The sequence below is a fragment of the Dermacentor andersoni genome, chromosome 1 (genome assembly GCF_023375885.2).
Source record: "Dermacentor andersoni chromosome 1, qqDerAnde1_hic_scaffold, whole genome shotgun sequence".
Lineage (NCBI taxonomy): Eukaryota > Metazoa > Arthropoda > Arachnida > Ixodida > Ixodidae > Dermacentor > Dermacentor andersoni.
The window spans coordinates 197,640,051-197,712,139 of record NC_092814.1 but is presented as its reverse complement, the minus strand read 5'-3'; the positions used below and the strand labels follow the sequence as shown (position 1 = coordinate 197,712,139).

At 46.1% G+C, this 72,089-nt stretch overlaps 1 long non-coding RNA gene across 1 annotated transcript; it reads left to right on the top strand.

The window, feature by feature from the left end:
* Positions 1-35,367: 35,367 nt before the first annotated feature.
* Positions 35,368-44,060, top strand: LOC129380841 (uncharacterized). Its single transcript, XR_008609056.2, has 3 exons — positions 35,368-37,554; positions 38,691-38,827; positions 43,942-44,060. It is a non-coding gene; the product is annotated as an uncharacterized lncRNA (long non-coding RNA).
* Positions 44,061-72,089: the final 28,029 nt, after the last annotated feature.

The window sequence follows — 72,089 nt, the reverse complement described above, 5'->3', positions numbered from 1 at the left end:
ACGGCAGTCGTGAGATGTGCGGTACCGCTATGTTACTCGCAGGACGGTTGCAATCGTGATTTTCTGTTCGACGCAGCACCCTCCTTCCTGTACAAGCTATGCTGTGAGCAGTTTGGCCAAAAAGTAAATTTTTGGTCCCTCGAAAGCCACATTATTAAAGAGATGCTGAAGGGTTTCCCAGAAAAAATGAGTGAAGTGCTGTACTTAACAGTTTTCAACCCTCCGAATTCGAATATCGCATCGAAATTGAGCGAAAGAAAGCGCAAACAAACAGATTTTATTTCGACGAAAAGTGCAGCAGCAGACTCGGGGCAGCTCGCCCGCGCCGTTTGCGCCTGTGATTGGTCGGGCGCCTCGTGACGTCAACAATGGTGTTCGCAGGGACTGCATCGTCCTCCACCCCTACCTACGTGTAGGTTCAGCTCCAGCTCGGTGGAACAATAAAGTTTTCAATCAATCAATCAATCGTCCGGACCGACCGCTGCCGCTACACATGCAGCACGGTGCAAGGTGGTTTGGCGCTGTTTTGCTGAGACGGTAATGGTAAATTTCGAGAGCTTGCGTTTCTCCGAGGAGTTCGGCGTTACTCCCTACATGTACGAGCCGGCTGCGAGGAGCCGGCCTTTCGAAGAAGCAAAAGATGCCGTTAGCAAGCAGTGGTTTCGACGGGAACGAAAGCGAAGTGTTATAGCATCTCCTTGTGTTAGAAATGTTCTTTGGTGAGTATGTTTTTTGCAAAGCTGCACTCGGCGATCCAGTGAGTTCGTTTCCGGGCAAACAACTGCACTGTTATGTTCCTGCATGCCTCCTCGTAGAACGTAAGCGGGGATGCGATCGTCGGCATTCGTGCACTGCCCCAAAGCGGTCGGCAATCTACACAGACGGTTTACATGCGGGAAAAGTATTCCGGCTCTTGTAGCACCTGTAGTGACCTTCATCAGCGGGCCACCCGCACGCTACTCGTAACCGGAGCCGTTAAGGCGGCGAATTCCGTCGGCTATGTGAGACGGCCGGTTTCTCTCTGTGCGCGAGAGAAGGGGGAGCGCAGCGTCCTGGCATGCACTGGCTTTCAAACACATGCAAATTTTACACTTGCATTGGGTTATGGCAGCTGCATGTAGGCTGTTTAACAACACACGTGCGAATAGAAAATTAACGGCGGTTTGCGGCCAAACCTGTGTTCAAGGGTGGGAGATAAACATGCACCTTCCGTTCAGCATGCTAACACGAAGGAGCTAGCAGTAAATCAAAATACAGGTTTGGACGAGTTCGTGTATTCATAAGGTCTTCCAAGACCAGTTACCATCTGTCCGCCCGCACCCGTCCTGTCTTTGTGTGTTCGTTGCTTCGACCTTTTCGCGCTGCGTTCAGAAAGCCTGCTAGCAGCAAGTCGTACTCTCACTCATTAACGCATTATTGATAAACTCTGGTAGGAATCGTCGTCACGGAAGTGGTTAGAGCGCAGCACTGTTATTCTTGAGCGCTTGAAATTCTTTCGATTCACAGCAGCCTCCCACTTTGCTGAAAGCTTCTTGTCTTGCGGGAAGTAATGGAACATTGGAACATCGTCGCGGCCGCTGGTGTTCGTGCAACCGTAGGCTGCACAGAACGCCGGCATGATCGGCCCACCACTTCAATTGATGCTGCGCACGTCAACTGCCACTCTACATACATACAAACGAAGGAATGCAGGGTCGGGCGAAGCAGATTATGACGGCACGCACGCAGAAACAAGCATGCTCAGGCGCGGTCGCGGAGACTGCGAAGGAACAGAACACCAGTGCTGACGTCACTACGCCGCGGTTTCCGGTCTCCGCTCGCATCGTCAGCGTCAGCAGCAGCACGCGGCGCTCGACGGGGGGCGGAGCGACATCGCAATTTCAACCGACGATTACGTCGCTCCTAAGTGAAAAATTGCCCCCCCCCCCCACACCCAAATTTTACCTCCATGGTTTTAAGGTTCCCGCATCCGTATATGAGCATCTTATTGAATTCGACAGACTCTTCGGTTTCCCTTTAAATGGACACAAAAGCGAAACACTAAATCAGTTTAGACGGATAAAGCTTTCCTTGAAAGCCCTGGTATCGTTGATTTCGAAATTATGCATTGATTATTATGAGAGGAAATGAAGGTAAAAGTTTCAGTTTGAATTTCGCGCCGAATCTCTAACACCGGTAGGTCACTGTGGAGTCACGAATTTAAAATTATTATTATTATTATTATTATTATTATTATTATTGTATTTAGGCCGCGTTGGCACAGCGAGAATTCCCGAAAATTCAAGGTTTGGCTCCTCTATAACAGAATGTAGTCTATCTTTACCGCTAAAGAATTAACCAGGAACTAGAACACGCTGTCAAAATCCATTACGTCACAGCGAGCCGGAGGGGGAATTTCAAGCGGGACTGGAGGGGATCGAAAGGGCGAACGCCTTAGCTCGAGCGCTAATCAACCGAGCGGGGCAAAACCAATCGTCGCATCAATCCCCGTTCTATACCTTCCTGCCCCTGCCATCCAATTACTGCGACCGACTCGAGATCCAGCGACTCAACCGCAGGATTTATCCTGCCCCTCACATAAAGCTCAGCACTGAAGATGCCGTAGCTCTCCGACTTATTCAGACCAACGCATTTCCAAACCTACACAGATGCAGCAAAAGGTACCCACAAACATATCGCGGCATCTGCCCCTGGTGCGGCGAAACACGCCCTACACTCCTTCACATCTCGTGGGGGTGCGGGGTCAAACCTCAACACTTAAAGACGCCTAGCACGTCATTTGAGCGGTGGGAGGTACAGCTGACCGGCGATACCCTGGTGGGACAAGAAGCTCTCGTCCAGCAAGTACGTCGAGCAGTTATGGCCAGTGGAGTCCTGGAATGAGGACACCACCCACTCGACCTCAAGATCAACGACCTCGATGATCCAAGTAAGTGTTCTTTCTCTCTCTCTTGATTTCTCTCTCTCTCTTAAGGAGACGCCGCCACCTGTATTTTGTTGTTGTGCTTTTTCTAGCATACCAAGCGTCTCATCATGGTAACAGTTGTGTTTTTGATATTGTATAAGGCTAATTTCTTGATACAGCAGATAAATAATTTTCTATTTAGTGTCCCTTTAAATACGACTCAGGTCCCTTTGAAAGGATGTAGTAACGCACGACATTTCTTGCGTGCTTCTCTTTTTTTTTTCCTTTTATGCAGAACAAGCAAAAAATAAACCTATGCAGCACACCTCATCACCGCGATTGGCCCGTCGTGCATGGTGGATGATAACAAATGACTAAGATCGAGCGGCAGGAATCCTTACACCATGCCGGCCCTGTTGTTAACAGAATGTGATCTCCGTACCCCTGTGTTTTCGATCAGATGACGGGTGTTCGCAGGCAGCTCGTCATGCCTCAGTGGCGTCTCTGTAACACGTAAATGTGCGCCAAAAGCGTGTCACAAAGGCGTTTGAAGTCGCAAGGACAAAGTTTAGACATATCCATGCGCGATTATTCCCATGCTATCTGAACAGCCATGCTTGCAGCTCCCTTAGACGCTAGTGCCAGAGTTATTGTAGGAAATTGTATGGTTAAGGTGATTCGTATATAATGACTTGCATAGTTGAAAATTTTCTTTTTTGATTCTCTCAAATTTTTTTTTTTTTTTTTTTTTTGCTTTTTTAATGATTCCTTGCACAGCCGCTACACGAACTTTATTTTTATTTTTTTTATTATTGTTTTTAGTGTTTCTACTTTCACTGCTTATTTAGTCTGCTGCTCACCGTTTTCTGTGTCACTCGTGCATTTATTCCGTGTTTCACTGTTTAATGGCGCAACGAAAATGAACGCCAAGTAACCCTGCCAGCAGGGTTACTGGCGAGGGGTTACTGGCGCAGGCGAGGCGCTCCTGATGGCAGGTTTCGGCGATGTGCGTGACAGGCCTGATGGCTCTGGGCAGATTGCTTTTTTTTTTAATTTTTACCTCCGGTCTCTCGGTATCTCTCTTTTCCCATTTTCACAGGGCACTGTGCCGAAATCCACCTATTAAAATCGCATAAAATTACACATAAAGAAAGAAAACGTACAAGAATTTCCGCTGAATATAAACGTCGCGAAATCAGAAAGCTAAGTATACGCAGGCAACTGCGTGAATAGAAGAAAACAGTGCGGGGCATAGTGGGCGTATAAAAGCGGTTCGTGACTGCAGGACCAGCGTTCGCCACTCTGTTATTACCGCAAACATTCGGGCTTAATGGGCCGAGAAATCTCCCGCCTGGCACACTGCGTTCACTGCCATTTTTTCTCGAAAATAACCACTCACTATTATTTCTTTCTTTACCCACCATAATGATTAAAGTTCGTGTGGTTCCTTGAATTCGAAGCAAAGAAACGTTAAAAATGCAAAAATAAAGAAAGAAAAATATCAGAAACGCAAAATTGAGGTTTGGGTACGGGCTAGTTGGTATTCCATGGTATCAATCGTCACTTACAGCGCATACGTAGACGAGGGACAAAAAGCGACGACGAAGACAATGCTATCGGAGCTGTAAGTGGCGATTGAGCAAAATTAAGCACAATACAGAAATGTTATACGGAAACTTAGAATCGTAGTATCTGAAGTTAATTTAAACGTAGGAAACAAAGAGAAGAATAGAAAACATGGTCTGCTAGGTAAAAGACATCTAGCGCTCACCACTCTCCTCAGTCAGTCAGTGACTCACATTGTCACTTGACGTGAATTTCTTTGTGTAGTCGCCCTCGAGCTGCTGCTCCTTGTGCTATCGGCGTCAGGTAAGAATGTGTCCTTTGTTTCATGGAGGCTCTTCGCAGCACCTTTGAAAATGCTAACTGCGACGTTAGCTTGAACGCCGTTAGCGGAAGTGGAAGAAGAAGAAGAAGAAAAAGAAGAAAAGAAAAAATCGGAAGTCGATTACACTCACGCGGCAAATTTCTTTTGTTCGGGCTCTGCCGGCTTGATATTATATAGAAAGTGGGGAGAGTATAAGGTTTCTAGGGCACTTGTATTTTCGAAAATATGGTACACCTCCAAGGTACGATATCTGACGTTATGGGCGACTTGTTGTCGTTATAATACGTGTTCGCGTTGAAAGATGCAGCGAAAAAAAGAAACCCCCAAGAAAGTACAGAAAACAGACAAATTAGACGGCGTAAGAGGCAAGCGAACAAGCAAAGAAAGGAGACGCACACACACAAACACAAAGAAAAAGAAAAGAAAGAAAGAGTTAGTGGCAAGTGGGAGTACACTTTTCGCACCGCCTCTCGTATTCGTCTTCTTTTCTTCTTACCCCCCTTTTTTGTTTTGTCTCTCTCTCTTTCTTTCTCTGTGTCTTTTAATGTGCGATCGGAGTGTTGGTTGCTGTCCACGTCGTGTTATAGTTATCGTCATCGGCGTCTACCATAGTGAATGCTGCTGCACCGGCGTGTACCGAGTGTTTCATGTAGCTAGAAACGAGAGAGAGAGAGAGAAAGAGAGGTTAATGCTATGAACGTTCGGTACTGCCGCTTCGCGCTAGTTGACCGGGATAAAAGGATAACAGAGGGAGGCATTAGTTGCTGTGCACATGTGGAAGGGCACCCGCCTGCTAAAGGACCGCAAGGACGTGCATATTGAGCTGAGGAAAGGCAGCAATGCATTAGCTCGTTGGATGACAGCGGGTTCCAGAAAGAAAACACCCTACTAAATAACAGCACGTATACCAAAGGTGCCCCTGACAGTGCCATTTTAACGTTTCAAACAACATTCTTTTTTAAGGCACGGTGCATGGTTTTTATGTGCATATTTATGCAATTGAAACGACAGTAAACGAGGGAGATTAAGTCGCCTCACAATGGTGACCCTGCTCCTGCTGCTCGTTGCAGTATACACTGCATCACGAGAGCGTATACGAGTTCTGGTAGTCTGCACCAGAGGGAATGTGTTGCAAGAAAAAGCAAAGTATTGCTTTAGTGTAAAAGAAAGAAGTATGCAAAAAGAAATGGGTGCGGCAAAACATTCACGCACTTATAGCACGACTAGATGCATTCTCTATATGCTCGGAAACGTCACATTTTCAGTGTCAACTGAACCTTTTTGCAACCTTCTTGTGCTTTGCAGTATAGAAGAGGAAGGTGGATGCGACTTAAGGTCATTGCGCAATAATACCAACATCTGCTCCATATTTATGTAAACAAAAAGAAAAATCTATCACATGCAGGTGATCCAGAGCTCTTGACATTCCGCAGTTCAGATGCAACAATAAGAAGAACCAAGCGAGAGTTGGGCTAGTTGACATAGTCATTATAGAACAAAAACAGGCGTACGCGAAAGGAAAAAGACAGAGAAAGGACAATAGTGCTGCCTGTCTTCCTTGCCCCATTCGTACGCACTTTTTTTGTTCTTTGGAACAAATCCAAATTGCTCTTGATTATAGAGATATGGTACCGGCTGACCGCCAAGATACCGAGAAAAGGCAAAGAGCGCAATAGGGGTGCACCCCGTTCTCCGGGCGGAACAGGCAAAGCATCGAGCACAGTTAAGCGACAATGCCGTCGCTTAGGGCAAACCACGCTATATTTAGTATTCCATCTAATTACATTATTAATTAGTACTAATTAATCAACTCAATCACTATATTGAAAAAATGCCGCGCGACAATTTGAGCGGCGGTTTTTCGTGTTTCGCAGGCTTGGAAAACCTTCTATATATCACGTTTCGAGCAACGGAAAGCTGGATAGGGAATTTTCCAGAACGTCTTACAATTTTCTCCCTCACACTTTTGCTCTGAATATAATATTTGAGAAGATCATTAAATAATAATAAATAATTACTAAGCAACAGCAAGCAATTAATAAGCAACACAAGCAATAGTCTGACATGCTCCAAGCGACGGCAAACAACATTGTCTTGGTTCTGTCCAGCTATGTGGCAGTTGCATATTTTTTACATTTTGGCACAAGTTACGTGGGGCACGTGGTATAAATCGTTCAGGTGAAGCTACCGCCTGTAGATAGCCATGACAACCATAAAGAAAAAAAGAAGACGAGAAGCTTAATGAAACTTTGCTGAAGGAATCAAAATTTCATGCTTTACAAGAACGGAAAATGTTCATAGACGCGGAAAAAAGAAACGATGTCGGAAGATGTGCTCGACGGCTTTGACGTCTTCCGTGTCATGTGACTTTTTATTTACACCGCCGCTCTGAAGCCCTGTAGCACAATCCGTGAGCCTAAATGGAAATCCAATTCGTCGCACACACAAAAGAAGCTTGGTTTTCATCCGGCACTCGTTCCAGGCATTATTTCGAGAAACTGGTTCAACGTAAAAAGTTTGGCTATTTGACACTCGGAAAAGGAGTCGAAAAAAACTAAGAGGGAAAATAATGATTTCATTCGGGGGAAAGAACGTCGGAGGGCCGCATTCACGGAATGCTTAATTAAATGCCTGGCCTCCCTTAAGCGTGTATACCCCAGGAAGCGAGCTCGGCAATCGAGAACAGACGCGCTGGGCTCTCGAATAACTGTCGCGAGTCTAAATGGCCGGCGAACCAGGCGGAGGACAGCCCCGCAAAAGCAAGCAGGAATTTCTTTGCAAGCAGCTTGGCACGTTCGCCTGCAGCCACGCGCTGCAGCGCGGCCCGTGCGACCGTGCGTTGCGAGTGCGCCGCTGCGCGGAGGCCGCGTGTCGCAGCCGCCGGTCACTCACCGGGCCTTGAAGAAGCGACCAGTATCTTGAGCAGCCTGGACGGTGGCTCGGGCACGCTGGTGAGGTTGCCCTGCAGCACGGCCTGCAGGATGTGGTCCTGGTAGAGACTGGCGCCACCGCTGCACGCCATCGGGCCGCTCGCACGGGAAGCTCGCTGGCTCCGCTCACAGGCGAGCGCCCATCACACGCCCCCTGCGAAAGAAGGCGACGGGCGCATGTCCTCGCTTCATTCTTACTTCCTTGAGCACCCCTTATGTGTATGTAGGAGTTTGACATAAAGGGTGGGATTTACATACGTAGAAGGGAAATATGAAGCACGACACGGGAAAACGTGTCACCGTCATTGTCACTGTTTGCCCTCAATGACTATAGGGGGCGTTTTCAAGTGGACACACACTCCAGAGCGTGGGTATGCGTAGGAAGACTGCCTGTCAATGACAGTTTCATAACATTGTACTTACTGTCGTCACGAAGCTTGAAGGCTTGAAATGAGCTGATGTTGGCAGGTCGTGTCTTGGATGGATGTTGCCTAAGGTTATTCAAATCCACGGTTCAGCAGAGGTTTTCGTTAAAAGCGCAATGTCTCTTTCGACCTTCGGTTAAACAGGGTCGTTGCGATGATTGTTAGGCGCTTGAAATAACAGCAGCGTGTTCAAAAAGAAAACGACTCTTCGAGAACTTTCAACAAATGCGCGAGATTAGGCCCAAAGGCGCGAGTGTGGAAAAAAGGCAGCCACATGGGAAAGAAATGAATTTCAACACAGATAACTGGGCTAGTCCGTGGTTCACTACTGGCCATAGAATAGAGCGTTACGACGAGGAAATACTAAGGAAAATGGGCCGCGTCTGCGTTCGTTTACTCCCTTCTTTTTCTCCCGTAGTGAAATTACCCTGCCAGCTCCGATGTATGGTATTTTACGGTTTGTAATAAACGTTTACACGGCACCACGAAGACGAGCTGAAGGCGAGCTTAGGTTAGCTGATGTTGGAGAAGCCGTGGTTAAAAACTGTGTAGTGATTCTGACCACCTACCGAAACATCTGACACGAGAGTTTCTCAGCAATAGCTAATAATGTATGTTTCATACAGCTTTCCTGTCGTCTGTAGTACCCATCGTCATGTTTACTTGCTACAGAAAGGTCACCAAAAAAAGAAAACTTAATTTGTCGCCATCAATCATTTTATCCTACCCCTTAAGGGTGAAGGTAGCCACGGGCCAAACCAGGCAACCTTTAGACACTAATAAGGGGTTGAAATGTTCAGTGTGCATAGGAATCAATAGAGGAAAGTGAAAAAAAGTCGCAGTTTCGCCCGAAAGCCGAAGCATCGATTGCGATAGCAAATTAGCGGACAGCTACACAAAGTAAGGATAATAGTTCTATCGGCCTTAGAAACTTCTAAACAAAGGCATACTAATTAAATTAACAAGCATAGTGTCATGCACGCACAAGCAAACATGAACACTTTTCACTCGATGACCGTGGAAACTCGCTGTCAAACGCTGGAGTGAGGAAGCGCGGCAGCAGCAGCGAGCGAACCGACCTTCGTGCTGTGTCTCGCATCAACGCGAACTAAGCCACGGAAACACAGCACACGGGAGGATTCTGTCCACGTCACAAATGGCTTTCAAGACCCAGGGACCGCGGGCGGGCGGGCGCGGCCGCCCGGGCCACCCGGAGCTGAACGCCCCCCCCCCCATCCCGGCCTACCTTCCCCCGGGAGCCTCTGGTGATAAAAATTAATCCCGACAACCCACTACGGCGTGCCTGTTAATAAAATCGTGCTTTTGGCACGTAAAACCACAGAATGCAATTCAATGCAGCTTCGAGATCGATAATTTGTATTAACTTTGCCACAGCTGTCTGACGGACCTGATTTTTTTCGCCATTTATAGCGTCACAGTTTGACATGCTAGGCGAACTTTTTCCGCACGCCGATGTGGTAGGTGGTACTTATGTGTAAAATCCCTTTAACTGGAGTTAACAAAAATATGCCTTCCATTTAACTCGAAGTTTCATAGCATTGTACCAATGGGCGGCCAAGCAGATGTGGCCATCGTTCCGTTTACCTGGCATTTCCGTTTCAGTGATGGCTTCGGTTATACGGAGTCCACTGTATGTCTTACGGATACATGAGCATGCACACGTCACTTACAGCATTTGCACGTCCGGCGACACTTATTAATGAAAATGCACGCCAAACCTTTTGAACGAGTCGAGTATTTTTGTGAAATACCGCGAGACCAAATGTGCTAGTGAATGTGACAGGCAACTGTCTCGACGCAAGAACAACTATTGTTTTATTACAACTAACCTCTAATACACCTATATTTCTTCCAATGTAAAGTTGAAGTTAGCATAATAATGTTCGATTGCTCTGATTTAAATTATGACTATGCCGATTCGTACACCCTAAAAAGCTTCTCTCTCTCTCTCTTTTTATTTATTGTGCGGAGCTCGACGGGACACCTTTGCTTGTCTTGTTTTATAGTATGCCTGCGCCTCGGTCTTCAGGTTAAAAATATCACTGTTATTAAAGCTACAGCTCGCTGCAGCGAAACCGGAAGGAGGTTACATCGAGAAGCACATACACTCTAAAAACGGTTGCACTCTTTGGGGTGTATATTTGCCAGACAACCGTAATCGTGAAATGCCTTGCCCGCATTTCCTTTCTTTAACGCTGCAAGCCCGGTACTTCCAAGTCACGAACGGCATGCGCGTTATCAGCGTGACATAGCACTCCCGACAGGAAAGTAGCGACTGCTGAGTTTTCAAGAAAGGAAACGCAAGCAAGGCAGATGACGATTATCGTTGCGTGGCAAATATACCCCCCAAAGGGTGCAACTGTTTTTAAAGTGTACGCGCGTCCTTGAATGCATAAAAAAAAGAAGGGGAAAGAAAAAGGAAGCCACCAAAGATCATTTCCATTGCTCGATTCGGAGTGATTTGTTTTGTCCCCGGAGGCGGGAAGGTTGTTTCCGCTGGTCGGATTTACGTTATTTCACTGGTCGTGACGGACGAACTCGCCCGTGGCAGATTGCGCACTCTCTTGCTCCACCAGCGAGGCAACGATTCAACCGGAGGTTCTATATAGTGCGTCGCGTCACGTAGTCGGCCCCTTCAGTGGGCTGCGCATGACAACGTCCGCTGTGATCTGGCGTGCAGCCATAAGGTTTTCCTCTGAGATATTTGGACTTGCGAAATCCTAGCTTGATCCTGTCACTCGCTTGAAGATTCAGGTATACGTCCTCTAAACGACTAGTGGAGAGAGAGGCGTAATTAATACGAAGGGAGAAAGGCTGACAGAATGGCCGAAAACGACGAGGGGAATTCGCCACATAGCACTAGGAGCAGGAAATTTTGTGTCCTGAATGGGGTTTGGTGTTACATAGAGAGCTCTGGAGGTAAAGGAGAAAGCTGACCTCGTTTTTCCGGAGCTTTTGAGCAATGCTTACGCAACGGGGAAGGCTGACTAGAATTCTCGACGTCTGCTACCGCCACGCCCATAATATCATTCCATAATCATCATCATCATCATCATCATCATCATCATCATCATCACAGAGGTTGCCCATATCCGTGACCCTGTATGTAGGCAAGCGCCGAAAAAGCTCATATTGCTAGGAATTTACTAGGAAGTTTCTCACAAACCTTCGAGGAGTCGAAATTGAAAGTGAAATTTATTCTTCAAGAAAGAAATGTTGCGAGGAGGACAGGTAAAAAGCCGTAAAAACAGTTCTCATGAACTAAAATGTATGGAGCACATTAATGACTGATTATAGACAATCTATAGACCAGCAAAAACGAAATAGGCTCCTTAACGAGTTTTATCGGTGGGCAATGTTAGGCAAGGAGAAACGACCCCCGATGAAATATGCGGATACAGCATGGGAAACGTCAGTATTGTGTGGCTTCCGCAAACAACTTGGCGTTGCGGGCGAAACGCCGTGTAATTCATACCTACAAACCTGTAAACACAAATATTCGTAAAATTTCCACAGCCGCGGGGTAGGGGATTGGGGTTGGCGGCGGAGACGTTATGGGATACATGCGCAATTTATTAACGACGATTTATCTTTACACTGAAAGCGACGCATAATTTTTTAGATCATGGTGACTTTTCCGGCGACAATTTTGTGAGCGATTTCTCCTGCTTCAAGTAATTCTCTGAACAAACTTTCTCGAATCAATTACCCCTCTAGTTTATGGCAGCTAGTGCTGCCACAATAGGACGACACAGATACTATCACATTCTTTACTTCTTCCATGCATTTTTCTGTGATCTTGCGCCCCCCCCCCCCCCCCCCCCCGCTCCTTTTATTTCGGTATCTTTAAAAAGATTTCCTGAATTGCGACTATTTTTCGTAAAACTTGAGAAAACGTTCCTAAAATCGTAAAACAAGCTTAAAGTCGTACGCTTTACGATAAATTCGGGAGACTTGGCAAGTATGCATATTTGACAGGCGTCAAAGTGTGCATCGGCGGAGTGTCCCCTTACGAGTGCACCTTCGTGGGACAGTGTTAGCCGGAATAAAATGCCTCCGCCAACGCCTTGCATGCACGGGTCCGCGCGCGGCAGGCGCGAATCCGTGCGGGGGACACGGTCACCGGCGACAGCGCTTGTTTACACCATCAGCAGCGGGGGCCCCCGGTTTACGACTTAGAGTGCACACCACGCTCTACGACTCTACCGCGCCCTTAATGCATTATAATAAACAAGTTACTTGACAAATTTTCGATAATTAGTTTTCTGAAGCTCACGTTAATAGCGGCAAAATGTGTCCGCCTCGCTAGGAACTTGTCAGCAAAAACACCACGATCACTGCGCTCATTACTTTTTAAATAAAATAATCTGTATGGTCTAAAAAAAACGCCGTGTATTTTGTTGTTGTTGACGAGGGATTAAATCGGCAGAAAGGCAAATAAGTTTCTGGGAAGGAGGAGGAGACAAAGGGGAGGAAATACGGGGAGGTTAGCCAGTGTAACTACCGGCTGGCTACCCTGTGCTGGGGAAAGGGGTAAAGGGAATAAAAGGAGAAAGAAGAAGAGAAAAAAAGTGGAAACCAGAAAATTCACACAGTAACGCGAGACTACGCGCTACAACATTCAAAGGCGGTCGCACAATTCGCATGTCCTTAAAAACTTCAGCAAAGCCCTTAAGGCCTTGAGTGCTAAAGCCCGTCTGGACCAGTGTCCTAGAGCTTTTTCCTCTGTAAAGGGGCGATTGTCAAGTTTTTCAAGCGCGGTCACGAGCACGTTTCTTGGCACTTTGTAACGGGTACCGTCACAAAGGAGGTGCTGAATCGTCTCCTCGCAGCCGCAGGTGTCACAAGTAGGGCTGTCGGCCATTCCAATGCGGAATGAATAGGAGTTCGTGAATGCCACGCCGAGCCACAGGCGGCACAGAAGTGTTGCTTCAGCTCGTGGTAACCCTGATGGTAGACGGAGTTCCAGACGTGGATCCAATCTGTGGAGACGTGCGTTCGTGAATTCACTGGTGTTCCGCAGATTTTGCGTAAGCTCGCGGGCGAGGGAGCGAAGACTTGTGGCTGCATCTGTTCTTGACAGCGGTATGGGTATAATCTGGGCACCATCATGGGCCGACCGGGCAGCGTCATCCGCACTGTCATTTCCCGAAATTCCGCAGTGACCCGGTATCCATTGGTAGATGATGTTGTGTCCCTTGTTGATTGCGTGATGGTGGAGTAGTCGGATGTCTGCGACTAGTTGCACATTTGGTCCGTGGTTGAAAGGGGACATCAGAACTAGAGCTGCCTTTGAGTCACATAAAATGGACCACGAATCTGATGATTTGTGAACAATAAACTCCAGTGCAGCACGGATAGCTGCGAGTTCTGCAGCCGTCGATGATGTAATGTGAGATGTCTTGAACTTGAGGGTGACAGACTCTGCGGGAATCACCACTGCTGCAGCGGAGCTTTTAGAGGAGACAGAACCGTCCGTGTAAACGTGGATGCGTCCTCTGTGCTTGTCATGTAGCACTGAAAGCACGGTTTGTTTGAGGGCGAAAGTTGACATCTCTGTTTTCTTTTTGATACCGGGAATAACAAGAAGAGCCTGGAGTGAATGGAGGCACCACAGCGGTAGAGATGGTCGTGCTGCAGACATGAAGTTTGACGGTAAAGTTTCATGGTTGGCGGCAATAATCTTGCTAAACGCTGAACGAGGTCGAGCGGCAGGAAGGGAGGCGAGATGATGCGATGGAAGTCGGGCGAAGTGCCTGATGTGCATCCTTAAAGTGTCGACTTGAAGATACGTATTAATGGGGTGGTCATGTGCGATGGCTATTGTTGCTGCCGTAGATGCGCATCTGGGAAGACCAAGGCAAATTCGCAGCGCTTGAGCTTGTACAGACTCGAGGGCACGGAGGTTGGTCTTACCGGTCCCACCCAGTACAGGTAAGATAGCGCAGGAGACCGAGGAACAATGCGTTATAGAATTGGAGCATCGCAATTACAGACGCACTCCATGACTTTCCCGCTAGAAATCTGAGCCCGTGGGTTATCATTACTAATCTTCTTTTTAGGTAGGAGATATGAGGACTCCAGAAAAGGTCTCGATCTATTATCACTCTTAGAAAGCTGTGCGTCTTCTCGTAGGCAACTGGCTGTTCATTAATTATGATAACGTACGGTTTCATTGCTTTGCGCGTGAAAGCGACTATAGACCACTTCTCGGAGGACACCTCCAGGCCTCGCACTCGAAGATAACCTGATGTTAGTGTGGCCGCTTTTTGAAGTCTGGTGCTCACCTGGGGACGCGTCGCTCCTGATGACCAAATGCATATATCGTCTGCATAGATCGACACATGGACGGATTGCGGAAGGGTATGAACCAGGTCGATGAGCACGAGGTTAAATAGAGTCGGGCTCAAGACTCTGCCTTGTGGCACGCCACGGTAGGTGTTGTGTTGTGATGACGCACCATCCTCTGTTTGCAGAAAGAATGACCTGTCCTTCAAGAAGCTGGATATCCACCGAAAAACAAGGCCGCCTAGGCCGACATCGCCCAAGGCGTCCAGGATGGCTTGACGGGTTACGTTGTCATAAGCACCTTTAACATCCAGGAACATCGCCGCTGACAGCCTCCTGAGGCTTTTTTCGTGCTGAACAGACCAGACAAGATCTATGACGTTGTCTACAGAAGAGCGTCCGCGTCAAAAGCCTGCCATAGCGTCACGGTATAACTTGTAGTGTCCTAGATACCACTCTAGACGCGTCAGCACCATTTTCTCCATCATATTTCCTAGACAACTGGCGGGAGCAATGGGACGATAAGACGCCACGTCTAAGGGTGATTTACCTGGTTTGAGCAGAGGCACAAGGCGGCTGGACTTCTATGCAGCAGGAACTACTCCTTCACGCCATGGATTATTGTACGCGTGTAGAAGTGCATGCCGGGCTGTCTGACCGAGATTTCCAAGAGCTGCGTATGTCACCCCGTCAGGCCCAGGCGATGAGGAACGTCTGCGCGCTGCCAACGCCGCCTGCAACTCATCGATGGAAAACACATTGTCCATACGAGAATCCCGCGAGATTGGAACATCACGGGGATCACGTGTAGCGAACGATGGGGGTAGACCAGCAACCTTGGAACAGAAGTACTCCGCTACGTCGATCTCTCTGCGACCTTGGTAGAGAGCCAGGCATTTGAAGGGGTGGCATTGTTGCGGTTATGTTCGAAGACCACGCACTGTTCTCCATATATGTGACAGGGGTTTATGCGGATCAAGGGAAGCACAGAAGGTTTTCCATCTTAGAGACTGCAGGGAGTTGATCCGACGCTGGGTCTTTTTCTGTATGCGTCTCGCCTCCCTTAGGTCGTGGATGGACTTGGTGCGCCTGTACCTTCGTTCCGCGCGACGGCGGATTGCTCGAAGCCGCTCCAATTCTGCTTCGAATTCAGAAAATTTAGGAATAGGCCTAAAAGATCTTGTGGCTTCTTGAGCAGCGGCGTTAATTAGCTTCTCGATGCTTCCAGGTAGACAGCCCTGGATCTCTTGGCAATTCTTCTCCATGAGCAACGTGTATTTAAGCCAGTCGATGTGATGAAGAACTGTAGTAGAGTGTGACTTGAGTATGCTGTCGATTTTAACATATGTTGGAACGTGGTCACTACCGTGCGTTTCGTTGTCCGTGAACCATTTCACACTGGCACTGAGGCATCTTGAAACAAAAGTTAAGTCCAGGCAGCTGCTGTATGTCAAGCCCCGCAGAAAAGTAGGACTGCCATCATTTAGGCAGCAGAGCTCATGGACCGACGCGAAGGATAGTACATGTCTTCCTCGATAGTCCATCTTTAAGCGTTCCCATAGCGGATGATGCGCATTGAAGTCGCCAGTAATATCCCATGGTCCGGGCGTCGCTGTTAAATTTGCACCTAGTCTTGCGTTGTCAAATCGACTCGAAGGTGAAATGTAGGCGCCTACGAGCGTGAGTGCAACGTTCTTGCATATTATAGTCAAACATACGTAGTGATTGTCGTCATCAGGTGTCACTGGGTGTAAAACATACGTGAAATCGCATCTTATATAAACGATGACTTTGCTGCGGTCGCTACAGGTGGCACACATGAGAGCTTCATATCCTGATAGGCGGATGGCGCTCTCAACGTTTGGTTCACAAATGACGCTTATTGGAAATTTGTCCTTAAAAACAAACGGACAAAAGTTCGAAATGCGGGATTTAATGCCTTTTGACATTCCATTGGAAGATAGATGCTTCCTTGACCTCTTTAAGAACGAATGTAGAGGAGCAGCCATGGTGCTTCTCAAGACCGGACAGTACCGGATTCAGGGCATCCAGTATTTGAAGTGCGCCTCGAGCCTCCGGAGTGTGTATGGCGGTCAGTAGTACTCGAAGCGTGTTCATAAGGGCCCTTATCATGGTGACAACTTGTTTGACGTCGTCTTGGTTGCTGCCAGAAGGTGAAGCATGATTCGGCGAGCGCGCTACATCTTGTCGCTCCGCTGGTGGATCTAGCCGTGGCAATGGCGGCCACTCCTCGCATGGGGCAATGATATTGGAGACTTTCTGTTGAGGAACCTCATTGCTACTATTGCTAGTTGTATGCGGAAGTTTGTGGACTGTCAGTGGACGCGGTGCATCCTTAGCAATAGCAGTGGGTTTCCTAGATCTCCGGGGTCGTGAACGTCCACGTCGCACCTTAGCGGCAGCCTCCCTGTGCGAGGAACCATCCCTGACCATTTGCCTCAAGACCTTCGCCTCATTTTTCACATGTGGGCAATTCTTTGAAGTTGCATCGTGAGAGCCCTGACAATTGGCGCACTTTTGATTTTCTGCACGACAGGCGTCGGAGCTGTGCGACCCAGAGCACCGTGAGCACACGGCATCACTTGTAGAAACCGCACTAACGTGCCCTATCCTCTGACACTTCCTGCACTGAAGCGGCTTTGGCACAAAAGGCCGAACAATGTGTCGGAAGTGACTGACCTTGTCGTGGGACGGCAGGGTGCCTCCTTTGAAAGTTAACTTGACAAACTGCGAGTTTCCGAGGCGACGGGTTTGCAATATGGCAATTCCCTCTGTCGCCGGCTTGATGAGTATATGCAGGTCAGCATCGCTTATGGAATTATCCACGTCATACACAACGCCGGCAGTAGAGTCATGATCGTCTTGTTTATACCAGCGTACGTTAATGCTATCCAGCACCTTAACGTTGCTCAGAATGTCTAGCGCGCTGCGGTTTGTGACATCTATAGCGAGGATGTTCTTACGGGCGTTGATCCTTACAGCTTTGATCTGACCCGGAACAAGTGCCTCGAGCGACACAGATGTGGCTTGGCGGTTGATCCGGTTTAGATTGTCGCTAGCAGCCACAGGCGCAAATAAAATTGTGAGGTCTGATGGCTTTCGCGTAGGGATCACAGTTGCCTTACTTGTGGAAGCAGATGTCCTGACGAGTCTTCTCTTTGCTTTGTGTTTCCCTACGGGCACGAAGTCGCTGTCATCCGAGGTTTCATCACTGGTCCCTGAGTAGATCACAGTGGCCTCGCTGTCGGTGTCACTCGGGCGACTAGACCGCTTTCTCGGTGCGGCCGCTGTTGACGTAGAAGGACAAGGAACCCCTCCAGGTGACTCCACGTCCATCGCCGTAGTTAAGGAAGCGGCGTCTCCCACAAAGTAGTTTCAAATTCTTAGACACAAAAAGGCAGCGTTCCACACAGGACACTTCGTCGTCGTTTCTATGAAGACTACTTAAATAGTCTATATACTGTCTTAATCTATATTCATAAGGGGACGCAATCAGAGGCACCGCCCGATGACTTTAGCTGATGACTAAAGGTTTCTCATGGCAGCCTTCACAGAAGCTCTTCTTGTTTTACCGATAATCGCTGCTTTCTAACCTCTTGTAGGTTATGGCGCGAAATTACGCGGACTTTCCTTGAAAAACATATAAGAATTTAAAAATTAAATTCGGGGGTATTACGTGCCAAAAACACAATATGATTGCAAGGCGCGCCAGAGGGGGGACTCTGGCTTAATTTTGATCACCTGGGGATCTCTACCGTGCACCCAATGCACGGCGAAAATCCCCAATTTTTCCCACATCGAAATTCGACCACCGCGGCCGGGATCTCATCCCGTGACCTCATGCCTAGCAGCGCCATACCGTAGCCGCTCTAAGCCTCCACGGCGAAAAAAAAAATCGTAAACACATATAAAACTCTACGAGGATCCGCCGAATCTCAATCATTGTGACGAGACTCGTTTTCCTGTTGCGAAGGTCAGATGTGCAATGTAATGTGTGCTATATACTTGTGTTTTATTAAATTTGTTTACTTTTGCTTGCTTTGTTTCAAAGCTGAGAAAGCTTAGAAAGCTATTACACTTTATTCTGTTAACTTTTTTTCTTTCTATTGTACCTCTTTAGCTTTACCATTGTGCTTTAATTATGTATCATGGCTGTATATATCCAACTGTCTGTAATTGCTCCTTTTCCGTCGTCGTGTCAAGGGAGCATTCACCATGTCAAGCTTCTAAATGTAGTAGTGTTTCGTGTATGCTCCTTCCTTTCATGTAAAGGAAGACAAATGGGAATTGAGCTGAATGGACTTGAACCTTGCCTGTGCCCGTTTATAGGCTCATGCAGGACACGCTATAGTTAAACCTCAATTTAATGAATTCAGTAGGATACGAGAAATATTTAATCAAATCGAAAACTTCGGCATATTGATAGCGCCTAAAACACTCGAGCGAACATTATATTTGTTCAAGAAGCTCGTTTATTCAGCTCGTTGAGCATGTCTTGTGTTGTTCATGAGATCGGTAAACCTTAATTAATAGGTCAATGGCATCCGTCACCTGAACTGAAACTTCACATAAACTTGTGTGCGTCATATTCTCTCCCACAAGACATCGTTAAGACATGCCAGACGCTCAATTCACTATGTTACTTCGAGTTTTTCAATGTATTATCAATATATGGCGGGGAACGGAAGTACTTGGCGAAATAAAAAAAGAAATCGCAAAATCAGGTTTCGTGAAAGCGGGGTGTCACTGTATTCTGCAATGTTTCGCCGTTTCAAATTGATACCCTTTTTCAGACTATGCGCGTTGCTACAAGCGTAGTTTTTGCTCCTGTAACTTTAAGTGGTCGTTGGTAGCAGTAAGAAGACACACACACACACACACACACATGTGTGTGTGTGTGTGTGTGTGTGTGTGTGTGTGTGTGTTTTAATGAAGAGAAAGGGACACATGGACTCGGGCACTCATACGACGGTCGCACGTAGAGAAGTAGACAGGCGTTCTCGCGGACAGCTGATTCTCTGTTTTAAGGCGAAAGCCTGAAGTGGCTAGTTGAACGATGGCCTTCAAAAAAAAAAAAAATAATAAACGCGTCAAGTCGTGTGGTAAAAAAAAAAAAAAAAAACACGTGACCTTCTGCAAGCTAGTGGCGGGTGGACACGAGAACGAGTGGCGTGCGCAGACAAAAAAGCAGGCGTTGCGTCGCTGACACACGGCGGTGGCGGTGGTTGAGGCGACAGTCGACTCCAAAGCGAGAGAGACGCCAATGGAGGACGCTCGCCCCCCACCGGGGCTTAGCGGATTGCGCGGTATGCCTTGGAAGTACCCTACGGGCGAAGATGCTCGCCAACTGAGAAACGAGATGCGATGTGCGAAGTGTCGTGAGCAAAGTGTTCGAGCGCGAGTGCTGCTTTCTCGTGCTGAGAGGATGCAACGTAATTGTGTTCGGCTTGTTTTTACACACTTGTAACACTTACTGGCGACAAGCATGCTGCACCTTTAGGTAGTGCAGCGAGTGGTCGCACGTGTCGCTGAGGAAGTCGACCTCAAGCGCCAGACGTGTACTTCACTCTGCGGCTCGTTGTGTCTTGCAAGAAGTCTGACCCCTCCGATCGTATAACTTGATGCATTACCAAGTGTGGAGCCGGCTTTCGCCTTCACGTGTTACGGGAGTGTAACATGCTGCCGAACTTTTTCTTTATAATGGCGCTGTCTACGAAAACGCAAGCCTAATGCAGCCCAGCTTTGAGGACGGTCCTCGTGGGACCGTCCTCAAATTAAATAACGAAATACTTCTGACTCCGTCGGAGCTACACCTCCTGGTTTCACAGCACTCATTGGCCTAATGCGGAGACATTCATGTGCTGCTGATAGACTGCAAGACGCGCAAGCATCATCAACGCGCAATACGCACAGGAGACCATCTCAAAAGATGCAAGAGACTACAAGTGGCGCACAAGAGACAAGGCGCGCAATAGACAAATCGTTAGACAAATCGTGGTGGAAGAACTTCTTTTTGGATTGTCTCAAAGTGCTAGTATATTTGCGCAGGCATTTGAAGTACTTGTCCCACTTTGAACAAGATTTAGAGCGTTTCGCATCACGGAACAGACGTTTTTTCCTTCCCGACAGCCTCCGAAGTGTGTTAGAAAACCAGGGTTTTCCTAAATCACCGCGAATGCCAACGAGAGGTACATGCCTCTCAACAAGCCGCAATAATTTATTCTTAAATAACAACCAGTTTTCATCTACTGTACGAGAAGGAGCAGTCTCACGAAAAAAATTTGAAAAAGTGTTCAGTTCAGTGTTAATTTTGCTAAAATCTGCTTTGTTGTAGTCCCTAATGTATTTGGTCGAGGGCTGTCTGAAAGGAACTGGGATGCAAAGATTAAATAGCAGTAAATTGTGGTCGCTTAGACCAGCTACGGATGATAGCGATGTTATTGTTTTGGGGTTAGAAACAAGGACAAGGTCTAGAATGTTCTCCCCACGGGTTGCCACATTAACCATCTGAGTAAAGTTAAATGTAAGGATTGTGTCAAGAAAATCTTTGGATTGCCGGTTATGTGCGTCTAGATTTGCCCAGTTAATGTCCGGAAAATTAAAATCGCCACAGAGCATAAAATTCGCAGACGGGAAGCGTGAGTAAAGATTCGCTAGTACAGAATTTAGTTCATGGTTGAAAGAAACATCACAGTCAGGAGCGCGATAACAAGCAATAATCACAGTCATACTTGACCGAAGTGATATATTTACACACAATATTTCATGTTGACAGTTCAATTTGGTGACATATGAAGGAACACTTTCTTTCACAAAAATCAAAATGCCGCCTCCCCTGCGCCCCAACCTGTCAAGCCTATGAACAGCGTATGTTTGGCTATCATTTAGTAGCTCGTGGTCAGCAATATTTGGATGCAGCCAAGATTCCGTTAGTATGGCAAGGTCAGTATTGTTGTCTTTCAAGATAGATTCTAGGGCGTCTTTCTTAGGCAGGTAACTACGCATGTTTGCGAGCAAGACCGACATATTCTGATAAACGGGGACAGGAATCGAGGCGCGGCATGTCTGGGGGGGAAAAGAGGGACGCGCATGCCTGGAGAGACGCAGTGACCGCTATGCCCTCAGTTCAACTATACAATCAGATTCAGCGTTGTACGTGAATTGTTTGCCATCAAGCAGCAGCTTGTCAAAGCGAAGTTTAAATGATCTGCCGCTCTGTTGTCCATGAAGATAAAGTTTCCTTCGCGCCTGTCGAACTCTGGCTGAGTAGTCCTCGCGAATCGAAAAATTCGTGCCCTTGAGCTTAGAAGCCACTGCGAGAATTCTTGATTTTTCTTTAAATCTTGCACATCTTACAATAATAGGCCTAGTTTTGTCTTGCTGGTAACGACCAAGTCGGTGTGCACGCTCTAGGTCGTCTGTACTAACGGATAAACCGAGTTGCTCGGAGCAGAATGATACTATTTTTGTCTGAGACTCAAGCCAAGTCTCACCCTTTGCGTCTTGAATTCCACAAAAAAGTAAGTTTGAACGACGCAGGCGATTTTCTGCATCATCGCATTTTTCGGTAAGAACTTTGATGTCAGTGGAAAGTTTTGCAAGGCTACCATTCACGTCCGCCTTTAAACCTATTTCGTTTGACTGAGTAGACTGGACAATTTTCTCCAGGGCATCAACGCGAGCCGAAAGGCTGGTCACGAGGGTCTCGATGCTATTCTGTGATGCTCGGATGAGAGAAAGTTCGGACAGAACAGAGCTTTGTGATGTTTCTATGCGAGATATGGCCTTTGCAATAGTTTCAATGGACGGCGGTGAAACGTCATTTGGTCCTGGGTTTAAATCTACGTCGCCCGACAGCAACAGGAGCAGAGTAATTGTGTTAGCATTGATATATAGAGATAACATTTCACACAACAGCCCACAAAAAGTTCCAATAACACAAGGGGGGCACGACACCGCAAGAAAACAGCGATTTCCAGAGCGGACACAAGCCGCGTTCGGAAGGTAACTGACCTGCGTCAAGAAGGGGATTTTTGTGACCACTGTCGTTGCGGTGGCGTGCCCCAACTGGCCCCAGTCCGGTGGTGCAATATGTAGTCGATGCGGCTGTCCCTCGTGCATAGTTGCTCGATGTTGCCAGACGAAAAACCGGACTGTGGCAAGGAACGGCCTGCGTGAGGTGACTTGCGAAGAATCGTTCAGGGCCATGGGTTGCATCTGGGCGGGTGCGCTTCGGTGATAAGCCAGAAACGTGTTGTTGCCGTGGAAGCTCAGCCGAAGCGACAATACGAACCACAGGACGAGAACCTGCGTCAAGAAGGGGATTTTTGTGACCACTGTCGTTGCGGTGGCGTGCCCCAACTGGCCCTAGTCCGGTGGTGCAATATGTAGTCGATGCGGCTGTCCCTCGTGCATAGTTGCTCGATGTTGCCAGACGAAAAACCGGACTGTGGCAAGGAACGGCCTGTGTGAGGTGACTTGCGAAGAATCGTTCAGGGCCATGGGTTGCATCTGGGCGGGTGCGCTTCGGTGATAAGCCAGAAACGTGTTGTTGCCGTGGAAGCTCAGCCGAAGCGACAATACGAACCACAGGACGAGAACCTGCGTCAAGAAGGGGATTTTTGTGACCACTGTCGTTGCGGTGGCATCTAAACCATCGGTTTAGATGCTGACACAGCTGTCCGCTGCTTGAAGCATTGAAAACCTCGCATCACCGCCTTCCACAATGCTCATAGCAGGCCAATCATCTTCGGTCGATGGTATGATGTTCCAAGAGGACAGTTCGGCTGCACTGGACGTTTTGTCAAGACCAGCCTGTTCGAGCACCTCGGAGAGCCTTGGCCCGACAGCTGCAACACTGCGAAAGCGAAAGTCACGTCGCGCAGATGCATGGAAACTCGCCCCTTCGTTGTCCCAGACACCTGGTATACCAACTCGACGCACTACGACTGACCGCAGCCAGTGCGACCGACCCCACTTAGCGAGACAGACGGCGGTTCAGTGTCCGAGATCGCTTGCCTCGTTTTTCCAACTGGGATATATATATATATATATATATATATATATATATATATATATATATATATATATATATATATATATATATATATATATAGCAATGTATCTCATGCGGACAAAGAGGCGCATTTGGGATCGGGTGCATGGAGAGATGAGCAACTAAAGAAGGCGCTCTTAACCCAACACGAGAAGCATCTATTAAACCTCGCGCTCAGCGAACGAAACAAAATCCAAATTTATGATGTTGTTCAAGAACATAAGCCATTTGAATTTGAATTATGCAAAGTGGACGTTAGTTACCCTCCTTGGATATTAACAAGTCCTAATATAGAATTATTGGTCGACGGCATTATATCTAAGAGAGGCATGTTCATTGTAGCCAGACAGCAAGTGGAACTCTCCCAAATTTACTCATATCCCCAGTACATCCACGTATATACAGACGGTTCTTGTCGTGAAAATTCCTTGACTTCAGCGTTCGTCATTCCACATTCGGCGCTAAAGCAAACACATAAATTATCGCGAGAGACATCTTCCACCATTGCATAACTGTTTGCAATCCTGTGTGCTTTGCGTTTCATAACATCAGAAAAGAATGTGCACAAATGGGTTATATTTAGCGACTCGCGAGCCGCTTTCACATTGCTACAAAACAATAAGAAAAATTGTTTGAACATTTTGCTATTGTATGAGACGCTCAATGAACATACAAAAGCAAGCGCAATGAATCACGTAATTGCATTTCAGTGGATACCTGGGCACTGCAGTATTCCTGGTAATACTGCAGCGGACGCAGCTGCGAATCGGGCGCACAATAACGCGGAGACAGCCAATCTTCCCCTATTGCGTAGTGAAGTCACTCTGCTCCTGAGACAGATATCCTGTCGTCTCAGCAAAACTACTTAGTTTGCTCAGCAATCTAAGAACTCGAAGTTTAGTTGAAAGACTCATGTATAAACCTATCGATTCCGGAAAATTTAAGAGGACACAGCAAATTTGAAACATTGGTGCACCACCTGCGACTTGGTACTGCATTTACTTGGTACCGACTTGGTACCGCCTCCTCTCCATTACGATATATATATATACAGGATCCATTATGAAGCGCATGATTTTATCACGCGACTATCCATGGCAGCGCGGTAAAACCGATCGAGAAATGTGGGGAGGGTTCTGCCCTGCCACAGTGGATAACACGGCGCGATGGAGCATTCCCTTGAACAGCGATACGCTATCAAGTTTTGCGTGAAGCTTGGAAAGAATGCAACCAAAACATTCCAGATGCTTCAAGAGCCTTTAAGGAAGACTTCATTTGAAGGTCACTGTCCGGGAGGCGGCACAAGGCGTTCAAGGAGGGCCGGGAAGAGGTCGCCGACGAACCCCGTTCTGGACGCCCAACAACGACCAGAACCGATGAAAACGTGGATCGTGTGCGCGAAGTTTTGCGTTCCGACCGTCGATTGAACCTCCAGAAAATTGCTGACACCCTACACATCTCCACGTTTGCGGCACATGGGATAGTGACCGAGGATCTGCAAATGCGAAAGGTCTGCACGAAGCCTGTGCCAAAAGTGTTGACGAAGATCAGAAAGAACTTTGAGTTTTGCGCTGTCAAGAATTGTTGGATTTGATTCAAAATGAGCCCGACTTTCTTAACTCTGTCGCAACCGGAGACGAATCCGGGATGTTCGAGTACGACCCAGAATCGAAAAGGCAGAGCAGCGAGTGGCACGCAAAATCATCCCCCCGCCCCAAGAAAGCGCGAATGAGCAATTCAAAACGATGCTTATTTTCTTCTTTGACGCCCGAGGAATCGTCCATCTTGAGTTTGTACCGCAGGAAGAAATTGTCAACTCAGCCTTTTACCTGGAGGTGTTCAAAAAATTGAAACGCCGGATCGCGCGCGCGAGGGCTGACATCAAAGACACGCTCAAGCTCCACCATGACAATGCCCCCAGCCGCACGTCCTTCATCGATACCCACTCCCTGGCCCGGAGAAACACCCCGGTGGTCCCCCATCCCCTTTACAGTCCCGACTTGGCTCCGTGCGACTTTTTTTTTTTGTTTCCCCGACTGATGAGAGCGCTGAAAGGAAAGAATCGGGAGACCGTGGAAAACATCCAAAAGCATGTTACAGCGTTCCTGAGAGACATTCCCGCTGAGGATTTTCAGGCGTGGCAGACACGTCTCTGCAAGTATATTGATACAGGGCGAGAGTATTTTGAAGAATTTTAACGATTTGTACAGGTCCAGTCAATAAATCTATTTTTCCCAGCAAATGCGCATTACTTTCATAATGGACCCTGTATATATATATCTATATATGTATATATATTTCAAAGAGACAATGAAGGCAGAGAAAGCGTAGGGGACGGTTATTTTGATATTTAATTTAAATGTAGAAATAATAAAGATAAAGCAATAAGGTGCTTTGCCAATTTAAGCTACCGCGGTGGCAATCCTCCCGTGCACTTTCTTGGGTATAGTCATGAGTTATATTTGTCGCGAATTCATTCCGTGATCAAAGTTCGAAGAAAACTCGTGGACAGTACATCTCGTCGGATTTTACGCGAACCTGATGCGATTCGTGAAAGTGGCGAATGTTCTCTGTGCCGGCGAAAATTTTCATAATGCATAATATGAAAGTGGTACTAAAGGGCATCACTCACTCCGCTGCCAAACACATTACGATGATAGGCAGTGTGAGCTGGTAATATATATATATATATATATATATATATTGTAACGACGTGGGATCGACGAGTATGCGTAGCAGCACCGCCAAGAAACGCACTTTATCAGTCGTCCAAGGGAACAACAACGTCGTCTTCGTTTTCCCCGCTTCACCTAAAAACCCGCGCTACTTCAGCGTCGTCCCCACTGGCGCTTACCCGCTGAATTATGGTTCTGCCAAATATAGTTGTGTCATTTGCTACCCCTTTAGAAAAGATCATCGTCCCGGTGATAGAGGCTTGGAAAGCAGCGGTAAAGAACTGCGCAGTCTTGGCAGTCCTCATAGTACGGCTTCATACGCAGCACGTGAACGACCTCGGGTAAATGCCGTCGGCGCTTTGAACAGTGCGAGCTGTCTGGAATGACTTCGTAGTTGACGTCACTGATGCGTCGGAGAACTATGTAGGGCCCGAAGTATTTGCGTAGGAGCTTTTCAGAGAGCCCACGCTGTCGAATAGGTGTCCAGACCCACACTTTGTCGCCGATGTTGTATGTTACGGCTTTGTGCCCAAGATTGTAGCGTCTGGCGTCACAGTCCTGTTGTTCGTGGATTCGCAGACGCGCAAGCTGCCTAGCTGCCTCTGCTCGGTGTGTTATCTCTTCAGCACCCGTCTCGTTGTCGTCGAATTCATGAGGGAGCATTGCGTCTAATGTTGTTGTAACCTCACGGCCGTATACGAGACTGAAGGGCGCCTTGCGAGTGGTCTCTTGACGAGCCGTATCGTACGCGAAGGTGACATAAGGTAAAACCTCGTCCCAGTTCCTATGCTCTACATCTACGTACATGCTTATCATATCAGCCAATGTCCTATTGAGTCGTTCTGTCCGTCCGTTCGTTTGAGGGTAATACGCAGTTGTCTTCCGGTGGGCGGTACCACTTAGACGTAGAATGATATCTAAAAACTGGGCCATGAACGCAGTACCTCTGTCCGTGACGACTACTGCGGGAGCGCCATGCCTTAAAACGATGGATTCCAGAAAGAATCGTGCCGCTTCATCTGCTGTTGCCCGTTGCAGGGCACTTGTCTCGGCATATCTAGTGAGATAATCCGTGGCAACGATTATCCACCTATTACCAGTAGTAGACGTTGGGAAGGGGCCCAGAAAGTCCATGCCTACTTGTGCAAATGGTGTGGCCGGTACGTCAACAGGGTGCAGTAAGTCGGCTGGTTTGACGGATGGCGGTTTACGACGACGGCAATCCAGACATGTCTGAACGTAACGTTTAACGACCGCAGTAAATCTCGGCCAGTAGTAATTCTGCCGAATCCGTGCCAGTGTGCGAGTGTAGCCCAAGTGCCCAGCAGTCGGCTCGTTGTGGCAGGCGTGTAAGATTTCACGTCGAAGCGGTGATGGAACAACAAGGAAGTAGTTGCTGCCGCTAGGCGAGAAGTTCTTCTTGTAGAGGACGTTGCGACGCAAGCAGTATGATGCCACCCCTCTTGCAAAGAGCCTCGGTACGCTGTTGGTTCGTCCTTCGAGGTAATCAATAAGCGGCGGCAATTCAATGTCATCCCGTTGCTGGCGTGAAAGATCGGCAATATCCAAGAGTCCCAGAAAAAGCGTCTCGTCATCGTCTTGTGCTGCCGGCTCAACAGGAGACCGAGAAAGGCAGTCGGCGTCTGCGTGCCATTTTCCCGACTTGTATGTAACAACAAAGTCGAACTCTTGGAGTAGAAGACTCCAGCGTGCGAGCCAGCCAGGAGAATCTTTCAAATTAATGAGCCAGCAGAGGGAATGGTAATCACTAACGACGGTGAAAGACCGACCATACAAATACGGACGAAATTTCAGAACTGCCCATACCATTGCGAGGCATTCTTTTTCAGTGGTGGAGTAGTTAGCTTCGGCTCGGGATAGTGTCCTACTGGCGTAAGCAATCACTTTTTCGCTGTCGCCCTGCCATTGTACTAGCACCGCCCCTAGACCGACATTACTAGCGTCTGTATGCAATATCGTCGGGGCTTCCTCATCGAAATGTCCTAATACGGGAGGCAATTGCATGCGTTGCCGGAGCTCGTGGAATGCCCGCTGCTGGTCTTCGCCCCAAGTAAAAAAGGAAATTCGCAATAAATCGCCGGTAATATGCACAGAGTCCCAGAAAACGTCGCACGGCTTTTTTGTCTGATGGAACCGGGAAATTAGCGACGGCGGCAATTTTATCCGGATCAGGTCGGACTCCTTGGCTACTGACGACGTGACCGAGGAACTGGAGCTCATGAAAAACAAAATGGCACTTCTCAGGCTTCAAAGTGAGACCAGAGCGTATCGCTTCAAAAACAGTTTTCAGCCTTCGTAAGTGTTCGTCGAACGTTGCGGAAAAGACAATCACGTCATCCAAGCACACCAGGCATGTTTGCCATTTGAGTCCGGAGAGCACAGTGTCCATTAGACGCTGAAATGTTGCTGGCGCCGAACACAAACCGAAAGGAAGTACCTGAAATTCATAAAGTCCGTCAGGCGTCACAAAGGCTGTTTTCTCACGGTCTCTCTCATCCACTTCGATCTGCCAATAACCGCTTTTCAAGTCCATTGAGGAAAAGTAGCACGAGTTTCGCAACCTATCCAAGGAATCATCAATACGTGGCAGTGGATAAACGTCCTTCTTTGTGACCTGATTGAGCTTCCGATAGTCGACGCAGAAGCGCAGGCTACCGTCCTTCTTCTTCACTAAAACTACAGGTGATGCCCACGGACTATTAGATGGTCGAATAACGCCATCTTCCAGCATCGTCTTCACTTGTTTATGTATTGCTTCGCGTTCCTTTGGGGCCACACGATAAGGGTTTTATCGGATGGGTCTGGCGTCGACATCAGTAATGATGCGGTGTTTGGTAAGTGGCGTTTGACCAACTCTTGACGCAGAGGAGAAACAGCCCTGGTACTGATTGATGAGCTCAAGAAGACGGTTCCGCTCAACGGCCGTTAACGTCGGATTAACGTCTACAATTGGTGCAGCTGTGTGGATTGTAGAGGCCGACTCCTGCGCTAAGTGGCAGTCTTGTATTTCTGTCACTTCGCCGAAATAGGCGACAGCAGTGCCTCTAACGATGTGTCGGCGCTCCTTACTAAAATTTCTCAGCAAGAGTTCGGCGCTTCCGTCGATTACATTGATGAGTGCTCTGGCAATGGACACACCGCAATTCAGTCCTAGCGCACTGATGTGTTCAGCTACTCCAGTCCCACTTTGCAGGCTGTCACAGCGCACCTGTACGAGAGAGCAACTCCGCGGCAAAAGTATGACGTCGTCCGCGGCAATACGTAAGCGAGGTTGTTGTGGCTTCTCATGGGTGACATTATCCGAACTCGTGGCCAATGTGACGCTTCTGTCAGGGATGTTAATCACGGCGCCGTACTCCCGTAGGAAATCCATGCCCAATATAAGTTCTTTACAACACCCAGTAAGGATGACGAGGGTGACGACGAAGGTTGAACCGGCGATTAAGAGTCGGGCCGTGCATTTCCCGACAGGTGTCATCAACTGACCTCCGGCGGTTCTTATGTTGGGCCCGTGCCATGGTGTCTTCACCTTCCTCAGTTTGTCAGCGACCTGTAAGCTAAGGATTGAAAAATGGGAGCCAGTGTCAACCAGAGCGGCTATTTCGTGGCCGTCAATGCAAACGATGAGCTCGGCGCTGACGATGTCAGTTACGTCTTTCGTACTTCTATCCGTCGTATTCGTCGTTGTGCTGGGCGTCTTTTTCGTCAATGCAGTCTTCACGTCGTCGTTCGTCGATAACGGGGGATGTGGAGCAGTTAGAGTATTGGCAACCTCACCCCCGGAGGTCGCTGCGGCTAGTTTCCCCGTCGATGGCTAGGCGATCTGCCCCTAGTGACATCGGCAAAACTGCGACGAGTCGGCGAATTGTAGCGCGCCGGAGATGGAGAAGGAGAACGTGGTCGGGGCGTCGTCGTATCTTGTGACTGACTGTTCACAGGAGCGTCGTTGTAAGCGCGTCGACCGTCGTACGGAGAATAAGCATAGTTGGCAGGAAAGTTTGGGTGTTGAGCGGCGCGATAGTTGTTCCATTTGCGGCAAACTCTATAGACGTGTCCAGCTTCACCACAATGGTAGCACACTGGTCGACGGTCGACGGTGCGCCACAAATCGGTTTTCCGACGCTGATAGTTCGGCGGTAGCTCTCCATGGAGCCAAGGAGTGGCGTGCGCATGTCGAAATTACGGCGTTGTTTGTGCTGGCATGATCGGCGGGGTCGGTAGAGTCGACGAGGGTGACGATGTCGGCTCTATTTGTGGCGTAGGTGGTGTTGTAGTTATGGGTGTCAACGGCGTTGAAGTTGCGTTGAGTGGACGGCGAACAGCCTCCGCATAAGTGAGGCGCCGCGGAACGTTGCCACAGTCTGGCGCTGAAAAAGCTTGCCGTACTTCCTCCCGGACTACATCAGCAACAAAAGATAACGCTGGCGTCGGTTCAGTAGGCGCAACCACAAAGCCGAGCTGCCGAAGCTCTTCTCGCACCACTTCTCGGACAACTTCACGCAGAGACATGCCGTTACCCGCAGCCAGTACGGAAGTGTTCGCCGCCGAGTTGCTCATGTCATGCTGGCGGTATCGTTGATGCAGGGCCCGTTCAATGGCTGTAGCCTCTTTTGTGAACTGTGCCACTGTTGTCGGCGGATTTCTCACAAGGCCGGCAAACAGTTGCTCCTTCACTCCTCGCAAGAGATATCGCAGCTTTCTTTCCTCTTGGGCTAAACGAAGCTATGATGAGCCAGCCAGACGAAACTGCGTATCACTATACATGAGACGGGTAGTGGACCTCAGCGACGAAGTCACCCGCAGCTGGCGCAGGAACGCCAGCACCGACCACAGAATCTACATCTTCGGACGCCGTCACAATGCTCTCGCGCGAAAGCAGGTGCGTGTCAATGAGCTAGCTGGCGTTCATGCAGGCCAAACGCGTTCCAGCACTCAGATAACTCTCGCACGAGATCGCGTGCCAAGTTCCACCCAAGGCACAAAATTTGGCCACAAGAACAACACACCCAGAGACCCGGCGCATGCAATGTGAACACCAACTTCAATTACCGAACTGCTTCGGCTTAATCGAGATTTTTCACATACATTTGCCCAAACCACTGCTTCGCCGCGAACAGCATCAGAAGCTCCCCTTTTCCCTGAATAAACATTTTCAGCAACATCGACGGCTATAGTAAGAGCTAGAAAGGTTAACCTCTTAAAACTAAGACATGTCATGTGACCGTGGCAAGTGCGGTGTCCAGATGTCAAGAATGAGAGATAAAGAAAAGCGAAAGAGACAGACGTACGAAAAACGCGCGTCACTGTAGATAAAGTACGTTCACGCATGAACTTCAGGCACTGCAATCTGCGGAAAGGTCAAAAATGCGTGTGTAACACACGACGCAGATCGAGGCGTCGATCATCCACGGTTGAAGATAAACGTGTTATCTTACCATATTCCCTTCATTTCTTATGACTTAGCGAACGCGCTATCACATCCTGAGGACGCCCTCATCATTGCGCACACACACACACACGCACACACACACGCACACACACACACACACACGCACGCACGCACGCACACGCACGCACGCACGCACGCACGCACGCACACACACACACACACACACACACACACACACACACACACACACACACACACACACACACTCTGAGCGATATATATCAAAAAAGAAGACGCATGTATTGCAATTCAATAACGCGTATTGAGGACACCAGTTGATCAGTTCGTTACACAAAATGCGGACAATACACAGGCATAAGAAACTCAATCTCCCTGAAGAGATTCTCTCCTTTTGACCTGAAAGGACAGATCGTAACCTTTACCGCTCCTTTCCAGCGCGGAAGCGGTAGCACAACCGTATGCGGATATTTTTCAGCCTCGTGCCCCGTCGATACGCCACGCACTTGCACCGCGCCGGCGCGCAGGCGCCGGCTAGAGCAAACACAACGCAGACACATCTGGCAAGAAGCCAGCCAGGAAATAAAAATTCGAGTTTCCGTTCGGTGTTGTTCTTTTGTTCCGGGCGTAACGACATCAATCGCGGTCCCTGCTGTCATACGAAGCGACCCCGCGCACAAAGTCGCCGATGCGCGACCGTGGCGTCCAATTGAGGTTGACGTTGATGCTCGGCTTTTGTCGTGCCGGCCCAAGACGGTTTCTAAACCCGGCGAAAAAACAAAGAGGGCCTGCTATTGCTTATTTGGTGCGACAGCGCTGGGGGGATTTGCTATCGAAATGGCACAGCCCGCTGCTAGCGCCAGCTGAGAAACAAAAGGCTTAGCACGCAAGTAACGGAAGACAAGGGACGACAGCCTCGACGTGCACAAGACCAGCAGACAAAGGAGGTGTTTGAAGGAAAGCGGAGCCACGGCCAGGAGCATCGACAATGACCAGATAGCCTCTCTTTTTTTTTTACTTCCGGGCGCTTCGCTGTGCTTATAACTTCCCAATATTAATTTTAATGGCGGCTTTCTTTGAAAACAGTCGCCGTCATATGCTTCATGAATTGAGGCAGAGGCACTTTCAGGTATCTGCAACACATTATTTGCCTCTTTCATTCAGTCATGGATGTCACAAACCGTGGGCCCAAGTACTCGAATCTCGTCGATAGCTTCATCACGGACGTTTACGTCGGGCAAGGCCGGTCTGTTACTTTGAGGGAGGCGCCTTTCGGGAATATGTATGCGCAAGTCTTGCTAATCAAATCGTGTAGCCGTCAAAGGAGAAAAGCATTTGCCCAAGTGAGGGACGCGTAGTGGTTCTCAAGGTGAGCTTTTTAATCACATTCGAGCCGCTAAACTTGAGCAGCCCCTCCCCTTCATTTCCAACTATATAGTACTATGGGCGAAAAACTTGTGCGAGGCCTCGCGAAGACGGTAATATGGTGCTGCCCTCGTTTTTACGCTGAAAGCGAATAACAGGAAGCTGCATTGTGAATGGCACGAAACAGAAAATAAAGTGGCAGAGAAAAGCCAGAAATATCAAGCTCGGAGTGAGGACGTACACAAGTAGGGAAGGGAGGGATGCTTGTTTCCGCCGTCTCAGCCCGTTGGAAGCTATCAGCAGGGATCAGCGATCAGCGTCGCTTGTTATTGTTAGCTCCTTCCCTTGAATTCGTGAAGTACAGGGGAGCACTATAGTGTTTCAGTGGATAAAACGACGTTTTCTCAATAAAGTGACTGGAACGCCAATGCATTTCTCCGCAAAGTTCGGGAATATCTCGAAACTGGTGTCAATCTGAGAATTCGTTCCAAATGGATCCACCTTGTGAACTCCACGGTTAGAATTTGTAAATTGCAATATGGGGCGATAAGTAATTAGTTAAAAACTTAATTAGTGAATTTCTGTTAACTTTGTAGATTATGTATTTCAATTTTCTTGTGCAAGCAATGTCAGCCTCTTCAAGTAGACCAGCTCATGAGCTAGACTTGTGCTATCGGCCACAGACAACCTTTAAAAATGTTTTAACGTGTTCGCTGAAACACCCTGTATATGTTAAGCCCATCAAGTTGCACATTTTCCTTATTAGCTGTATAGTTAGTGCGGACGCGCGTTGTCTTAACTCCCGGAATTGTGGCCAGATTGAGCCCAGCTATATTAAGTGCGCATGAGCCTCGCATGACCTATATGTAATAGGGGTCGGCGAACATTCGAAGTATTGAATACGAACCAAATATTACACTAACTATTCGTATTCGTATTCGAAAATGAACTACACTCTAAAAAATTTCACACCCTTATGGGTGTAATGCGGGTGTATTCATCTTTTCACCCTTGTAAACACCCTTGAAACACCCTTTTTTAACGGAAAAGGGTGTTCAACAAGAAAACACCCTTGGAACACCCCAGTCTTTCTAATTTACACCCTAATTATAAGGGAGTAAGTGAACAAGCTTACAGTATATGATAAATGAACATTGCCAGTTAAGGCGTTGATATTGGCTATACATGAAACGCGCGCTACCTGCGCTTGAATCAGGTAGCTGGAATGATTAGATCGGGGCATCTAGGCAGCAGGCACTGGCTCCGAACAGCGGTCAAAAATGAAGTTTCCCACCAATGTTGATATCGAACGGATGACACTAACGCGCAGACTTTGTATAGCCAGATATCTGCAAAAGGCTTCATATGATCAATGGCAAAAAATTTACAATGCTATCACTGAATACTTAAAGGTGTGCAACCAGTTAGACTGAGAATGGTTAGGAGTGAAGGCTAAGGGTAAATAGCTCACCAACTTACGGTTTGTAGACGACATTCGCATACTCAGCAACGCTGCAGACTATTTGCAACAAACGTTTGAGGACCTTGGCGAAGAAAGTGTAAGAGTCTGATTGAGAGTTAGTATGCAGAAGAGAAAAGTAATGTTCCGCAGCCTGGCGAGAGATCGAATGTCATGGTCGGCAGTCAGCCTCTAGAACCTGCGCAGAAATACGTTTATTGAGGTTAATTACTCGCAGGGGCCTCTGATCAAGGAAATTAACAAAAAAAATTAGCTGGAGAGCTTACGGCAGGCATTACTAAATCATGACCAGGGAGCTTACTGCTAATCATTGCTTTCTACCGTTACTAACGTATGGGGCCGAAACTTGGAAGTTACCAAAGAAGCTTGGGAAGACGTTAAGGACCGCGCAACGAGCGATGGAATGAAAATTATTAGGCATGGCGATAATAGACTGGAAGACAGCGATGTGGATTAGAGAGCGAATGGGGATAGCTGATATTCTGGTTGACATTACAGACAGATACCTATCCGAACCCCGCCACCTTACACATCATCTACCCGGACGTCTACCCAGACAATGCGTGCCCCTCGTGCGGGGTCACGGCGACACTCGCACACGTGCTCTGGGAGTGCAGAAACGCTCCGCCCGACTCTACCTCCGACAAGTGGGAGAGGACGATACGAAGTCCGCTCCTAGAAGATCAGCAATGGGCCGTCCAGCAGGCTCGCGCAGCGGCCGCCAGGTACTCCCTGTCGGTCCCTGCGTGGGAGACGCCCACTGCGCGCTGACGTGCGTCCTGCAGGACTTCTATTAAAGTTTTTCCAATCCAATTAAACGAAGAAGTCGTGCTGGGCATACATTGCAAAGCGTAAGGGAGAGAACTGCTGGTCTATTGGAGTTGCAGAATGGATGCTAAGGGAAGGGAAGCACAGTCGAGAACGGCAGAGAATAATGTGGACGTGATGGAATTGGGAAACTTAAAGACACGTGGAACCAGTTAGCACAAGACAGGGGTATTGGAGATCGCTGGAGAAGCTTTCGTCCTGCGATAGACGTCAAAATAAGCTGATGATGATGATGATTATGTGACGACATCCATGCCAGCTTCGCGGCATGTCATTCATGTTATGTCATGCATGCGTGTCATGCACGTTCTGATAGCTCGATTTACGTCGATTGCGGGGGGGGGGGGGAGGGGGCGGAGGAGTAACGGCGTGGCCAAGTGGGGCACGCCGGGCACTTGTAACGCTCACTAACAGTAAATTTTTTGCTACTATGGCAATGGCCCCGCTCCTTCCTCCTCCACGGTCAATTGGGACCCCCCCCCCCCCCCTTCACACGCAAAAATTTTCTGGCTACGCCACTGTGGGGAGGGGGGTGTAAGATTGCTCTAGACCCTTCCCCCTAACTTGTCAACGGAAACGGGGGAGGGGAGGGCAGCTGCCGCCGGGCCGCAAACCTTAGGCAGCCAAATTACCGGCTGCATTTCCCTTTGGACGTGAATACTGCTCTAATGTCATTACACTGTCGGATTCGTGGCAGTTCGAGGGCATGCGACAATAAAAAAAAAAAACATACAGCCATCAGCAAGGCTTAGCTTGAGCAGATCTTTGGGAGCTGGGCAAGACTCTCACAAAAAAAAAAGCTTGGCACCCCTCTTACATGCATTGCCAACTCTGGGTCACCGCTGACTGCACATTTCCGGTAAAAAAAACATCACACAGGAACTCCTCTCGGATTTGTCTAAGTATGTGTAAGCATTGTGACTCTTCCTCATCTACACGCAGTCCATGTCGTTATTAATGTTATGAGACTTGATCCGACGACTATAAGCGACAGCGCTGCGGCGACACGAACTGCTGAGGTCGGCGGCGCCAAGTGAATGGTGCAAGCAAAGTACTGCAGGTGGCGGGGCCAGGTGCGCTGGTGAAGTTCCGTTCGTTTTGAGCCGTTATCGCTCTTTAGCCCTTCTCATGCGCGTCGAACCATTATCAACCGTTCTCCGGCGGCGGCTGCTTGTGTCCCGGCCGCGCGAACCGTATCTTGAAAGCGAACAGCATTGTGGACAGAGTGTGCCCACTGCTGAAAACTTCGCGCGCTGTGTTCTCGCCGTTTACTTCGCTTTGAAAACAGACGCGCGTACACCTATCTTGAAAGTGATCTGCGAAAAGCGCATAGTGCGGCATGAGCTGAAAGCTTCGTGAGCGCAGTGTTCTCGCCGCTTCGGTCGCTTTGAAGCGAGAGCTAGCACGAAGGTGAATTCACTCGCTGCTGCGGGTTCTATTTTGAAAGATATCGTGCGGTACGGAATGACGGACGGATGGTTTTTCTTGTTGGGTAAGTATAGAATGCTTACGTTATAAAAAAAAATCGCAGGGTTCGCGAATTTCGCGATAACAACCAACACCAACCTACTCCCCCGCCCCCCGCTGAGCGATGCCGTCTTGATCGCCCTCTCCCAACCCCGGGAAAAGGGACACTACCTCTCTATCTCAGTTGAAGAAACGATGATGAAACGTTAACAACGACAAGAACGACATTTCCTAACGAGTTGTCTTATGGCCTCCGAGATTTGCGCGCGAAGCTGGCGCGCGCGAACCTGGGAGGCCATAATTGGCCGCTTAATAGCATAAAAAGACAAAAAGATAATGCCAAACGACACAGTTAAAAATTCAGACAACGTACTGATCTTAGCTATACTGTTTGGGGAAAAGAAATAAAAAAATAGACAGCCGTAACACACGCCACTAAAGCCACCACCGCCGGCATAACGCGGAACCAACAGTTGGCAACATTGCTTCGTCCGCTTCGTCTCCGCAACGAGAGCCGCCATCCTTTCGCGCCGGCCGTTTTGTCATAGTTCTGTTTTTCTGCAAGTCCGTGCACGCAGCTCATCGGTAGATGCACGGGTGCACGGCGTCGCATTGCGACCTGCGGCATTTTCTCGTGTTCGCGCAATCGGTGTGAAACATGTCGCATGTGAAATATTTGATAGAAGTGCCTCACGTCCAAGTCAAGCCGCCGTACGAGTGTATGGCTGTGTGCCCCGTTCTCGGAAGCGTCGACGGGTTTCCGGCATGCGGATTTCAGGTACGTGCAAATGCGTTTCGCCCTGCTATTGAGCTCCGGAGCGAAGCGTGCAATATTTCATGTGAAAGATGCAGTGACCGTCATCATGGTGTGAATTTCGAGCGGCAAACGAGAACTGTGGCACTTAGCGCATACCGCGGCTGCTAAGCCAGCGTGGAAATTGTTTTACGTTATCGTAATATGTTGCTGTCAGTCTAATCTGCCGCTTGTGGACAGCTAGCCCATTTACTTTTGCTTGTGGCAGCGATAGGTATATAAATGGAAGCGGTATTAATTTTCCAGAGCAGACAGTTGTTTCGCTCGATGTTTGGTCGTGTTCCATGGCGTTATGAAAGCTAGAAAACTAACTGGCTTGATCGTGCTTAGTTCCAACTCCAAAGGGCGTAACGTTGGCGCTGTATATGTTTGTTTTCCGTGCCGCGAGTACCACTTTCATGCTTTTGTTGCATGAGAGTGGTAGCTGCTGCATGCCGTCTGGGCAGAATACAATAAAAGCGTATTTCCTCTTTCATACGTATGCAATGTGACGTAACAAAATTTCCAGCGTTTTATTCGGAATATCCAGTATAGTTTAAGAAGAAACTCAAATTCTGTCTTAGCTTAGTAGGCGTGAAACAAGTGAAACTCTCATTCCTTTTTGAATTGTTCGCCCAAACCGCACCGCCCGCAGATGCGTCATCGGGTAATTGACAGTAGCTTCGCTACGTGAGTTGTTTTATGCGCCAATATTGCCCGGTTAAGTATCCTGTTAATTTATGCCGACGCTCGTTCATCTTGATTTTAAGCGATTACTATCCCCGAGTACCGGACGATGCCAAACTTGTTGCGAGGTGTAGCAAACGCGGGAAATTCAAACTAGCGTGGCTGCAAGTTCCTGTTTTTACGTTTCTTGCATTCAAAGCCAACAGACACAGTATCACTGATTTATTTTCATTTCTGCTGTACTTGATCAATCTAATGTGACAACTGCATTTGCTCTTTAATGTTCTCCATTTACTGTGTATTCAGCTTGGCTGCCAGAAAATGCTTGAATTTTTTGCAGTATCCAAGTGACGAAATATTTCACTGACGGCCGTGTGTGAAACACGCAAGATGACAAAACTGATAGCAAAATGATGAGATGTTTTTTTTTATAGCGTTTGGACTCGACTTTTGGTGAGGATGTCGATCGACCTTGGGCCTGGTGACAGCACACCCGACATGGCCAAAGTGCAGCCTATCAGTTTAGTGCCCCCGAATGGACCATCAGCATCGGAAAATGAAGCAGAGCCAGGTAGGGGCAATTTTTATTTTAGAACAGAATACTGACAGCTGCCTCTTTTTTTAAGAACTAAATAACTTATTTAGAAACTAATCCTTTCTCTTTGTGCAGCCTACATAGAATTGTTTTTTGCTTGTTATACAGATCTTCAGAAAGTAGTTCTTCTGAACCCTTTTTGCATGCACAAATGAATAAAGAGGAGTGCACTTTCTGAAGAAATTGATGCATTGAAATGTGCGTTCGACACACAATGAGATGCAAAATAACCAACAACTTTAAAGCGGTAAAAAAAACAAGTTTGAAACATGTTCTAACATCATAGCCCGCCTTGGCATACGGATCTAAATATAACAGCAACAGAGGTGCATGCAGAGAAGTGTTTGTAAATGTTTGCAAGATATGTACATTGTCTAAGAAATTGTTTTTATTTACTCGGAGCTTCTTGGTGTCATGGCAGTGCAGTAAAAGCTCAAAATGATGCCCCTGCTCCTAATAAAGCAACTTTAGATTTTAAAATTAAATTATGGGCTTTTACATTCCAAAGTCACAACCTGAAGTTTTGGGAACCTGGCCTTCTTTAATGTACACCTGAATCTAAGTGCATAAGCGGTATTGCATTTTACCCCCATTGGAGGGCAGCTGCCATTGCCTAGATTGAAGCTGGGACCAGCATGACTGAGCAGCATGGCATCATAGTACGTGGGCTATAACCCCAGGTCAAAATGAGAAATACTGCTTAGAGCTACAAACTTCTTGGCTCACAAGCACTTTGCACTAAGTTAAAGGAGTATGGAGTACTGACAGCGACCGTTTATGTACCAGTTTCTTTTAAGGCTGACTCCATTATTAAGGTGCGAAGCTTCAATTAGTCAAAACCAGCCTAAATTACAGAACCAGCTCAAGACACGCACCATGTATAGCTGGATTTGGAAATGAAAATGGAGTCAATTCATGTCGCCGAAAATGGAGGTGGCAGTAACACTATTTCATGCATTTTGCCTAAAACATAGTCAATTATAATTAATCAATTTCTAAAATATTCTTGAAAAGTTTTTTTCAAGCATGAAAGGAGGAGCCAAATGGTGTTCAGGTGCACGAGTGGCTAGTTGCACAGCACTTCTTGCATGTATTCACTGGCTTCTTTCAAGCTTGAAAAAAAAAATTGTTGCACCTATTGAGCAGTAGAAAGCTGGATTGGGAATTTTTCAGTATGCTCTACAATTTTCACACTGACACTTTTGCTTTGAATATAATATTTGAGCAGTTAAATAATCGTTAATAACAAATTACCTAATTAGGAAAAATGCAAGAATTGGTTTCACTTCCTCAAAACGATGGCAAACGTCATTACATTGGTGCTGTCCAGCTACGTGGCACTTGTACATATTTAAAGCTTGCACAAGTCACACAGACCACCTGGTACTTACAAGGCATATATAGAAGCGGCTAAGCTGTGTGAGCCAGCCATGTGTAGCGAATCATGAGAAAGCCATGTTTCTTTGACTTAAGGGCACGATGAGATTTACTTGCTCGACACCTTGTGTCAGTGTGTTCTAGGCCTGTTCGTAGTTTAGCTGCTGCAGAAACAATATTTCTTCACATGTAAGCTCATATGCATCTTTCATGTACATTGCCTCGTGTGTCCAAAATAAACCATCCTCGCGCTTCCTTCATTAAGACTTCATCTGTTGCTGTGCTAAATTTTTAACATGCAACTGCACAAATTTTCATCTAGTTCTCATATTTCCTCGTTGTTTGGTGGCTTTGTTTCTGAACAAGTTGTTTTCGTTAAACCCTGTTGCACACAGCAGTACACAGCATTCCTGCCTAGAGTGGGAATTGTTTTTTTCAGATTGACATTAATACACCTTGCCTGGGCAATGTAAGGCATTCTACATAACACGGCCCTGCAATAATGTTTTATATTGCATTCCAGCATCATGCAAAAGCTGTTTACTTACCAGATTAGAATATGTATAAGTGTTTGAAGTAACAGAACTGGAAGAAGCCAGCAGATAATGAGGCCAAGGAAAGCATAAAGGAACATGTTTTAAGTTTTTTATATGAAGTATAGAAATGATAAATTCTGCGTAAATGAAAGTGGATTAAAAGATATCCACCTGTGGGTGGGGAACGAACCCATAACCTTCACATTACGCAAGTGATATACTAACCACTGTGGTACTACGGCCGCGTTCGAGCGTCGACAATCTGAGGGGCTATTGTGGACGGTTGAATGCTGCCTCGGTGGCACAGTGGTTAATGCATCGCATGCGTAATGCAAAGGCTGTAGGTTCGTTCTCCCTCCATGCCTGGTTGTTTTTTTACCATTTTCATTTCCCTTTATCATTTCTACATTTAAATAGAAAATTACAAATAAGTTTCCACGTGCCTTTCCTGGCATCTTCCAGCTGTGATTCAGAAAAATTTTGACCCTCAGTATCCTTTCTTCTCGTTTAAAAGAACAGGAGCTTCATTTGAAAAATAATGAATTCACCTTGTTCAGCATCTCAATGTGGTCTCAAATCTTATCACAGCATGTGTATTACTAAGTGAAGCTTTTGTAAAGATGATGATATAGCATGGGACCTAATTAGTAGCCTTTGTGTACAGATATATGACTAGTCTAATAAATAGGAGGATTTTAAGAAGCACTTCTAACACGGTCTGATCATGTGTTTAAAGAAGCTAATCTAGCATGATTTCAGGCATAACTGTTGCCCCTGAAGAATATTTGAATCATCTGCATTGGCATTGTTTTTAGAGAGCACCAATACTGCTTTGATTGAAGTAGCCTCGTGGAACATGAAGCATCGCTTCTTGCTGAGTCAAGGAAATATTATCTGCATATCTGAGGTGCATGTGTCATATGCTCGAATGCTGTTTAAAGGCTGCTAATAAGAAAATTACTTCACTTGCCTTCCAGAGATTGCTTCAGTAGTCTATGCTACTCGATCATAAACAATTTACCAGAGTGAACATTCATCACAGTTGGCTTTGCAATGTTTATGCAAAATACCACAAATGCCTACTAGACATGTGGCTGCACTAAAACTTGGAATTAATGACCAGTAAGATTTATAGGACAGAAAAACTTAGTTTATTACTCCAAAACAACATGCCAGGCACTTCGGTTATTTCTGCCATAAGAGTTTCTTACAGTAATTACTAGAGGGAACTCTGGCGCTGCAGTCGTACCACCATGGGAATGGTGGGAAGCACATGGATTTGTCTAATATTCGAGCTTGTGAATTCAAACGTTCTTGTGGCTTCGTATATTATACGCTATATAAATCTTATTGTCGATTTCAGCGCAGTCTATACTCTTCGAAGTGCAGAAGACGGTGCCAACACGCACAATTGCTATTAATTGCAACGATTGAGCTTGTCCAGGTGGCCAAATTGAAAGGCGCCAAGCGTCTCAAGGCACTGGTATGCCCGTGATAAATTCATCAGGGCGTTGCACTCGCTTGTCGTTACATGCCTCCGTGGCTTAATGGTTTCAATATCAGACTTCTGTTCTAGAGTTCCTGTGTTTGAATCCTGTAATCGGACGATTTTAATGTTTATTTATTTATTACACAGTATTTGACAAAGTCACAAAGCCGTTTGAAGCCAAACAGATGAAGTTTAGGCAAATCCATGTACTTCCCATAATTTCCATGCTGGTGAAGCCGTTCTTGTTTGATCTTCTGTAGACACTAACGTCAGAGTTCCCTCTAGTAATTATTGTATGAAACTCTGATTTCTGCACCTCGCTCGTGCAGAAGCGGCACCACACCCGTTGCGTAAACATGCACTACCTTTCGGCCAAGTGTGGGGAATGCTGTGAACTCGCCCTGTACAAAGCCTGCACTAAGTAAAACAAATCACAACGTGCAGTTGCTGCCACGTTGAACTGGTGTAATGAGTAGTGAAATGCAGCACCTCCTGAACTAGTTCAGAAAGTGCAGGTTAATCAAGTGGAGATTATATAGTAACAGAAGTTGAGTGATTCTGCATTACATTCGCGAAATATACTTCATGATACTTTTCCATTTATTTCCTCAGTTATTAAGAATCCCTTTTGCATTGTTGGACGGAACTACAGAATGCCAACATATTTTCTAGCATTCACTGGTAGCAAACATGTAAAAACTTGTTCTAGTTTCTGGATTGCCGCTTTAACCATTAACCCCCAAGTTAATTCCGGAAAAATGTACCAAATTTTCCAAATTTTTACGTACTCAATTTTTGGGTGTCATTCTCATTCTAAAAATATATTACTTCATTGGTCTCTGGTTAGAAATAACACAAAAATAAGAGCTGCTCTTGAGGGCAGCTTTCCCTCAATGCCGACTGTAACTCATCTTTGACAATAACAGCAGCATAACATCGGGCAGAAAGAGTGTGACTCGTCATTGGCGATATTGGTACTTCCTCCAGTCACTAGTACAGCTTGGGATCAAGGGTTAAAGGTTGCGACTTCGTTGCTGCCCAATTTTAATTCTGCAGCTGTTAAACTTGGGTGTAGCGTGTGTATGCGTGTGCATGCATTAAAATGACTTCACGCTAGAGCAAAGCAACTGTAGCGCAGAGAGGCATTAGTCATCTTTATATATTTGCTTTGTAATGATGCGCTAAGTTTATCTTTTGCAGTATAGACTTCGCGCTCTTTGGCCAAAGATGCCCTTGTGCTACTAAAACCTACCAATTAATTAGCTTTTTGCAGTAGCAGGTGCTTATTCCTTTTTCAGGATCGGTGTGTGAGTTTTAATTTGTTTTTCTTGAACTGTGCAATTCCCACTCACAGGACTGCATGTCATCTGAGGTGTTCCTTTTTCAGTCAAGAATGTTGAGGTTTTGTTTGTGAAACTCGATTTCTTGCCTCAAACGAGCTTGTACAAACTGACCAAGCTGATAATTTTACCTGCTCATATGTGAAATATGTTGCGGTTATGAATCCTCATAATGAATGACACATAGCATAAACATTTTATCTATTAAAACAATTTAATGAAATTTTTCATGTCTTTCGTGTTCGTGTTCACTTCTCTACTCTCGTGTCCTGTCTGCATGCCTCACCTCTTTTTTTTTGCATATTAAATATTATATAAACTTAACCATGCTTTTTTACCACAATGCAGGGGGAAAAGGTTCCGGTAACACCATGCATTCAGTATGGTGGCCCAGACGTGTATGCAAGCAACCTCCTTCACGTGGACCAAGAACTACTCTGCAGTGTCTCGCTGACTTCCATGCGAAGCCCTCAACATTCTCGTCTCAGTGGAATGGCTGCTCATCTATCTGCGTGTCCATCACCAAGACGGCCAGTTGTAAAGCTCCTGTACCCGTTTAAGAAAGCTTAATGATTTTTTATTTAGTTTTCACGGTTGGCCGTAGAATCTTACCATTTTTGACGTTTCTAACATTTTTACCTGGCACAAAGTGGTGCAATAACTTTAAACCAGTGTAATGTATTTAAGTGATGATCACTCTAATGTCTATCTGGTTTTGTTAGTGTTTAAGAAATTTCAATGTCTGATCAGGTAACAGCATTTGAATTTGTCATCGTGGCTCGTTTCAATGAGCTGCTAGGAAATAAGACGCAAAACTTATCACACGCCAGTTGTAGCATTTTTTTTTCATGACTACAGTATACACGTTTCAAAAGATGGAAAGTGGGGAAAAAAGCCTCAAGAACATAATCATCCTAGGATTGTCATGTCCTTACAACTCTGCAATGACTAATGCCTCATACATCTTGGGAGCACATTGGTCGCAATGCCTACAGGTATACTTGATAAGAGAATAGCTTGCACCCAGATTTGCCACACAGTTGATGGCTGATGGCTTTTGTTTGTCGATTTCATGTTACTACTATGTATTCAATATTCATTTAGATGTAAAGGACACTACAGGCACTGAAGTACCAAATGGCACTTGCATTTCAGGGGACAAAGTGCCCAGCATACCTGTCACAAAACGTGTTCTAGGGGCTACCTTGCCTCTATAGGTAAATCGACACCAGATGCTCTGTGTATAGTGTAATCAGTGTACTTGTCTGGAGTGCTTGAAAGATGTGCTACGGGCTTTACTGGCACTGTCTGAAGATAATGCATGGTTCTAGAAAGCCTGCAGCTGAGCATCTGCCACCATACTGAAGGAACTGTACTAATTTATTGTGTTGATGTTGAAATTTAGGAGCTGCAATGAATAGTTGTAAATGTGGCAGCGTTGCCAAACTAAAGCACAAATTACACACCTTGACTCACACAATGCACTCTGAAAGTTTTGCTACGTGGTATCTGTGTTTGCAGCCTGACCTTATGGCACCTTTACGAGCAATGGCAGGTGATTGCAGCTGCTGAGGCTTTATCAACTGGCAAGTTGAAAAAAGAATGCTGTGCCACCAGTGTGGCTGCACATTCCAAGATGCAAGCTATCTTGAACCAGGTGTTCGGCAGACAGTACATGTGCAGCCAAAACATGGTGTTTGAGCCCTATAGGCAACTAGGGTTCACAACTGCCCACAAGTGTGCTGTCATAACAGAAAGTTGAGAACATGCAGCATTTTTACCGGTGTTCGAAACATTAGTGCAAGTCATTCTTTCACCAATGCTGGTAATCATGCATATGTAACGAGAAGAGGGCATTTGTTACACACAAGGGGTCATGTGTCAAGTTTAATTAGATCAGTAATCTATGAGATGGATTTATAAAAAGCATACCTTTTGTTCATCAGTGGTCTCTTGGAGAGATGACCATTTTCGGCAGTTTAGTTTTGACTTTTTATGTCTAGATTTGGTGTGCATATTTCAACTATAGCTAACAGTCAGTGCTCTGTCCTGCCCAGTTTTTATGTTGTCTTTGTGATATTTGCAATATTTTGCAGTTCAGCTGCAAAATATTGTCTATACCATTATATATTGTCTATGCAAGTATATGTCTTTACTATTACTAGTTTTCATGTTCAACTTTTGTGCAGTGCTCACTAGTTATTACTAGCCATGTTTTGTTCACATATGCTCTTGGATTGTTGCACGAAGTGACACAGACACAGACTGCAAGCAGACAGGACGAGCGCTAACTTTCAGCTAACTATATATATATATGTGTATATATATATATATATATATATATATATATATATATATATATATATATATATATGAACTTGAGTGGTGCTACAAGGTAAACAGAACAAGTATTTAATTTCGACAGTTTCGATCGGTGGACCGATCTTCATCAGGGTTTACAAAAAAATGGCAGTTCGGCCCTGGTAGTGAAGACACCAGACCGGGTGCCCGGTCGTTCTTACATACATCAAACCGAGAGGAACAGTTGTGACAGTGATTGATTTTCGGCGCCTTGGCAGATTTACAGCGGCCTTTGGCAGCTATGCAGGGCAAGAGGAAGGCGGAGTCACATGTATGTAGAGCAAGGAGGTCAGTGAGGAAAAAAAAAAAAAGGAAGAAGAAAGAAAAAGGAAAGAAAAAGAAAAGAAAAAGAAGAAAAAAGCACACAGGAGGAGGGAGACGTGAGTCGGAGAGTGAGGGGGGCGGGAAGTAGCGGCAGCTAGGTTCCCGTGCACCCGAGGCAAGGAGGGAGAAAACGGTCGCTCCGCAGCACCAGTGCGTGGGCTGCCGTTGTAGCGGGAGAGAGGGCAAGTTGAATCGGGTGGCGGGGGGCACAATAGAGAAGGGGCCCAGAAGGAAGACAGAAGAGCGGCAACTTGTGGAAAGAAACACAATGTCACAGTACACATATACAAGGCACGGCCCGTTCCGGCAACTCTGTGGTCCAGCTACGGTGCGAAAAAAAATATATATAATTCCAAAAAAGTATATATGCATGGGATTCGCAAAGCAAGTGCGCCCATGGGCTTAGATTTAGGGAGCCGAGTTAAATAGCCTCCTTGTGGTCCAATTTTTGAACGTTTAACAGACAACTGCCATCAAGTCAGCACGTGCGTATTTCAAGAAGGGCAATAGGTCACTCAGAATGACCACTTCAGTGGCAGGGTCCAGGAAACTGAATTTATTGGTTTTACGCTCGCGCCCTTGCGGCGCATGCGGAGGGGTGAGCAAGCAGTAAATACAGCGTCTCAATTTTTAAGTACAGAACATGTATTCGCGTTTCCCATGCACTTTCACGGCATATCCCGGAGGCACGTCAGCCGCCCCGGACTCTCATTAATTCCTTTAGTGTACGTTCCAAATTTATGGATGAAAAAAGATTCTCTCTGCTCGCGTGCACGGGTGTGTTGGAAACCAGATTGCAAGAGCACAACGCTCACGCGTTCAAAGGAGTGATCTGGCAGCCGAACGTGCCTGGAGAAGGGTAAATTGGGGAGACTTTTCACATGCGCGCGGTGATTGTTAAACCGCAGGCGAAAAGGGGTCTCTGTTTGACCGATATATTCCTGCCTACACACCTCGCATCGAATTTTGTACACGACGTTACTGGAATGCGGTTTTTATATATATATATATATATATATATATATATATATAGGTGATTGCAAGAAAACGCAGCATAACAACATGACAAGGTATGAAGACATCAGTTAAACATATCAGGAAGTAGGGAAGTCAAAAAAGGAAACAACAAAAAGACACTACTTCAGATTAACACACGTGTTGTGAAGATACTGAAATTCGCATTCTAACAGACAAAGATGCATGGCTAACGCAAGTCTCTCCCAATCTTTTAATGTGGTATGCCTCGATTATTTCCCGTGTGGTTTGACATTTGTGTCTCGAAAGAATTTTTGTGTCTTCAAACAAAGGTTTACAACCGCAATTGAAACAATGTGACGCTAGATGTGAAGCATTAGGATTGTAAAGTGAATGTGTTCTTTTAGTCTAATATTAATGCACCTGCCGCTCTGTACAATGTAAGTCTTCGCGCACTTGAGAGGAATCTGATAAAGTATACCAGTGTTACAAGGCACAAAAAGGGACATGTCTAACGCCGCAATCATCTTTTCTGTTTAGCCACCCTGTTCAAGTTTCCTATTTATCATAGGCACATGATAGACAACTTGCGGGGCCAAGAAAACTTCATTCAAGTCATATCTATTGGCCACGTTCCATAAAGCATGGGATAATCTATGTACATAGGGCACCACAGCAAACTTTTTTTTTCTGTTTTTCTTGTTTCTTAGCCTGGCATTTTACCCATTTTAAAAGCTTTTCGCAGGTTAGTGATAATAAATGCACAGGATAACTAGCCTTCTCGAGCCTATCTATTTGTTGTGAAAAACTGTTTCATATCGTGTCGACATGACTAGCTTATTCAGCTCTTAAGTTTGCCATTACTAATCATGTCCACACAATATGAAACAAAGTTTTTCACAACAAATAGATAGAGAGGCATTCCACATTAAAAGATTAGGAGAGACTTCCGTTAGCCATGCATCTTTGTCTCTGTTAGGATGCGAATTTCAGTATCTTCACAACACGTGTGCTAAACTGAAGTAGTCTTTTTGATGTTTCCTTTTTTTACTTCCTTACTTCCTGATATGTTTAACTGATGTCTTCATACCTTGTCATGTTCTTATGCTGCGGTTTTTTGCAGTCACCTATATATATATACACACACATATATATATATATATATATATATATATACACATATATATATATATATGTTCTTCGTTTCAATAAAAATTTAGTTGAGAGTTAGCGCTCATCCTGTCTGCTTCTAGTCTGTGTCCGTGTCACTTCGCGCTACAATCCAAGATTATGTTACTGTACCAACTCGCCCAACTTTCTATCCTTGTGTTAACATAGACACACTCAGACTTGTTCTTACTTATGTGACCGGTTATTTTTGTACTTTATAATAAGATGCAGTGCTTTTTGAAGGAAAACGTGATAGTTCGTAGTGAGGTTACTTAAAAAAAGCTGTTCTGCTTAAAATTTGATTGAGCAAGCCTGTGCCATTATTCGGTGCTTATGTCTTTGTATTGGTATGGTTTTACTCCTTCTCGTCCTTTTTAATTTTAAAATGTGCAAACATTATTATGTTACCATTTCCTTTTAATGAAATAATAAATACTTTTCTTCTGACATTTCGTCACAGATTTTACAATGATTTTGTTCAATTAGGTAACCTTAGGCCAGCTGATTGTTATTCTGGTAGCTTAACTTACAATGCCTGTGGGATATTCAATGCAAGCACATGGTGAAAAATAAACTAAATTATTGGGTATAAGCAGGTCACTGGCGGTAAGTGGAGCATACATATATTTCAGGAAATAGTGCATGCTTATATATTGAACAGCATGCACAGCTACACATGCTGTTTTGTTCGTAAATGCTGAAACATTATTCTAAGTGGAAGCGCTTTGTTGCACTTTGTTCTTTGGCTTTCAGTGCTACCTTTAAGTCACATATGTGAAAGTACTAGTAGAAGCATCCCGTGGAGATAAATGACAACTTTGATGAATAGAGGTATAAAATATGTGCTTAAAACGGCAAAAAACTGCTTGACAGGCAAACGTATGCCAATCCATGCATTGCGTGCGCCCTATTGCATTCAATATGAGCTACAACAACGAGCTGTGGTGTCTGTCCCTCCTGGTCGAGCTGGTGTTGCGAAAATTTTTGACCAAGAAAAGTGGAGGTTTTTAATTTTTCTAACCATGCTTAACCTTGCTTTTTCCTGTGTGCTGTTTCCACGGAGTGATAAGTACTGGTGCACCAAGGTGCGGGAGATCCTGTGTATTTAGTGCAGCGCGCGTTGTTATTCCGCTCTGCATCCTGCTGGCAGTGTACTATCACTGCAGAGGAAGATTACGAAAAGCATAGGGTGTGTGCATTGCTGTGATCATGAAACTGAAATTTTTTGCCTGAAAGGGTCGCACGTTATGCTACCACATGACGGACCAGAAGCGCAATATGACGACGCCTCACAGATTCTGGCTCATACTGAACAAGGTAGTACCATAGCTAAGGCTAGGCAGCATTCACAACAGCTAGTCTGCCCATTAACTACATGGCTGTAGTGAACGCTAAAATACTTGCAGGGATAACACCCTTTTGGAAGGGTATTGTCCATGCTACACCCATATTGAAAGGGTGGTGTCTGTGTTACACCCCATATAGAAAGGGTGTTGTTTGTTTTACACCCACAGGCAAGGTGACGTCATATTAACACCCCTTCTTTTGTGGGGTGTTAATTTGCAGCCCTTTGCTTGGGGTGTAGCAATACACCCAAAAAGGGTGTCACCCATGGGACAAGTCATTTACACCCTTAAGGGTGTTAAAATTTTTAGAGTGTACTCGGCGTTTCTGAATATCGAAAGTCACCAAATATTTTGCAGAAGCCAACTGTTAGTCTGGTTACTATTCTCGTTTTGCTAAACAATGTATGGCAAGCTATCAGAAGTGAAACTACGATAAATGTTTTTGAAGCAATGCAGAAGAAACTGGTGATAACGCCAGCTTGGTTTTTCGTTTCGCGTCTGAAGCGTATACATGACAACCTTCAATTTTTGCTTCTAGTCTGTCATTTAGTGTGCATAGTACTCTACTGATGTAGCAGTTTTTAAATTTTACGCTACGACCAGTGATGTTTTCCTAGCAACGGGCCTTTTTACATGCATGTACGACACACAAGTCCTTCTACACCTTACTCTTTTCATTTTGGTTAGCAACTTCTGATCTTTTTTTTGTGCAATCATTTATTTAGCCTTCTTGAAAAGCCAGCCATAAACTCTAAAAATTTTAACACCCTTAAGGGTGTAAATGACTTGTCCCATGGGTGACACCCTTTTTGGGTGTATTGCTACACCCCAAGCAAAGGGGTGTAAATTAACACCACACAAAGGGAAGGGTGTTAATATGACGTCGCCTTGCCTATGGGTGTAAAACAAACAACACCCTTTCTATATGGGCGTAACACAAACACTACCCTTTCAATATGGGTGTAGCATGGACAACACCCTTCCAAAGGGGTGTTATCCCTGCAAGTATTTTAGCGTTCACTACAGCCATGTAGTTAATGGACAGACTAGCTGTTGTGAATGCTGCCTAGTCTTAGCTATGGTACTACCTTGTTCAGTATGAGCCAGAATCTGTGAGACGTCGTCATATTGCGCTTCTGGTCCATCATGTGGTAGCATATATAACGTGCGATTCTTTCAGGCAAAAAAAAATAAGTTTCACGATCGCAGCAATGCACACACCCTATGCTTTTCGTAATCTTCCTCTGCAGTGATAGTACACTGCCGGCAGGATGCAGAACGCAATAACAACGGGCGCTGCACTAAGGACACAGGATATCCCGCACCTTGGTGCACCAGTACTTATCATTCCACGGAAACAGCACACAGCCAAAAGCATGATATTACATGCATTTCAGAAATAATTAAAAACCTCCACTTTACTTGGTCAAAAATTTTCGCAGCAACAACAGCTCGACCAGGAGGGAAAGACACCACAGCTCGTTGTTGTAGCTCATATTGAATGCAATACAGCGCAAGCAATGCATGGATTGGCAACGGTAACAAGTGCAGTACTACAGAAGCATACATTTGCCTGTCAATCATTTTTTTGCCGTTTTAGGCACATATTTTATACCTCTATTCATCAAAGTTGTCATTTGTCTCCACGGGATGCTTCTACTAGTACCTTCCCATATATGACTTAAAGGTAGCACTGAAAGCCAAAGTGCAACAAAGCACTTCCACTTAAAATAATGTTTCAGCATTTACAAACAAAACTGCATGTGTAGTTGTGCATACTGTTTAATATATAAGCATGCACTATTTCGTGAAATGTATGTATGCTTCATTTACTGCCAGTGACCTGCTTATACCCAATAATTTAGTTTATTTTTCACCATGTGCTTGCACTGAATACCCCACAGGCATTGTAAGTTAATCTACCAGAACAACAATCAGCTAGTCTAAGGTTACTTAATTGAACAAAATCATTGTAAAATTTGTGACGAAATGTCAGAAGTATTTATTATTTCATTAAAGAAAAATGGTTACATAATAATGTTTGCACATTTTAAAAGTAAAAAGGAAGATAAGGAGTAAAACCATACCAATACACAGACATAAGCAACGAATAATGGCACAGGCTTGTTCAATTAAATTTTAAGCAGAAAAGTTTTTTTAAATAACCTCACTACGAACTATCACATTTTCATTCGAAAAGCACTGCATCTTATTACAAAGTACAAAAATAACCGGCCACATAAGAAAGAACAAGTCTGAGTGTGTCTATGTGAACACAAGGATAGGAAGTTGGGCGAGTTCGTACGGTAACATCATCTTGGATTGTAGCGCGAAGTGACACGGACACAGACTAGAAGCAGACAGCATGAGTGCTAACTCTCAACTAAATTTTTATTGAAACGAAGAACACATAAATATGGGTGATTGCAAAAGAACCGCAGCATAAGAACATGACAAGGTATGAAGACATCAGTTAAACATATCAGGAAGTAGGGAAGTCAAAAAAGGAAACAACAAAAAGACACTACTTTAGATTAACACACGTGTTGTGAAAATACTGAAATTCGCATTCTAACAGAGACGAAGATGCCTGGCTAACGCAAGTCTCTCCTAATCATTTAATGTGGAATGCCTCGATTATTTTCTGTCGGGAATATCTCGAAACTTAGCACATATATATATATACTTAGCACACATATATATATATGTATATATATATATATATATGTTCTTCGTTTCAATAAAAATTTAGTTGAGAGTTAGCGCTCACCCTGTCTGCTTGTAGTCTGTCCGTGTCACTTCGCACAACAATCCAAGAGCATATGTGAAGAAAACATGGCTAGTAATAACTAGTGAGCACTAAAAAAGTTGAACATGAAAACTAGTAATAGTAAAGATACGATATACTTCGCTCAGCTGAACTGCAAAATATTGCAAATATCACAAAGACAGCATAAAAACTGAGTAGGACAGAGCACTGACTGTTATAGTTGCAATATGCACACCAAATCTAGACATAAAAAGTCAAAACTATACTGCCGGAAATGGTGATCTCTCCAAGAGACCACTGAGGAACAAAAGGTATACTTTTTATAATTCAATCTCATAGATTACCGATCTAATTAAATTTGACACATGACCCCTTGTGTGTCACACATGCCCTGTTCTCATTACCTATGCATGATTACCAGCCTTGGTGAAAGAATGACTTGCACTAATGTTCTGAACATCGGTAAAAATGCTGCTTGTTCTAAACTTTCTGTTGTGACAGCACACTTGTGGGCAGTTGTGAACGCAGTTGCCTATAGGGCTCAAACACCATGTTTTGGCTGCACAGGTACTGTCTACCGAACACCTGCTTCAAGATAGCTTGCATCTCAGTGTGCAGCCACACTGGTGGCACAGCATTCTTTTTTTCACCTTGCCAGTTGATAAAGCCTCAGCAGCTGCTATCACTTGCGACTGCTCCTAAAGGTGCCATAAGGTCAGGCAGCAAACACAGATACCACGTAGCAAAACTTTCAGAGTGCATTGTGTGAGTCGAGGTGTGTAATTCGTGCTTTAGTTGGGCAGCACTGCCACCATTCAGAACTATTCATTGCAGCTCCTAAATTTCAACCACATCAACAAAATAAATTAGGACAGTTCCTTCAGTACGGTGGCAGATGCTCAGCTGCAGGCTTTCTAGAACCATGCATTATCTTCAGACAGTGCCAGTACAGCCCGTAGCACATCTTTCAAGCACTCCAGACAAGTACACCGACTGCACTGTACATAGAGCATCTGGTGTCCATTTACCTATAGAGGCAAGGAAGCCCCTAGAACACATATTGTGACAGGCATGCTGTGCACTTTCTCCCCTGAAATGCAAGTGCCATTTGATACTTCAGTGCCTGTAGTGTCATTTACATCTGAATGAATAATGAATACATAGTAGTAACATAAAGACGACAAAAAAAAAAAGCCATCAGCCATCAACTGTGTGGAAAATCTGGGTGCAAGGTATTCTCTTATCAAATATATCTGTAGGCATTGCGACCAATGTGCTCCCAAGATGTATGAGGCATTAGTCATTGCAGAGCTGTAAGGACAAGACAATCCTAGGATGATTACGTTCTTGAGGCTTTCTTCCCCACTTTCCATCTTTTGAAACGTGTATATTGTCATGAAAACAAAAATGCTACAACTGGCGTGTGATAAGTTTTGCGCCTTATTTCCTAGCAGCTCATTGAAACGAGCCACGATGACAAATTCCAATGCTGTTACCTCATCAGACATTCAAATTTCTTAAACACTAACAAAACCAGATAGGCATTAGAGTGAGCATCACCTAAATATATTACACTGATTTAAAGTTATTGCACCGCATTGTGCCAGGTAAAAATGTTAGAAAAATAAAAAAAATGGTAAGATTCTACGGCCAACCGCGAAAACTAAATGAAAAAATCACTAAGCTTTCTTAAACGGGTTCAGAAGCTTTACAACTGGCAGTCTTGCTGATGGACACGCTGATAGATGAGCAGCCATTCCACTGAGACGAGAATGTTGAGTGCTTTGCATGGAAGTCTGCGAGACACTGAAGAGTAGTGCTTGGTCAACATGAAGGAGGTTGCTTGCATACACGTCTGGGCCACCATACTGAATGCATGGTGTTACCGGAACTTTTTCTCCCTGCATTGTGGTAAGAAAACCATGGTTAAGTGTAGACGATACTTAATATGTAAAAAAAAGAGGTGAGGCGCGCAGACAGGACACAAGAGCAGAGAAGTGAACACGAACGCAAAAAACATGAAACATTTCATGAAATTGTTTTAACACATAAAATTTTGTACTATGTGTCATTAATTATGAGGGTTCATAACCGCAACATATTTCATATATAAGCAGGTAGAATTATCAGCTTGGTCAGTTTGTACAAGCTTGTTTGAGGCAAGAAATTGAGTTTCACAAAGACAACCTCAACATTCTTGATTGAAAAAGGAACACCTCAGATGACATGCCGTCCTGTGAATGGGCATTGCACAGTTCAAGAAAAACAAATTAAAGCTGGCACACCGATCCTGAAAAAAAGAATAAGCACCTGCTACTGCAAGAAGCTAATTAATTGATAGGTTTTAGTAGCACAAGGGCATCTTTGGCCAAATGGCGTTAAGTCTATACTGCAAAAAATAAACTTAGCGCATCTTAACAAAGCAAATATATAAAGATGACTGATGCCTCTCTGTACTACAGTTGCTTTGCTCTAGCATGAAGTCATTTTGATGCATGCACACGTACATACACATGCTACACCCAAGTGTAACAGCTGCAGAATTAAAATTTGGCAGCAACGAAGCCGCAAATTTTAACCCTTGATCCCGAGCTGTACTAGTGGCTGGAGGTAGTACCAATATCGCCAATGACGAGTCGCATTTTCTCTCCCCAATGTTATGCAGCTCTGACTGTCAAAGATGAGTTACAGTCGGCATTGAGGGAAAGCTGCCCTCAAGAGCAGCTTTTATTTTTTGTGTTATTTCTAACCAGAGACCAATGAAGTAATATATTTTAGAATGAGAATGACACCGAAAAAATGAGTACATAAAAATTAGGCAAATTTGGTACATTTTACCGGAATTAACTTGGGGGTTTACGGGTAAAGCGGCAATCCAGAAACTAGAACAAGTTTTGACATGTTTGCTATCAGTGAATGCTCGAAAATATGTTGGCATTCTGTAGTTTTGTCCAACAATGCAAAAGGGATTCTTAATAACTGAAGAAATAAATGGAAAGGTATCATGAAGTATATTTCGTGAATGTTGTGCAGAATCACTCAACTTCGGTTACTATACAATCTCCACTCGATTAACCTGCACTTTCTCAACTAGTTCAGGAGGTGTTAGAAGTGCTTCTTAAAATCTTCCTATTTATTAGACTAATCATATCTCTGTACACAAAGGCTACTAATTAGGTCCCATGCTATATCATCATCTTAACAAAAACTTCACTTAGTAATACACATGCTGTGATAAGATTTGAGACCACATTGAGATGCTGTACAAGGTGAATTCATTACTTTTAAGATGAAGCTCCTGTTCTTGCAAACGGGAAGAAAGGATACTGAGGGTCAAAATTTTTCTTAATCACAGCTGGAAGATGCCAGGGAAGGCTCGTGGAAACTTATTTGTAATTTTCTATTTAAATGTAGAAATGATAAAGGGAAATTAAAATTGTAAAAAAAACAACCAGCCATGGGAGGACAACGAACCTACAGCCTTTGCATTAGGCATGCGATGCACTAACCACTGTGCTACCAAGGCAGCATTCAACCATCTATAATGGCCCCTCAGATTGTCGACGCTCAAACGCGGCCGTAGTACCACAGTGGTTAGTATATCACATGCGTAATGTGAACGTTATGGGTCCGTTCCCCACCCACAGGTGGATGTCTTTTCATCCACTTTCATTTCCCTTGAATTTATCATTTCTATATTTCATATAAAAAACTTAAAACATGTTCCTGTATGCTTTCCTTGGCCTCATTATCTGCTGACTTCTTCCAGTTGTTACTTCCAACACTTATACATATTCTCACGTGGTAAGTTAACAGCTTTTGCATGATGCTGGAATGCAATATAAAACATTATTGCAGAGCCGTGTTATGTAGAATGCCTTACATTGCCCAGGCAAGGTGTATTAATGTCAATCTGAAAAAAAATCCCACTTTAGACAGAAATGCTGTGTACTGCTGTGTGCAACAGGGTTTAAAGAAAGCAACTTGTTCAGAAATAAAGCCATCAAACAACGAGGAAATATGAAAACTAGATGAAAATTTGTGCAGTTGCATGTTAAAAATTTGGCACAGCAACAGATGAAGACATAATGAAGGAAGCCCGAGGATGGTTTATTTTGGACACTAGGCAATATACTTGAAAGGTGCATATGAGCTTACACATGGAGAAATATTGTTTATGTAGCAGCTAAACTACGAACAGGCGTAGAACACACTGATACAAGGTGTCTAGCATGTAAATCTTAACAAGCCCCTAAGTCAAAGAAACATGGCTCTTTCTCATGATTCGCTACACATGGCTGGCTCACACAACTTAGCCGCTTCTATATATGCCTTGTAAGTATCAGGTGGTCTGTGTGACTTGTGCAAGCTTTGAATATGTACAAGTGCCACGTAGCTGGACAGAACCAAGGTAATGTCGTTTGCCATCGTTTTGAGCAAGTGAAACCAATTTTCGCGTTTTTCCTAATTAGGTAATTAGTTATTAACGATTACTTAACTGTTCAAACATTATATTCAAAGCAAAAGTGTCAGTGCGAAAATTGTAGAGCATCTTGAAAAATTCCCAATCCAGCTTTCTACTGCTCAATAGGTGCAATACAAATTTTTTTTCAAGCTTGAAAGAAGCCTGTGAATGCATGCAAGAAGTGCCGTGCAACTAACCACTCGTGCACCTGAACACCATTTGGCTCCTCCTTTCATGCTTGAAAAAAACGTTTTGAAAAGAATATTTTAGAAATTGATTAATTATTATTGACTATGTTTTAGGCAAAATGCATGAAATAGTGTGACTGCCACCTCCATTTTTGGCGACAAGAATTGACTCCATTTTCATGTCCAAATTCAGCTATACACGATGCGTGTTTTGAGCTCGTTCTGTAATTTAGGCTGGTTTTGACTACTTGAAGCTTCGCACTCTAATAATGGAGTCTACAGTCTAAAAAGAAATTGGTACATAAGCGGTCGCTGTCAGTACTCCATACTCCTTTAACTTAGTGCAAAGTGCTTGTGAGCCAAGAAGTTGGTAGTTCTAAGTAGTATTTCCCATCCTGACCTGGTGTTATAGTCCAGTTACTATGATGCCATGCTGCTCAGTCATGCTGGTCACAGCTTCAATCTAGGCCATGGCAGCTACCCTCCAATGGGGGTAAAATGCAATAACGCTTATGGGCACTTAGATTCAGGTGTACATTAAAGAGGGCCAGGTTCCCAAAACTTCAGGTTGTGACTTTAGAATGTAAAAGCCCTTAATTTAATTTTAAAATCTAAAGGTGCTTTATGAGGAGCAGGACATCATCTTGAGCTTTTACTGCACTGCCATGACACCAAGAAACTCCGAGTAAATAAAAACAATTTCTTAGACAATGTGTATATCTTGCAAACAATTACAAACACTTCTCTGCATGCACCTCTGTTGTTATATTTAGTTCCGTATGCCAAGGCGGGTTAGGATGTTAGAACATTTTTCAAACCTGTATTTTTTTTACAGCTTTAAAGTTGTTGGTTATTTTTGCATCTCTGTGTGTGTCGAACGCACATTTCAGTGCATCAATTTCTTCAGAAAGTGCACTCCTCTTTATTTATTTGTGCATGCAAAAAGGGTTCCGAAGAACTGCTTTCTGAAGATCTGTATAACAAACAAAAAACAATTCTGTGTAGGCTGCACAAAGAGAAAGGATTGGTTTGTAAATACGTTATTTAGTTCTTAAATAAAGAGGCAGCTGTCAGTATTCTGTTCCAAAGTAAAAAATTGCCCCTACCTGGCTCTGCTTCATTTTCCGATGTTGATGGTCCATTCGGGGGCACTCAACTGTTAGGCTGCACTTTGGCCATGTCGGGCGTGCTGTCACCAGGCCCAAGGTCGATCGACATCCTCACCAAAAGTCGAGTCCAAACTCTATAAAAGAAACATCTCATCATTTTGCTATCAGTTTTGTCATCTTGCGTGTTTCACACACAGCCGTCAGTGAAATATTTCGTCACTTGAATACTGAAAAAAATTCAAGCATTTTCTGGCAGTAAATGGAGAACATTAAAGAGCAAATACAATTGTCAGATTGGATTGATCAAGTACAGCAGAAATGGAAATAAATCAGTGATACTGTGTCTGTTGGCTTTGAATGCAAGAAACGTAAAAACAGGAACTTGCAGCCACGCCACTTTGAATTTCCCGCGTTTGCTACACCTCACGACAAGTTTGGCATCGTCCGCTACTCGGTATAGTAATCGCTTAAACTTAAGATGAACGAGCGTCGGCATAAATTAACAGAATACTTAACCGGGCAATATTTGCGCATAAAACAACTCACGTAGCGAAGCTACTGTCAAATACCCGATGACGCATCTGCGGGCGGTGCGGTTCGGGCGAAAAATTCAAAAAGGAATGCGAGTTTCACTTGTTTCACGCCTACAAAGCTAAGATAGAATTGAGTTTCCTACTAAACTATACTGGATATTTACGCTCCGAATAAAACGCTGGAAATTTTGTTACGTCACATTGCATACGTATGAAAGTGAGGAAATTGCTTTTATTGTATTCTACCCAGGCGGCATGTAGCAGCTACCACTCTCATGCAACCAAAGCATGAAAATGGTACTCGCGGCACGGAAAAAAAAACACATACAGCGCCAACGTTACGCCTCTTGGAGTTAGAACTAAGCACGATCAAGCCAGTTTTCTAGCCTTCATAACGCCATGAACACGACCAAACATCGAGCGAAACAACTGTCTGCTCTCGAAAATTATTACCGCTTCCATTTACATACCTATCGCTGCCACAAGCAAAAGTCAATGGGCTAGCTGTCCACAAGCCGCAGATTAGACTGACAGCAACATATTACGGTAACGTAAAACAATTTCCACGCTGACTTAGCAGCCGCGGTGTGCGCTAAGTGCCACAGTTCTCGTTTGCCGCTCTAAATTCACACCATGATGAGGGGCACTGCATCTTTCACATGAAATATTGCACGCTTTGCTCCGGAGCTCAATAGGAGGGCGAAACGCATTTGCACGTACCTGAAATCCGCATGCCGGAAACCCGTCGACGCTTCCGAGAACGGGGCACACAGCCATACACTCGTACGGCGGCTTGACTTGGACGTGAGGCACTTCTATCAAATATTTCACATGCGACATGTTTCACACCGATTGCGCGAACACGAGAAAATGCCGCAGGTCGCAATGCGACGCCGTGTACCCGTGCATCTACCGATGAGCTGCGTGCACGGACTAGCAGAAAACAAAACTATGACAAAACGGCAGGCGCGAAGGGATGGCGGCTTTCGTTGCGGAGACGAAGCGGACGAAGCACGAAGCAATTAAGCGCGAATGAATGTTGCCAACTGTTCGTTCCGCGTTATGCCGGCGGTGGTGGCTTTAGTGGCGTGTGTTGCGGCTGTCTAATTTTTTATTTCTTTTCCCCAAACAGTATAGCTAAGATCAGTTCTTTGTTTGCATTTTTTACTGTGTCGTTTGGTATTATCTTTTTGTCTTTTTATGCAACTAAGCAGCCAATTATGGCCCCCCAGGTTCGCGCGAGCCAGCTTCGCGCGCAAATCTCGGAGGTTATAAGACAACGCGTTAGAATATGCCGTTCTTGTCGTTAACGTTTCATCATCGTTTCTTCAACTGAGATAGAGGCGTAGTGTCCCTTTTCCCGGGGTGGGGAGGGGGCGATCAAGACGGAGTTGGTTGTTTCGCGACATCCGCGAACCCTGCGATTTTTTTTATAACGTAAGCGTTTCTATACTTCCCCACAAATAAAAACCACCCGTCCGTCAGTCCGTACCGCACGATACCTTTCAAAATAGAACCCGCAGCAGCGAGTGAATTCACCTTCGTGCTAGCTCTCGCTTCAACGCGACCGAAGCGGCGAGAACACAGCGCTCACGAAGCTCTCAGCTCATGCCGCACTATGCTCTTTTCGCAGATCACTTTCAAGATAGGTGTACGCGCGTCTGTTTTCAAAGCGAAGTAAACGGTGAGAACACAGCGCGTGAAGTTTTCAGCAGTGGGTACACTCTGTCCACATTGCAGTTCGCTTTCGAGATACGGTTCGCGCGGCCGTGCCACAAGCAGCCGCCGCCGCCGGAGAACGGTTGATAATGGTTCGACGCGGATGAGAAAGGCTAAAGAGCGATAACGGCTCAAAACGAACGGAACGTCACCAGCGCACCTGGCCCCGCCACCTGCAGTACTTTGCTTGCGCCATTCACTTGGCGCCGCCGACCACAGCAGTTCGTGTCGCCGCAGCGCTGTCGCTTATACTCGTCGGATCAAGTCTCATAACATTGATAACGACATGGACCGCGTGTAGATGAGGAAGAGTCACAATGCTTACGCATACTCAGACACATCCCAGAGGAGTTCCTGTGTGATTTTTTTATCGGAAATGTGCAGTCAGCGGTGATCCAGAGTTGACAATGCATGTAAGACGGGTGCCAGGCTTTTCTTTTTATGAGAGTCTTGCCCAGCTCCCAAGGATCTGCTCAAGGGAAGACTTGCTGATGGCTGTATGTGTTTTTTTTTTATTGTCGCATGGCCTCGAACCGCCATGAATCCTACTGTGTAATGACATAGAGCAGCGTTCACGTCCAAAAGGAAATGCAGCCGGTATATGGCTGCCTAAGGCATGCGGCCCGGCGGCAGCTGCCCTCCCCTCCCCCGTTTCCGTTGACAAGTTAGGGGGAGGGGTCTAGAGCAATCTTACACACCCCCTCCCCACAGTGGCGTAGCCAGAAAATTTTTCGTGTGATTGGGGGGGGGGGGGGGGCACTTGACCGTGGAGGGAGAAGAAGCGGGGCCATTGCCATTGCAGCAAAAAATTTACTGTTAGTGAGCGTGACAAGTGCCCGGCGTGCCCCACTTGGCTACGCCACTACTCGCCCCCTCTCCCCCCCCCCCCCCCCGCAATCGACGCAAATCGAGTTATCAGAACGTGCATGACACGCATGCATGACATAACATGAATGACAAGCCGCGAAGCTGGCATGGATGTCGTCACATCATCATCAGCTAATTTTGATGTCCATCGCAGGACGAAAGTTTCTCCAGCGATCACCATTACCCCCGTCTTGTGCTAACTGGTTCCACGTGTCTTCAAGTTTCCTAATTCCATCATGTCCACATTATTCTCTGCCGTCCTCGACTGTGCTTCCCTTCCCTTAGCACCCATTCGGCAACTCCAATAGGCCAGCAGTTCTCTCTCTTACGCATTGCAATGTCTGCCCAGCACGACTTCTTCATCTTTATGTCAACCAGAATATCAGCTATCCCCGTTCGCTCTCTAATCCACATCGCTGTCTTCCAGTCTATTATCGTCATGCCTAATATTTTTCATTCCATCGCTCGTTGCGCGGTCCTCAACGAATTCCCAAGCTTCTTTGGTAACTTCCAAGTTTCGGCCCACCCGCCGCGGTTGCTCAGTGGCTATGGTGTTGGGCTGCTGAGCACGAGGTCGCGGGATCGAATCCCGGCCACGGCGGCCGCATTTCGATGGGGGCGAAATGCGAAAACACCCGTGTACTTAGATTTAGGTGCACGTTAAAGAACCCCAGGTGGTCGAAATTTCCGGAGTCCTCCACTACGGCGTGCCTCATAATCAGAAAGTGGTTTTGGCACGTAAAACCCCATTTATTATTATTAAGTTTCGGCCCCATACGTTAGTAACGGTAGAAAGCAATGATTAGCAGTAAGCTCCCTTGTCATGATTTAGTAATGCCTGCCGTAAGCTCTCCAGCTAATTTTTATTTTTGTTAATTTCCTTGATCAGAGGCCCCTGCGAGTAATTAACCTCAATAAATGTAATTCTGCACAGGTTCTAGAGGCTGACTGCCGACCATGACATTCGTTCTCTCGCCAGGCTGCGGAACATTACTTTTCTCTTCTGCATACTAACTCTCAATCAGACTCTTACACTTTCTTCGCCAAGTTCCTCAAGCGTTTGTTGCAAATAGTCTGCAGCGTTGCTGAGTATGCCAATGTCATGTACAAACCGTAAGTTGGTGAGCTATTTACCGTTAGCCCTCACTCCTAACCATTCCCAGTCTAACTGGTTGCACACCTTTAAGTATTCAGTGATATCACTGTAAATATTTTGCCATTGATCATATGAAGCCTTTTACAGATATCTGGCTATGCAAAGTCTGCGCGTTAGTGTCATCCATTCGATATCAACATTCGTGGGAAAGTTCATTTTTGACCGCTGTTCGGAGTGTGTGCGCTGCTGCCTAGATGCCCCGATCTAATCATTCCAGCTACCTGATTCAAGCGCAGGTAGCGCGCGTTTCATGTATAGCCAATATCAACGCGTTAACTGGCAATGTTCATTTATCATATACTGTAAGCTTGTTCCCTTACTCCCTTATAACTAGGGTGTAAATTAGAAAGACTGGGGTGTTTCACGGGTGTTTTCTTGTTGAACACCCTTTTCTGTTAAAAAAGAGTGTTTCAAGGGTGTTTACAAGGGTGAAAAGATAGATACACCCGCATTACACCCATAAGGGTGTGAAACTTTTAAGAGTGTAAAGTAGCCATTAATTCGCATGAAGCTTGTTTGCAATCAGTCTCTAAATATATGTGGAGAGGCTATTCCTGCAGTTTTTTAATGGCAGTTAGTACCTAATCTTGTTTAAAAGTGATCCTAACTGTTGCCATATAGTTAGCTGTCCTTTTTTACTAGTCATTGCAAGTGTGGTATAGCTAAATATAAGGAAATAAATATTCCTGCCGTAAACATATGCATTTATGTATGACTATGCGACATTCGTATTCGATTCGTATTCGGAAGAAAATCGATGTTCTCCCACCTCTAATAGTTCAGCATGTTCGGACGCTTCAGAGTTTCGAAGAATCTTTACGGTGCAGCATGCACCCGTTCCTGTTCAGCGCAAATCAATCGGTCGTATTCTATTTCTTTTTTCATTCTTTCTACTGTGCAAACTGCGATTGCACTTTACCAAAAATCAAGCTAATGCTCGATGCCCTCACTCGCCAATTTAACCGGTCCAGCAGCGACATAAATTGGGTGCAGTGATGCAAAGTATCCTGCAACGCAGTAAAGGACGCCCAAAGTATTATGAACTATCGTTTTAAGGTATCGCATTTCGACAGAATCCCAGCATGCATGGCAGCTATAATTAGGTGCTGTAACATGACCGCTCCCGCTATGACTGCAATTTCCCGATAATTACTCGGGTCTCTTTACACAAACACGGTGCTGCCCTCTGAACCGCCGATGGCGGCTGGGAGTAGGAGAACGCTATACGGCCCAACGAAAAACAACATGCCCGGAGCCCAGACAGCTCCCAGTGCACGGCTGCTGCCACAGAAGCCATCATGACGCGGTCGCCCTCGTTACTGTTTTACGACACAGGCGAGCGAACTCGTGCGCGCTTTTATCAAGTGGTTGACGACTACATCCGCCCCTTTTCTTTTTTTTTCCTTGTACCTTCGGGAAGCATGGATCTAGAGTCGGGTCCTACAATCTCAAAATCTCATTAATGATCGCTTTTCGAAAGATCGATACTCTGGCCGTCTACATCCGACAGAAAAAAAAATGAGAAATGTTGGCGGGCGCACTTGTTTCCTACGCTCGTTATTCGATCGTATGTCAGCCAAAAAATCGATGAGTTTCGAAATTCATCGGCTGTGTTCCTCCGCGCAGAGCCGAGTGATCGAGACCGAGAAACGGCGGTCAGCGTACAGCGTGCTTGCAGAGGGGTGTACGCACGTAGCACGTCTGGAGCGCTCCGGCGTAAGCGCAATAAGCTGCGGCCGTTGCTGCTTTTTCGAGAGAGCTACCACAAGTGCATGCTGGGTCTGAGGACAAATGGTGCTCCTTAGTCCCGCACCTCCGTGATCGTTTCTTTGCGCAATGGCGAAGTTTCATAAGGTGTCCCAAGTCTACGTCCGTCCGTCTGTCTGTTTATGCGTTTGTGTGTTCGCTGTTTTTCTTTTTAAATCTATATTCTCGCTTCTTTCCGGTGTCTTTCTTTCTGTTTTCTTTTTTTCTCTTCAAAGGGGTGGGCGTGGTGTGCCATACAGGAGACAATTGCTAGCCCGTTTCTCATTTCCCGCTTCTCACTGAGCGCGTGCCCCCCTTCGAAACTGCTGAGCACCAAGAGGTACCGCATAAAACGACTTTCGGCAACAACAACCGCATGCACCGCCGCCCCCCTACCCCTGTCAAGTGCTTGCCCCACCTCCGAAAAAGATTCCCAACTCCGCCACTGAAGGTAACCTCATTTTACGGTTGCTAAAATAGACGTTCAGTACACGAGCCGAATAAAATGCTTCGTATCATCGATTTTCTGCTTGGATTTTCTTCCTCGTAGACGACGCGTTCATGTCACTGCGAGAGAAGATCGTCTCAGGCGCCGCCCAGGGGTAATGCAGATTGCTCCACGCCGTGTGCAGCCATGTCGGCTGAGAAGCGCTGGCCACTCCTGTTGGCATTACAACTTCCCTAGGCGAACATCCCGGTGAGTGCGATATGTAATATCATATAGCTATGTTCAGTACCACTTTTCCTTGTTCTTTGAAAACACTCCAGCACTGCTTATTTTTAACACATCCTAATATTTCAAGAAAGTTGAACGCGGAATCCACACCTCAATAAATCATCTCTGATTAAGACACAAAGCTTTTGCATTATCGCAAGCTTCCTTTGCATTGGCTAGCTGCCTTATAATACGAGCACGCAGCATCCGCACTGGTGGAAATTTGCTCTTACGACTAATTCTATAGGGGAACAGCTTCCCGTGAATACGCGCTATGGTGACAACATTAAAGGTATCAAAGTCGCGGGGCCTTGAAGGTTGCGTCATACGGAAAGAAATTCAAACAGAGGGGACACTCGGTGAAAACTGGCAACAGGAAACACGTCACGGCTAGTGTTAATCCCATCCGTTAGTTGACGCGAGCATCGAAAAAAAAAGAAAGTGAAATGAACTTACAGACAACTTTTTATTTTTTTTTATTCTTTCCCGCTAAAGCTAAAAAAGTTCTGCGTATAAATTAACTTATACTTTGCGGCTTATTTTTCTTGCGTTACCAAGCAACAAGCTAACGGCACGCCAGGCGCGAGAGATGCATGCGTCATGAGCCAGACAGGTTACAGAAGCCTGCGAGGCCGGTTGCGTATGTGAAGTTCGCCTGTTCGGCGACCCTCCTCCTTTGGTGCAGCGTGTTGGGCTCCCGGCGTATTCTTGCGTTTCTTCTGCACTTCGACACGGCACCACTGCACTATTGGACTACGGCAATGTGAGAAATTTAGTTTGACAGTCTGCGACGCATTTCAAGCAATATTGGATTTTACGGCACGGAACCAAGACTTGTGACGCAGTTAGCAAAAACAGCTCGGCCGTCCTGGCGCAGTTATTTTGCATTAATGACTCGCACTGAGAGCTGTTTGCGACGCTTTTTATGAGCCCCAACATTATTATAACTTATTTCGCTAGTTTTGGGGCACGCTCGCTGTACCCGGCTTTGTGACGCAGTTTCGCTTGTACTGAAACTTACCCGGACAAGTTTTGGCGCTTTTTCTGGCCCCGAACATTATTGTAACTAATTTCGTTTTTTTGGGGGGGTACTCTTCAAGCAGAGTGGCCGCGCTCGGCGCCGTGACGCAGTTAGCGAAAAGCAACTGTGCTGTGTGCCGCAGTTAGTTTCGCGTGTACCGAATTTTACTGAGACAAGATCGTGAAGCATTCTTTGAACCCCTAAATTATCGTAATTTCGTAAGTTGTTGGGATACCTTTGAGGCATGCTCGCCGCGCCTGGGGTTGTGAAACAATTAGCAGAAAAAGCAAGCCGGCCATGGTGACAGTTTCGGTTGTACTGAATCTTAATAAAAGTTTTGATATATATATTAGTGAGACAAGCTTGTGAAGCTTTCTATGGCCCCGCAACGTATACGTTCTTTCGGTACTCACGCTTGTTGAAGACGCGACGTGCGATTGCCAGGAGTTATAAGACTGGAGTGTGTTGCTTGCACCGCCAAACGCGCAAAAGATAACGCCGAGGAGCTCAAAAGCAAGAACTCGAAAATTCTGTCTTCTCAAAACAGGCTTTGCGCCCACGCACTTCTCGTGAGTGCGAGTAGAAGACATTCTGCAAGCGTCTAGCATGGTCTGGCTTAGAGCCTGTGTTGTGGCCATCTCTGTGTATACAGCGTACTATCCCGTCGGCTGAGGCCAAGTTGTTTTGGAAACGCGCAGTCGCCCGTGCATCTGTGCTCTGTCAGAGTTGTCGGACGATCCTACCGCTGTCAACCAGATGTAGGAGTCGTCGGACTATCTCGCCGCTGCCACCATTTGAAGGAGATGAAGGTCGTAGACAGGAACTCGGTGAACAGGATTTATTTACATATTAACAGTTTAAGCAAGATACATTGGCAGTCTAGCGCGACTCCCATATGGAGCCCGCAAGACTAACATACAGGAAACAGCTTACGAGCACACAGCTCACTTACGTTTCTAGCATGACAAAGAGCACTCAGCTACCGACAACGAGCACGACACGAGCACGCTCTAGCAGCCGGCAAACGCTGCTTATAAGCTCTCCGCTTGACGTCATAATTCAACGTCATCGTTCGACGTCACTCTTCGAGGTCCCCGTGGACGGAGTCCCAGTGGACGGAAACGCTCGTCCAGTCATTGTAAACTTGCCGCCGCCCCGCAGTACGGCCCACACACACAAAGGCACACACGTTCGAGCCTACACACACAAAGGCTGACACGTTCGAGTCTACACACACAAAGGCTGACACGTTCCAGGGTCCCGTGGACGGAAATGTTCGTGTTGCACGCACACACAGGTGAAAAGGCCGGACAGTTCTCGGTACCGCCCAGCTTTCAGTGCCGACGTCAGAGGGCTTCGTAGAACTCTGCTTTGTCCCGGGTGGCTCGGCCAAGTACCAATTTCCTGAGCTGATCGCGCGCAACGTGGCTGCCGGCCCTTCGCAGTTCTCCGAAGGGCGCCCCGTCTGGCGTCGCTTGGAACACGTGCAGCGGGCGGAAAGCTGGCACGTTGCCACCCCGTACGGCCATTCTTAACAGCTCTTAAAGTGCAGGAAATGATGCCCGAAAACGGGGGAATGCTTGGAAATCAGATTTTTTCTTCATAATTTATAGTACGGCTTGGAATGAGTTGGGTATTTTCGATGCCATGTATGTAAAAACGAATTGCTTTTGTTTGTAATGTCACCAATTCACCACTTTCGCACGTTTCCACTCTGCACGCAGTTTTCTTATAAGGGCTATATACCAAAATGACGGATGCTTGTAATTTACTTTGTTCAGCTGATGCCGTCCGGCGGAGCTTCGTATGGGAACTACTGCAGCTTACCTGGTGCCACAACGTTGGATGAACGCACAAAAAGCCCGGAACAAGCATTTATATACAGCGAAATAAACATCTCCTCATTTACAAGGCGTTTTGCGTCTACTTTATGAAATTGCACGTGGCACAGATTCGATGGAGGCTTGTAAAGATCGTTCACAATTATTTTAATTAATTAAACGATTGCGCACTAAGACCGCACGCGATTAAGCAGCAGAAGCAAAAAAAAAAAAACGAAAGAAATAACGGCGCCGAGTAGCGCAGCCGGCGTAGCGCATGCCAGCTATAGCATTCAAAACGCGCGTGCCGAAAACAGAAGCCGGAAGGCGTTAATACCATCCGCTTGGTGCGCTACAGTAAATTCGGCTGCTGGGCTCTGTGGGAGTGTCCGCTCTTTTTGAATATCTTTCTCTATGGTTGCGTCGTTTCTGGGCGTTTGTTGACAGGTTAAGTTGTCCGTCACTCTGGCTGCATGCATTCAAGTGGTGCGGACGGCAAAGGCGCCCCTGCGCCGCTTAGCTTAACGTGCGTTACAGAGGCTACCTGCGGAGGGAGCCACCGATATCGCGGCGGTCGGGCAGAGACGCCAGCGGGGTTACAGCCGCGCTATCTGCATCTCATTACAAATGCCTCCCTGTGGCGACGTCACAGGGGCGGGCGAGAATGCTCAAAACGTTTTGCGGATGCAAGCCAATCCGAGAAAGTTCAAAGACGGAGAAACTGCATAAGGGAGTTCTCCCACGCAATATACATGAATGGTTATGGTTTCGATATTGGCCGAAATCGACTCGAGGTGAAAATTCTTCGCTGCATCCAAGCTTAGTGCTCTGCAGTCTGCACTATATCCGACGCATGTTCCTGTATGCTGCGCCGGCTCTACTGCGCCGCCTCTGCTTTGCACATTGCGCCTGAGCTGCACGTGCTGCAATGTGTTGGGAAACAAAACCGTTGGGGAACGCAGCCTCGCTGTAATATGCCTCCTATTTTACATTTATTAAAGCCTCTATTGTCTTCGAAATTGTCACTCCTCAAAATTCATTTTTCTTGAACTTCTTTCGCGAATCTCCTTGTTTTTTTTTTTTGTGGAAAGCATCTTTGGCAAATATGTGCATCTTTACCTAATATCGCACCGTGCATCTTGACTTATAATTTCAGTTAATATTCCGTTTCAACATCATTTTTGTTGTTCCTAATTCTTTCCGTTACATTTTCTTTGCTATCACCTGTCGGCGTCTTGGTCGCCGACCGTATTTGTAGCGTAACTCAAACTTCAGTAAAAGCGATGTGGACTTTCTATTCGCTGCGGCGCACGCATATAATTATTTTTGGACAAACATTAAAGAAACCCACATTATGCAACAATTCGTTCCATGTTCCATTCTTCCTTTGCCTTTTGTCATTGGTTCGCAGGAAGCCGCACCCCCGCTATTGCCGAGGTCGGCCACTCCGCGGGACGTATTTGGTAAGAAGCGAATAGAATCGGACGAAAAGGATCCTTACGCAATAAGTGGTCTCTGAGCGTTGCCAACATGTGATTATACGTGCGGCCACTATATATGCCATCTCAGATCAGTCTTTACCAGGAAAAAAAAAAAAAAGACGCTCACTCACTCCACACTTATTGAACCACTCCATGCTACACGGGGAACAAGAATAATTAATGATGTTTATCGACCCCAATTTCAAAAATACCTGGGTTATTTAACATTCCCAACGCTTCCGCTTACAGCTGTTACGTTTCGCCTACAACGCGCGGTAATGCCGGCGCGGATGCAACGGACGCCGGGGCTTTGTTCAAAGCGGCGGACATTTTGGCCCGTCCGACGCCGCCGCAACGCCTACCCGCCAAGCGTGCCCAGGCGTGTTTCAGTGCCACGTGTCTTCGTGTGTGCGTGTGTGTGTGTGTGCCCTCGCTTGTCAAAGCGCGGCAGCCGGGGAGCGGAGTTCCCCGAATGAGGAGCCTGGAGGTCTCTCGGCTCAACTGTTCGCGCCGTCGTGTGGGTGAGGGTTGGCGATGCGTCACTACACTCGGTTCAGCAGGTCTCTCGGCCCGACAGTTCGCGCCGTCGTGGGCTCCTGCTGCGCCGTCCCGTGACCTTCATCCCGTGACCTCCCTCCTTCCCTTTTGGACCGCGACGCCGGGAGTATAAGAGCAGCTGCCCCCGGACGCCAGGAGAGAGGCTCCGATTTGTACTGTTGAGTTACGTGCTCTCCCGTCTCTCCAATTCGGTCGACCTGACCGGCCGCTCTTTTGCTATGTTAGAATAAACAAGTTGTTCTGTTACCAGTCTTCTCATGCTTTGCCGGGACCTTCGGATGCTTCCAGTGCCCCAGGCCGCCAGGCCAACGCTACCCTTGGGGCTTGCGACCCATTGGCAATAACGGGCGTCAGCACCGAGACCACAACAACTCGTGCCAGCGGTGCGATTCCAACATCTGGTTGCCAGCGGTGAGATCGCGACAACGGAGGCCAGCAGCGAAGAGATGCGGTTGACTGTATGCTGAGCAGCACAACGACCATCCGGGAGCAGCGCAACGAGCCCTGTGTGATGACTGGTTGCCTGCAGCGGAACGACTGCGCTGAAGTCTTGGCTGCGAGGTTTGGTGAGTGCGGGACTTTCTTCTTCTGAGTTTTGCCAGGCTTTTGTTAGTATTAGAAACAGAGCTGGTAATTGTGGTTGTCGTTGCTACCGGGTTAGTTTGCGGCAAGACAATAGTAGGCAGTAGAGAAAGCAGCATTCAGAGCAGCCATGGATTTGAAGTCGTTGCGCAAACCGAAATTGCTGGAGCTTGCGAGAGAGTTGGGTCTGGATGTCTCAGACAAACTCAGAAAACCAGAACTGCTAAGGGCTATTCTTGAGTTAGAAGCTGAGGATGACGAGCTGTCGGAATGCCTTGAGACCATTGAGGAGAGGGAGCGTGAACTTAAAGAACAGAAAGAGAAAGATGAGCATGAACTTAAAGAACAGAAAGAGAAAGATGAGCGTGAACGAAAAGAACAGAAAGAAAAAGAAGAGCGCGAACACGCTTTGGAAATGAAGCGTCTCGAGGTAGAGATGGAACGCGCTCGTAATGGAAGTCAGGCACACGGTGCAGGAGAACGAGTATTGTTCAAAATGACTGACCTGATGCGGCCGTTTAAGCTTGGAGAGGACATTGGTTTGTTCCTGGTTAACTTTGAGCGAACGTGCGAGAAGCAGGGGTTCTCTCGGGAAACGTGGCCACAGCGCTTGCTCACTTTGCTACCCGGCGAGGCGGCCGATGTAGTCGCTCGCTTGGAGAGAGAGGAGGCAGAGGATTTCGACAAAGTGAAATCGAGTCTGCTAAAAAAGTACCGGCTGTCAGCGGAGGCGTTCCGTCGGAAGTTTCGGGAAAATGAAAAAGGCAGAAGTGAGTCATATACAGAGTTTGCCTACAGGCTTATGTCAAACATGCAGGAGTGGCTCAAAGAAGAGAAAGCGTTTGGTGACCACGAGAAAGTTCTGCAGTGTTTCGGGCTAGAACAGTTTTATAGTCGGTTACCTGAGAACGTGCGGTACTGGGTCTTGGATAGGCCAGACGTTAGTACGGTGGCTAGAGCCGCTGAGTTAGCCGAGGAGTTTGTGACGCGTCGGGCTCGCGGAGCTAAGGACGGTCAAAAGGGTGAATTTGGCTCCAAGTTTGAGAGGCCGAAGTTCACACCCATGAGAGCAAAGGGGGATACACGTAGTGCGGATGCGAGTGAAAGCAGTCCGACCGAACGTAAGGAGACGGCGGCAGCCGAAGCCGAACGCAGAAAGCGGTTCGAGGCGAGGCAAGCGCGCCTGTGTTATACGTGCCAGAAGCCGGGTCACTTTTCGGCGCAGTGCCCAGAAACAAAACCAAAAGTCGTGTTTTTTTCATTAGGCAGCACTGACGAGAACATCAAGCTTCTCGAGCCTTACATGCGAGACCTCCTCGTGAACGGGAAAGAGTGCCGAGTGCTTCGCGATACCGCAGCTACGATGGATGTAGTTCATCCCTCTTACGTAGAACCCGATATGTTCACGGGCGAGTGCGCATGGATCAAGCAAGCAGTAGAAGCTCATAGCGTGTGTCTGCCGGTAGCAAAAGTGCTTATTGAAGGACCTTTCGGAGCACTTGAGACGGAGGCCGCAGTGTCATCTATGCTGCCCCCCCAGTACCCGTACCTATTTTCGAACAGGTCCGATCACCTCCTGCGCGAGAAGGG